The sequence below is a fragment of the Pogona vitticeps genome, chromosome 1 (assembly GCF_051106095.1).
Source record: "Pogona vitticeps strain Pit_001003342236 chromosome 1, PviZW2.1, whole genome shotgun sequence".
Taxonomy (NCBI): domain Eukaryota; kingdom Metazoa; phylum Chordata; class Lepidosauria; order Squamata; family Agamidae; genus Pogona; species Pogona vitticeps.
In genome coordinates, this window is record NC_135783.1 from 137,786,240 (window position 1) to 137,858,328 (window position 72,089).

The 72,089-nt window shown below is 43.0% G+C and overlaps 1 long non-coding RNA gene and 1 pseudogene across 1 annotated transcript; both read left to right on the forward strand.

The window, feature by feature from the left end:
* Positions 1–21,716: 21,716 nt before the first annotated feature.
* Positions 21,717–54,776, forward strand: LOC110074264 (uncharacterized). Its single transcript, XR_002299762.3, has 3 exons — positions 21,717–21,781; positions 42,400–42,501; positions 52,221–54,776. It is a non-coding gene; the product is annotated as an uncharacterized LOC110074264 (long non-coding RNA).
* Positions 48,983–49,135, forward strand: LOC144586171 (U1 spliceosomal RNA; annotated as a pseudogene).
* Positions 54,777–72,089: the final 17,313 nt, after the last annotated feature.

A 72,089-nucleotide genomic window follows, 5' to 3' on the forward strand; every position in this document is an offset into this window, starting at 1 on the left:
CACTATTTGCTACTCTTTCTCAAAGGCCACAATGTTTTGGGCCTACAGTGAATAGCCCCTCCCATTAATAATAATAACCATCTGCCGTCAAGTCAGTGCTGACTTAGGGTTTTAACAGGTAGAGACTTTTCAGGGTTTAACAGGTAGAGAATAAGAAGTGGTTTCCCATTCCCTTCTTCTGGGGGGCATCTTGGGTCTGTGCAGCTTGCCCAAGGCCACCCAGGCTGGCTCTTCTCTCAGGAGGAACCGTGGGGAATCGAACTCCCAACCTCTGGCTCCACAGACAAATACCTAATGCACTGAGTTATCCAGCCACCTCCCCTCCTATTACTCCCCTCTGCCGCTACTAGGGCTGTTGACATGATCGCACCCAAACGCCCTCTCAGGAGCAGAGCTCGGCCAGGACCCTGGTATACCCAGGACCTATGAGCAATGAAGCGAATAAGGAGACGGCTAGAGTGCGTGTGGAGAAGGAAACCGACGGATTACAACAAAATTGCTGTCAGGATCGCAACTAACCGTTACCTGGCCAAGGTAAAGGCTGCTAGAAGATCTTACATCGCTGACCAGATAAGCGATGCTTCTAATCAGCAGGCGAAACTCTTCCGTATAGCTCGCGATCTATCCGGAATTGGTCTGGCCGAAGGGCCTCCCGCTAGCATTTCACCTGACCAATTTGCACCGTTTTTTAAATCTAAAGTGGAGGCCATCCGCCGTGACCTTTCTCCTTTTTTAAATACAATGGATCGAGCTGAGATGTCCAGCGCTCCGCCTTGCCTGGTAATTCTCGATTCCTTTCAGCCTGTGATGCCAGATTTGGTGGACAAGGCGCTTGATCGCTGTCGGGCCACCGCCTCTTCTCTCGACCCTTGCCCGGCCTGGCTAATCAAAGCAGCCAGGCCTGTAACAACTGAATGGGCCACCACAATAATTAATGGGTCTCTCCAGGAGGGCAAGGTTCCCCTCAAGGAGACACTCATTAGGCCCATTAGGAAGAAACCAAATTTGGCGACGGACGACATTGGAAATTATAGGCCCGTTGCCAACGTTTCTTTCCTTAGCAAGGTGGTTGAGAGGGTGGTGGCAGATCAGCTCCAGGCGCTTTTGGACGAAACTAACGCTCTGGACCCATTCCAGTCGGGCTTCAGGCTGCGCTATGGTACTGAAACGGCACTGGTCACACTGATGGATGACCTGTTGAGGGAGGCCGATGGGGGCAATATGTCCTTGTTGGTCCTCCTTGACATCTCAGCGGCCTTTGATGCCATTGACCACGGTATCCTCCTGGGGAGGCTGTCTGAGTTAGGAATAGGTGGCCTAGCGCTTGCTTGGCTCCGTTCCTTCTTGGAGGACCGGCCCCAGAGAGTACAGCTTGGAGAGAGGGTCTTGGCCCCGTGGAGCCTCAATTGTGGGGTCCCACAGGGGTCGATCATCTCTCCAATGCTGTTTAACATCTACATGAGGCCGCTGGGAGGGGTCATCAGGGGGTGTGGAGCCTCGTGTCACCAGTATGCTGATGACACACAGCTCTACATCTCCTTTTCATCTACCTCAGTGGATGCCGTTCTGTCCCTTCAGCGCTGCCTGGAGACTGTACTGGAATAGATGCAGTCGAATAGGTTGAGGCTGAACCCGGACAAGATGGAGGTCTTGAGGGTGGGTGGTCCTCCCGTCAGCAGTATAGGCAACTCCCTTTCTTTCGGGGGGGATGACCCTTGCCGTAAAGAATGAGGTCCGCAGCTTGGGGGTACATCTGGACCCGGCGCTTACCATGGAAACCCAGGTGGCGTCAGTGGTCCACTCCGCCTATTTTCATCTATGGCGGATTGCCCAGCTGCGACCCTATCTTGATCGGGGGGCCCTCACTACTCTAGTACATGTGCTCGTAATCTCAAGATTAGACCATTGTAACACACTCTACGTGGGGCTGCCTTTGAGGCTGATGCGGAAATTTCAGATGGTCCAGAATGCGGCAGCCAGGCTACTTAGTGGGGTGAGAAAACACCAACATATCTCCCCCACTCTGACTGCTCTGCATTGGTTGCCCATGCGTTTCCGCGTTGACTTCAAAGTGCTAATGATCACTTTTAAAGCCCTAAACAGTTTGGGACCTCAATATTTGGCAGATCGTCTTCTCCCACCCAGATCTAGCCGAATCACCCAACATAGCCAGCAGGGACGGCTGAGGGGCCTGAAGCCGAGAGAGACTCGGAAGGAAAAAGCTAGAAACCGGGCCTTCTCGGCAGTGACCCCTCAGCTGTGGAATGCCCTATCAACAGAAATTCGGCTGGCACCCTCGCTGGCTGCTTTTAAAAGCCAGTTAAAAACTTGGCTATTTAGGCAGGCCTTCCCTCCAGTCAGCTAAGTCTTTTTATTTCTTCCTTCCTTATCTTACCCCATCTTGGTAATTTTTTTTTCTTAAATTAATTGTCTTAATTAATATAGTAACTGTATTTTTAATGATTATATATATATTATATTGATTTTTATGTTGTAAGCCGCCCCGAGTAGACATGGTCTAGAGGGGTGGGGTATAAATTAAATAAATAAATAAATAAATAAATAAATACAGTATGTCAGAAATTTGCTCTTTCAAGGTCTGTGGGGTGGTTTTGTCCTTCTTGCCTAAGCAAGTTATTTATCTGTTTAGATTTGTCAATAGCTCTGGTGCCTCAGGGCAAATTCACATCTGAAGGTAACCAAAAGGAGCAAAAATGATTCTGCATTTTTCAATGTCAAAGCAAACATAAAGGCATTTTATGCGGGCTTGGTGTCATTAGCAAGGAAGGTTAACCAGAAGGACTACCTCCAGATAAAAAACGCCTGGTGTTATGCAGTATACCCACCCAGCATGGATTGCTGTAAATGAAATGCAAAGCCCAATAAAACATGTCAAGTTTTGTTATTTAATCCTACCTCTTGATTTCTAAGTGTGTCCATGTGTTTATATATGTAATAGGATGTGAGAGCCATAATATATCCCTGATCGATTACTTCATAATAACCATAATTACATTTTAGGCTAACAGGTATCATAATTTATCTTCCTCTGTTCGTGATAACATCCTATGTTTTTAATGGCTATTCAACAATCTTATAGTCCCAGTGCAAATACTCCACTTTGTGGTTAGGCAGTGAGTTATGCTGCTGAAGAAATGGGCTGTATACCGCAAACCACTTAGTCCACAGGAGCCAAGCTGAATAAAGAGAGACGGCAGTGAAAATTGTTGTACAAGAAATGAAGCCACAATGAACTAAGAGTAAATAAAAATGACCCCAGACAGAAAGGTCTTTACATTCTCTCTCTCTCTCTCTCTCTCTCTCTCTCTCTCTCTCTCTCTCTCTCTCTCTCTCTCTCTCTCTCTCTGTGTGTGTGTGTGTGTGTGTGTGTGTGTGTGTGTGTGTGTGTGTGTGTGTGTGTGTGAGAGAGAGAGAGAGAGAGAGAGAGATTGGGACATGTCTACTTCCTTGTAGCCACAGGATGTTGCCCTACACTGTTGGGGCCCCCAACCAACAATTTTAAATGTCTCCTGTACTCTGAAGTCTCTGATGTCTTTTTTAAATTTAAGGCACCATAGGAATAAAAACAGCAATGCCCTTGGACAAGGCCTTCCCTACCAGTGGGGAGAGGGAAGCCATCACGAGGGGTTGCAAATACTGGGGTAGAGCCTCTGTTTTGAGGCATTCGCTCAGGTGATAGAGCAGCACTGATTTAACCTGTGAGCGTCCTCGGTGTTCTCATCGACTCCCTGGCTCTTTGGCTCTGCTCATAGTCATTATATAGCACGCAGCCTCTCTGCCCCCTGCCCACCAAACGGCCTCCTGCCTCATGTGCTGTGGAGAAGGCCATCCCGTTGCCAGTGCTGAAGTAAGACTCGGATGCAGGTCCAGTCTGGGTCTGTACATGAAATGAAGGCACACAGCCTCTTGTCCCTCATCTCAGGTAGCAAAATATCTTGAGCCTATTCTGCCCTGGAGTAGGGAACCGCAAGAGGGTGTGGTAAAATCTATGCCTGAATTCAGAAGTTATAGAAGGGAATCTAGACTTCTGAATTGTAAGCATAATCCTGCATCCACTATTGTTTGCCGAAGCATTTGTTTCCATTAGTTAGTTCCACTAGGTAAAGGTAAAGGTTCCCCTTGACAATTTTTGTCCAGTCGTGTTTGACTCTAGGGAGTGGTGCTCATCCCCGTTTCCAAGCCATAGAGCCAGCGTTTTTTTGTCTGAAGACAATCTTCCGTGGTCACATGGCCAGTGCAACTTAGACACAAAACGCTGTTACCTTCCCACCGAGGTGGTACCTATTTATCTACTTGCATTTGCATGCTTCGAACCGCTAGGTTGGCGGGAGCTGGGACAAGCGACGGGCGCTCACTCCGTCGCGTGGATTCGATCTTACGACTGCTGGTCTTCTAACCCTGCAGCGTACAAATGGTTCTGCGGTTTAGCCCGCAGCACCACCAGGTCCCTAGTTAGTTCCACTAGTGATGCATATTACAGCAAATTGATTTGCTTAGAGATGTCAATAAGTGGCAAAGTCTGTAGTTCTCTTAACTTTAAGCACCTTTTTCACACCTATGTGTCTCAGTTCCAACATTTAGGGGAAAAGCAGTAGGTCCAAGGTCCAAGCAAGCCAGTTTGAAATGCTGATTTTGGCCATTCATTAAAAATCTGACCCACTGTGGTAAGACTTCTGATAGGTCAGATTTTTAACTAATGGCCCAAAACTGTTTGTCAAAACTCTTTCCTTGTGGAAAGAGTTTTGGTTACTCTTGACATTTAGTCTAGTCGTGTCCACCTCTAAGGGGCAGTGCTCATCCCTGTTTCCAAGCCATAGAGCCAACATTTATCCGAAGACAGTTTCCGTGGTCACATGGCCAGCGCAACTAGACACGGAACGCCATTACCTTCCCACTGTGGTGGTACCTATTTATCTACTCGCATTTGCATGCTTTTGAACTGCTAGGTTGGCAGGAGCTGGGACAAGCGACGGGAGCTCACTCCGTCGCGTGGATTCAATCTTCTAACTGCTGGTCTTCTGACCTTGCAGCACAGCCGCTTCTGCAGTTTAACCCGCAGCACCACCACATCCCTTTTTGAATAGAAGAGATCCTTATAAATACGGTTCATGCTGCAAGGTTTTTTTTAAGCTTAAAAAAAAAAAGCACCAGGGTGTAAGCATTTGTTCACTTCTTGCCAAAAGAAGTGAAAGTCTTTTATTATTTAAGAGCTTTATGAAGCACATCAAGTCATACAAAATCTGGAGTTCCCAGAGAGCTCTAAGGCAGCCCTCATTGATTGTCTTTCCTTTTTAAGCTGATGTGCAGTGCAAAATAATTTAAAGCTAGAACTAGGGCATTTTCCTTGTTGAAAACTAGGGCATTTTTATTCCCACTGATTTCAATGGGAAGGAGTTAAGCAAAGACTTAACACTACCTGAGAAGTTAAGACCACTTAGATCTGCTTAGCTTTTGGCTGACATGTTGTTGTTTTGGAGGAAGGAATCCAAAGCAGATGTGTTGCTTTAGAAAAGTAATCAAGAAAAGCTGTCTTCATTTTTACCTGGCACTCATCATCCCAGAAAGAAAGAAAGAAAGAAAGAAAGAAAGAAAGAAAGAAAGAAAGAAAGAAAGAAAGAAAGAAAGAGTTCTAATTAGCTACCGTACTTGATAAGACAGGAGCTTCATGATACTGTCATTCTCTAGTGGTTCCATAAATCTTAGAGTAATTGAATCAGCTGGATATTTGGGGATTTTAAGTCTCTTAAAGCCTCTGGCACCTCAATACCAAACAACATAGCATAGCAAATGTCTGCATTTCACACAGAGCAACAATCAAACTCTGCACTACCCGGAAAAAATAGGAGAATTCAGCATCTGCTCTGTTAGTATACAGCTGCCATCTTTCAGACACTAACTACTTATAATTGTCATCTGCACAAGTCTTCACATTATTTGAGGAAAAACCAACAAAATGTCAAAACTATCGGTAGCTTTGTGATCCCATAATGGAAGCATGAATAAGGGAAATATCTGGCCTCAGAGGTAGGGGAGATGAATCTAACTGTATCACTCCATCTGATACTGAAAGAAACAAAGCAGTATTTTAACTTCTGTTACAGGGGCTGGACCTCATCAAAGGCTCGTGGCAGGCTCAACTGCACTGTTGTCTTGAACTTTTTTCTGTGTCTCCCCCCCCCCCCCCCCAGTTCTTCTGCAGAAGTTCATATTCCTTCTGGAGGAAAAAGTGACAATGGATCAGCCAAGAAATTTTAAGGAGTTTCTTGGAAAGAGGAGGAGTTACACAGAACAGTCTTGCTGTGTGGAGAAGAGACAGATTGTCCTCCCCCTTCTGTCTCTCACTGAATCCTGAGAGGCTGCAAGACTTATATTCCAAAACAAAACGATCTGTCTCTCACATTATTTGCCAGCGGCACCAGACGTCATATTGTAAATCAGGGGGAGCAAGATCTAGGGGGTCTGGGCTCAATAGTCCCTCAGGAATGACTGGGGGACATCCCCAGAATCAACATCAGAAGTGACTAGAATGGCACTTTTCATTTCTCATCCCCCCCCCCCTTAAAACAAGAAAGGAAAGGGAAACAAGGCATGGAAAATATGGAAAATCCTTTGTTTTGAAGGCAGAGGTGGAGACTTAAGTCATAGGACTCACTGGTCAAGCTGGACTTGAGTCAGAATTGAGGGGAGGGGGTTTCAAATGACTCCGACTTTACTTGTGACTCGGAACCTACCCAGCCCTCCCTTTTTTCCTGGGGGGGGGGGAAGCTTGTTTTTAATAAGGACTCAGACTTGGTACCAAAAACTCAGACTCAGAATTTCGATCCAAAGACTTGCCAACATCCCTGTTTTAAGGAGAAGTGTACTTCCTGGAGGCTTACATGAACAAACTCTTCCTGGGGCCACACAGAGTTCTCTGGATGAGAACTGTACATGGCCCATAGATATCCTGTTTCCCAGACCTGCTCCAAATTATTTTGTTGTGTTGCATGCTGATTAAAACACTGAAGCAAAAGTCATGTTCTACATAGAAGAAGGAGGGAAAAGGAAAGGAAGATGGATTAGTATTTTAATTTTTTTTCAATTTTTTTTATTTTTTAACATAAGGGGTGACAGAAAGGAAAAAGGGAATTGGAATTAAAGAGGAAGAGGGGAGACAATAACATACCAATATCCAATCTATACCTATTGCCAGGATTTTAAGTTATTCTGTTTACTCTTTTCTGCTTCTAGATCATGGGTCGGAGAACAGGGGTAAATTACCCCAAATGGGGTAAAAGTGAAAATCCTGGGGGTAATGAGCTGGCTGCTACCCCCCTCCCTCCCACCCACCCCACCCTCTGCAGCCAAAGCTTTAATTGTAAACCACCTCGCCCTGTTACTTCCTTCCTTGCAGCACGGAGCTCCTAAATGCTCCGTTCTGTTAGAGAGATCAGAGAGATAAGCCTAATTGGATGCAGCTGGGGATTAGCCCCGGGCAAACAGCCAATCCAGGGCTTCTGAATGACTGCTTCCTCCGGAAATGACTGCAAACAAGCAGCAGGAGGGAAAGGAGCAAGCAAGGGAAGGAGGGAAGAATGAAAGGTGCGAGAGACCTAGGGCTTCGTCAAGCTTATTTAAATGTACAAAATGGAGGGAGGGAGGTGTGTGTGTGTGTGTGTGTGTGTGTGTGTGTGTGTGTGTGTGTGTGTGTGTGGCAAGCAAAAGTGAAACTGAATTAAGGGGGGGAGGCTGGCTTTTTAAGGTGCTGTCTAGGTTTATCATCGCTTTCCTCCCAAGAGGCAGGCATCTTTGAATTTTGTGGCTGCTGTCTCCATCTGCAGTGATCATGGAGCCCAAGAAAGTGAAATCTGTCACTGCCTCCATCTCTTCCCCTTCTATTTCCCAGGAGGTGATGGGACCAGTGGCCATGCTGTTCCTTTTTTTGATGTTGAGTTTCAGACCATTTTTTTGCACTCTCCTCTTTCTCCCTCATTAAGAGGTTCTTTAATTCCTCCTCACTTTCTGCCATGCTTTTGCATAGTCAATGAAGCAGAAGTAGATGTTTTTCTGGAACTCTCTGGCTTTCTCCATAATACAGCACATGTTAGCAATTTGGTCTCTAGTTCCTCTGCCCCTTCAAAATCCACCTTGTACTTGTGGGAGTTCTCGGTCCATGTACTGCTGAAGCCTGCCTTGGAGGATTTTGAGCATAACCTTGCTAGTGTGTGAAATGAGTGCAATTGTATGGTAGTTAGAGCATTCTTTGGCACTGTCCTTCTTTGGGATTGGGATGTAGACTGATATTTTCCAATCTTCTGACCACTGCTGAGTTTTCCATTGACGATGATAAAAAAAAACACACTGGTCCTTTGATATTGGGCTGTGGCACCAGGGTGGGTGACATGATCTTTAGCCTGGTTTGTTCCTTTTTGCACACCACACATAGAATGATTAAAGTGGTAGGGAGACACACACACACACCCAATTCTGCGTTGGCTGTCTCTAGAAAGCATGTCATTGCTAGCACCACTCTGGCAGCCACTAATGATCCTCTGCAAGCTAGCAAAAATTTAATGCAACTTGCTAGGCACATTGGACACCTTACTTCTCCCTATACCACACCATGGCTGGAGTGCAATGTGTTCCAGCAAAAATAGTGCACATCTTTATCAAATTTGGTGCATCCTGCTAGTTCGGTACACAGCCTGTGTAGATTCAATAATATTTTAATTCAAATAATGTATGATTTCCTTCCTTTCGAATCAAGGGGGTAATGTCGGCGTATATAATTTTTTTCCAGGGTAAAAGGTAAAAAAGTTCCCTGACCCCTGTTCTAGATAAAGTTCTCATTTCAATATATGCTATTCACAGGTTGCCTGTTGATTCAGTCCACTTTTTAAGTAAGTCCCATCCTTCTGTTGCCTTTTGGAGGGGATGGTCCTTCATGATTTCTGATAAGATACCCATTTCGGCTATTTCCCGTATTTTTTCAATAAGATCTTCTTGTTTTGGTACCGTCGGACTGTTCAAATTTTGGCATATAGAATTCTGGCTGCCGTAACAATATATACAACTATTTATTCCTTTGACTTATCTATATTATCAGGTTTCAAGTATTTTAAATTTTGACTATTGGAGCTGAAGCAGTACTTTCTCTGTGTTTTTTTTTTGGGGGGGGGAAAGTTTTACAATCATGCAGCTAAAGAAGTGCCTCTCAGGTGGCAAAATATTCAGATTTCTTCACTCCCTAAAGGAGCCAGTGAGTAAAGAAGCAAGGCCCACAATAAAGCCAAAGTAATCACTAAACCTGCTGAGCGAATACACATGTTCAAGTGAGATTACCTGGCTGGGCTTCTACCTCTAAAATTCTCCACCAGTAGGCTCATTAGTTGGCCCCAGAAATGCCTGGTGAGATTGACCAGGCTTTTATCCCTTCCCGGCTCATGTTTAACTGTTATTGTCATTCTAAAATCGCTGTCAGGATGAAATCAGTGACTTTATTCTCCTGCTTCGCAGCCAGATTAATCTTAAAATGGGTCCCTGGAATCAAAGGATTCTGAAAAGAAGGAATGGGATGGTGCATTTCAACAGGCCAAGGAAGGAAGGAACACTATTTCCCAGTACTATAAATTCAAGTTGCAGGGATCAATCTCCAATCAGTATATTGTTACATTTTTAAAGTGAATCTGAAGTAGCAGAGCCACAAATGTTCAGAGGCACAATTGTCACTTTAAAAACACCTCAGACACAATGAAGCTTCATCAGACACTTTAAGACCCACTGAGTCTTATCACCACAGCAGGAACTTTGCTGGAAAGTGTGACATATAACAGTAAATAATTGACAAGTGTCCCACTGGTCTCTGCACTGCACACAAAGACACAGTGTGTGTCTGTGTGTATGTGTGAGCAGCCATACGTGGCCTCACTACTCCGGAGTGAAACAGATGGCCCTCAATTATGAATGCCAGAATAGCCGAATAAATAGGAAGGTGGCATTTGGGGGAGGGGGAGGCAGACATGGGCACTGTTGCGTGTTGTCTGCATTGGGAGCCAGAAGGGAGAAGAAGAAATAAGATGGAGGTAAAGCTCTCCTTACAGAGAAATATTGTCTTCCAAGTTGACCTTGGTGTAAATCCCATTGACCTCAGTGGTTCTTACCTCTGAATACATACGTATGCAATATGTATACAACTGCACTCTTAAAAGTTGAAATAACCATCTGAGGGCGCGGCTAAACTGATGAATTGAATCCAGAGCTGGTTGGGAGTTTTATAAATTGAGTTGGTGTATGCATCCACATGATCACCCACATCAACGGCAGGCACCCTCATGGTGTCTCCACCCTCCACACTGCCAGGCACAGGTCTGCATTCATGCCTGGGCAGAAAAGGGGGTGGAGGTAAAGGAGGTAAAATAATGCATTTTCCCCCTCCATTGGACTTGGCAGTCATTTCCACAGACATTCAGGACAAAATTTACTCGGATGGAGGCATTCATATATTCCAAAAACAATTCAAATAAATCAGATTCACTATCAAGTTAAAATAAGCAACCTCCTCACAACTGTTTAAAAGCTTTCCAGCCAAAAAAAATATAGAGGTACATTTAGATTGTGGTCACACTGGCAATGTGAATTTATTTCTCTTCAGACTTTTAAACAATCAGGTTCAGGTGACGTGATATTTAAACCAGTGGTACTTTCACATGCATTGATGGAAATCTATTTATTTCTGATGATTTAAACCGTTTTTTTGTTTCTACATCAAAATTGCTGAATTTGCTGAAATTGACTCCCTTCTGTTTTAGAAGCATGCCGTTCTTAAAGATTTTGATTTTCTTTCTCTTTTTTCTTTTTTAAAAAGGAAGTGATAGATCGATAAATTGAGTGTCTAAGAAGTGCCATCTGTTGTCATAACAGTCACTAGAAACCACAGGGGAAACACTGGTGAAGTGACCCCAGCTGATTAATGATGAAAAAATGAGAATAGGAAGGGAGATTTCCAGCTGATTTGTGGGATGATGCTCCTGGTGTGTGGACTATCCTCTGTGTTCAGGCATACCTGCTCTACATTCGCTGGTCTTCTCCTGCTCTGCCAAGCACCTTCATTGGCCAAATGGAGCGAATGGGATAGGTGACTGTAATGCTGAATGTACTGATGAAGTGATGTAGTGATAAACATTTTTAAAAATAATGGTTTTTTTAAAATTTTAAAACAAAAATAATATGTTGCTCCTGCCACCCAAAGTCAACACAGGCAGAAATTAAAAGGGCAGCAGCACTCACATCCACAAACCCCACATTGAATTGATTTTAGAAGCGAGGTGATTGAAAAAGCCCCTGATAGCCAGTTTAAAAAAAACTTGCATTGCAGACCATATAAATCAGCTTCGCCATTTGGACATGAGAACAATAAAATCTAAATCGATTTAAATGAGGCATAAATGTAGTTCTTATTGCCAGGGTGACCGCAGCTTCAGCTGTGCATCATGTAGGCAGAAATTTTAAATTTGATTTCAAATGTGCTAAACCTGATGAAAATATAGAATTACTACTACACCATAAGGTAGGAAACCTTCTGTACATGTTCAGAGACAACTGGCTCTCCGATCCATTTCTGACAACAGAGTCCAGTTCTTATCTCAGGGGGAAAAAAGGAAAAGGAAGAGAAGATATATAGAATTTTGTCACTGCAATCAAGGTATAGTACCTGTGACAAACCCAGACCTACTGGAGGATGCCACAGTTTCACTAAGCTGCCACCAACCATTCCCTGTAAGAAGTCACACAGACCAGGAATGGATTTTTAACAAATAAAAGAACAAGGTTTATTTAAATGACACACAGGGAAAATAAAATGATCAAGTGAATAAGATACAGTAACGTGGCTTAGTCTCAATCATACATACACCAGTTTGGTTCACACAGAACACTTGTAAATAAAGCACAGACCCTGAACCTATCAGTTCTGGCTACCCATACAGACACCTGAACCTATCAGGTTGGTACTGACTGACACACAGTAGTACCCTGTCTGACACACAGACTCCCACACCAGCTTCTTCTTCCCAGCTTCTCTCACAGCTTCTCCACACAAACTCCACATATATATACAGTACAGCCCCTCCTCCTGATGTCCCGCCTTCCACTCCCCATAGGATGGAACTTTCCCTCCAAACCCATGACAGACAGGTAACATCAGTGCTGTATGTAACACCTCCCCTCTTTATAAGTTGTTTTGTAGGGGGAAAGCTAAAGTGCTTTTCTCCAAAAAACAACCTGGATCCAAAACATACAACAACAGTTATACATTAACATACAATACCATACTTACTTATACTTACACTAGGATAAACATATCAATTAGGCATTTAAACATTTACCATTTACAATACACCAAGTTACCTTTATTCATACAAACCAGGCATGTTTAATCAACAGATACATTTAACCTTTGGTCACCAAAATATATACATAGTCCATGTTTCTTTCGCCGTCTTCATTCTTCGGGTCTTCTTGACAAGGCGTCAGCAACACAGTTCACTGACCCTCTGACCACCTTCACTTCAAAGTCATAGTCTTGCAGGTTTAAAGCCCACCTCATAAGTTTACTATTGTGGGTTTTCATTGTCTTTAACCATTGCAGTGGTGAATGGTCAGTGCACAGAATAAAATGTCTTCCCCAGATGTAAGGCTTGGCCTTCTGGATCGCGTAGACTATGGCCAGGCACTCCTTTTCCACGGTTGCCAAATGTCTCTCACCTTTCTGGAGTTTCCTACTCAGGTAGGACACTGGATGCTGGTCACCATTTTCATCCTCTTGGCAAAGAACTGCTCCTACCCCACTGTTAGACGCATCGGTGTAGATGATGAACTCCCGGTCGAAGTCTGGAGCACGCAGCACTGGATAGTTGATGAGGGCCTCCTTCAACCTCTGGAACGCCTCCTCACAGTCGCTGGTCCACGGGATGCGGTCATCAGTCTTCTTCCGCGTCAGATCGGTCAGCGGAGCCGCAATCTCGCTAAACCTCGGGATGAACTTTCTGTAGTAGCCCACCAACCCAAGAAATGATTTGACTTTTTTCTTGGTGTTGGGTCTGGGCCAATCACGAACTGCTTCTATCTTGGCCTCTAGGGGTTTTATCACTCCTCCCCCTACTATGTGACCCAAGCACTTTACTTCTGGGCTACCCAGCTGCAGTTTGTTCTCTTTGCAGGGCCTAGGCCAAAGCACCTCCTCCCCTGGGTTAAAGTGCCTCTCCCTGCCTTCCTGGTCATCCCAAGCTTTCTTTCTGACCTTTTGAGCTTGCAGGGTCTCTGTTGCTAGCTCTAGGTTTCTCTTTAGGTCATTCCTTAAAGAGTCTCTATATGTCACCACATCTTGTGGGTCATCCTGGGTGATCTGCTCCCAATTTTGTTTGATTAAATCGAGTGGCCCTTTCACCCTTCTCCCAAACAAAAGTTCAAACGGACTGAACCCGGTACTGGCTTGTGGCACTGATCGATAAGCAAACAAAAGGGATTGCAGCTTCTGGTCCCAATTGTTTGGATTCTCTGCCAAGTAAGCCCTAATCATGCGCATCAGAGTCCCATTGAACTTCTCAGTTAACCCATTACTTTCAGGGTGATAGGCAGTGGTTTCCTTGTGTTTAATTCCACAGATTTGCCATAACCGTTTCATGAGCTTCGATGTAAATGACGCGCCCAAATCTGTGATTATTTCTGAGGCAAATCCCATCCTGGACATATACCCCACCAAGGCATCTGCCACTGTGTTAGTTTCAATGTTAGTCAAGGGTATGGCTTCAGGGTACCTCGTGGCATGGTCCACAATGGTGAGAATGAACCTGTTCCCCCTCTTTGTGGCCTTGGGCAAAGGTCCCACAATATCCACCCCTATGCATTTGAACGGAGTGTCAATCACAGGCAAAGGGCACAACTTTGCTTTGGTCCTGTCACGATTATTCCCCTGCCGCTGACACACATCACGTTTTTTACAGAACTCCCTGATCTGCTTCCCTATGTCAGGCCAGTAAAAATTCTGTGTGATTCTCTGCTGTGTCTTGTTCACCCCTAAGTGCGCAGCAAACATGTCAGAGTGCCCCCTTTGTAAGATCATGGGGCGATACTTTTCAGGTACCACTAGCTGACTTCTGATCCCATCTCCCCCTTTTGAGATATTCCTCAGGGTCTCTCTATATAAAATTCCCTTTTTCTCTCGAAATCTCACTGGGGTTTCAGGTGTTAGCTGGGCGTCTGTCACCTGTTCAAAACACTTTTGGAGAGTGGCGTCTGCCTTTTGCTCTTGGCCGAATCTGCTGTCCGTGGTTAAGTTTTCCACCACAGCTTCTGAACTCCCCCCACCTGCTTCCGTCTCGGGCTCATCAGTACCCCCTTGAACTGTCCCCGTGGTGGCTTGTGAGCGTGTAATCACTAGCACCCGTTTCACATGTTCAACCAGGTCATTTCCCACGAGCACGGCTGCTGGCAGAGTCGATGAAATCGCTAGCCGCCAAACTCCCCTCCAGCCTTGAAAGTTCACAGGTATCTCCGCTACTGGCAGTGAGATCACCTGCCCCTCAATCCCTGCCACCTTCAAGCTCTCATTTGGGATTATATACTTCCCAGGAATAATGTCTGGATGGCACAGGGTCACCTGGGAACAAGTATCCCTTAGCCCCCTATACTGATGGTCAAGTATTCCTACGTCCACCCCTGTGGTTTCAAACAACTGTGAATCTGTTCTCACAAGTAAGCAGCGCTTGACCTCCACAAGAGGACCATTTTCCTCAGCCTGATCAGCAGATGTAACTGTTCCAGATTGAGTAGCCATGGCAACAGGCTCCCTCAGTGACAAGGAGCTTTGCTCTTTCTGGACACAGAACACAGCTTTTGGCTTGGTTCCACTCAAATCATGAGGCACATTTCCCTTTATCTGCTTCCATTTCTCACACCCTGAGATTAGATGGCCCTTTCCCTGACAGAAATAACATTTTCTGCTGTGTGTGTGTTTAGTCGTTTAGTCGTGTCCGACTCTTCGTGACCCCATGGACCAGAGCACGCCAGGCCCTCCTGTCTTCTACTGCCTCCCGGAGTTGTGTCAGGTTCATGTTGGTTGCTTCGCAGACACTGTCCAGCCATCTCATCCTCGGTCGTCCCCTTCTCCTCTTGCCATCACACCTTCCTAACATCAAGGTTTTTTTCAAGGACTCTTTTCTTCTCATGAGATGGCCAAAGTACTGGAGCCTCAGCTTCAGGATCTGTCCTTCCAGTGAGCACTCAGGGTTGATTTCCTTTAGAATTGATAGGTTTGTTCTCTTTGCAGTCCAGGGGATTCTCAAGAGCCTCCTCCAGCACCACAATTCAAAGGCATCAATTCTTCGGCGGTCTGCTTTCTTTATGGTCCAGCTCTCACTTCCATACATCACGACAGGAAAAACCATAGCTTTGACTATTCGGACTTTTGTTGGCAAGGTGATGTCTCTGCTTTTCAAGATGCTGTCAAGATTTGTCATCGCTTTCCTCCCAAGAAGAAGGCGCCTTTTAATTTCAGGGCTGCTGTACTTGGAGTCTTTCTCATCTGGTTTTGGTTTTCCCTCCAAAATCTGATTCCTGGACTGGCTCTGCCCAGAAGTTTTATCAACAAAATGGCCGCCCATTTTTGGCGGGCTCTGAACTAACCCTTTGGAGTACTTAGGGTCCCACGTTTCCCTCATGTTTTCTTCAGAATAATTCAGGTTTTGACGTTGTGCCTTAACCTGTGTGCCTTCTTTTGGTTTCTTTTCCAGCTCCTTTTGCTTAGCCTCAAACTCAGCCCTGATCTGTAAAATTTCTTCCTCAGCCCTAGCTTTTATCTCTTTTACTTTTTCTTCAGTCTTATCTCTGATTTCTTTTAATTTAATGTCTTTCTGCTGATTATATTTTTCAAGATCTTGCTCACTTTGTCTGACCTGAGCCTCATACTTTTCTTTCTTTGACATTTCTTCAACTGATAAATTGTTAATAAACTTATTTAGGAAATCCAATTCTAATTGTGCCATTCTAATTCTGTGTTTCAGTTCCATCTCTTTCATCCTCATGGCCATTCCCCTTTTCTTGGCATCTGCCTCTGCCTGACTGATTTCAGCTCTTTCTCTTAAGTCTAATTCCCTCATCCTCAGTTCATGCTGTTGGGCTAGGAGCGTTTTTCTGAGTTCTGAGGTCAGTTCTCCCGTGCTCTCATCCTGCACTGAGCCAAATTCATCCTCAGAACCTTGGTCCACCTGGGGTTCCCTCACTTCACCCATTTCTGCCATTTGGCTTCGAGTCAAGGGCATAATCCCCCTCCAGAACAGGCTGCTTTCAAAAGTCAAGCCTCAAAATAAAGCGACCACTTTTTTTTTCTCTTTTGCCTCAGAACCAGCCTTCTATAGATTGCTGCTGTTCTTCAGCACTAACTTGCAACTGTTGCCAGCCAGAGTCCACCCCCCTCTGCTAGGCCTCTCAGCAGACAAGCTAGATCACTGCTACTTCACACAGCTTTGCCTCAGCTTTTTTCCCGCCAAAACCGGTTGCCTCAGAGCTCCCTAATCTAGTCCCCAGAGTTGGCATGTTCTTCCACTAGCGTACCTCCCCGTGAGGTAAGCCTAGAAGATTACCTACGCGCCCTCAGATTGTCCCTGACTAGACCCCCCCTTGCTCTGGGCACACTTGCCAAGGCTTTGCTGGACCACTGGACAACTGGACCAGTCGTATCCCACACGCTGGACACCAATCAATGTGACAAACCCAGACCTACTGGAGGATGCCACACTTTCACTAAGCTGCCACCAACCATTCCCTGTAAGAAGTCACACAGACCAGGGATGGATTTTTAACAAATAAAGGAATAAGGTTTATTTAAATAACACACAGGGAAAATAAAATGATCAAGTGAATAAGATACAGTAACGTGGCTTAGTCTCAATCATACATACACCAGTTTGGTTCACACAGAACACCTTTAAATAAAGCACAGACCCTGAACCTATCAGTTCTGGCTACCCATACAGACACCTGAACCTATCAGGTTGGTACTGACTGACACACAGTAGTACCCTGTCTGACACACAGACTCCCACACCAGCTTCTTCTTCTCAGCTTCTCCTTCTACTCCCTTCCAGCTTCTCACTCCACACAGGCTTCACATATATATACAGTACAGCCCCTCCTCCTGATGTCCCGCCTTCCACTCCCCATAGGATGGAACTTTCCCTCCAAACCCATGACAGACAGGTAACATCAGTGCTGTATATAACATCAGGAGATAACAGCTAAGTTTATTTGGAAACATGGCATACCATCAGAGATTGCAAGGTCCCCTGGCTCTCTGTGGACTGTAATTCCAGCAAAAGCGAGAGTGAGAAGGAAAAGGAAACATAAGGAGAGGAAGAAAAAAAGGGGCTGCAGGGCTGGTGTTTTGTATAGGCTGCAAAAACAGACAAAGCGACTACCACTCCCAAGTCTTTTTCTGACTAATGCCAGATCAGTGGCAAACAAGATGGATGACTTAAGGTTACAGGTCTCCTCAAGTAAGTTTGTGAAAAACTGTTGCGTGCTGTTAATCACTGAAACCTGGCTGAACCCCACTATTCCAAACACTGTTATTGATATGGAAGGTTTTTTATTACATCGTTTGGACAGAGACAGGAATGTGGGGAAGTGCAGAGGAGGAGGATTGTGCGTGTTTGTTAGAGAGAGCTGGTGCACAAACTCAGAGATTATAACACGTCATAGCTCTTTGGAGCTGGAATATCTGTCTGTTAAATGCAGACCTTTTTACCTTCCACGGGAATTCAGCGTTGTTATTATTCTTGTTGTTTATATTCCGCCGGATGCAAATGCGGATTTGGCGCTGGGTCATCTGGGCGATGAAATTGGCAACTTGCAAAGTAAATTTCCGGATGCTGTATACATTATTGCAGGAGACTTCAATCATGTAGATCTACGTGCAGTCCTCCCCAAATTCCATCAACATGTAAGGTGTGCTACTAAGGGGCTGAACACCTTAGATAAGGTCTACACGAATATTGCAAATGGATACAGGATATTACAATTGCCACACTTGGGCCAGTCTGACCATATGTCCCTGTTTTTAGCTCCAGAGTATATTCCTCTGAGAAAACAGTCAGGGCCAGTAGTCAAGACAGTGAAAAGCTGGCCGGAGGGAGCAATGGAGCAGTTAAAGGACTGTTTTGAACAAACAAATTGGGAAATTTTTGACCATCCTGATCTGGAAGAACATACAGCTGCAGTGTTAGGGTATATGGCACACTGTATTGACACGGTCACAGTGGATAAACGTATCCGGGTTTATCCCAATCAAAAACCTTGGATGACCGGGAAGGTTAGACGCCTGTTGTATGCTAGAAATAAGGCTTTTAAGTCTGGGGATGATCTAGACTACAGTGCAGCAAGAACGAATTTGAGGAGAGGCATTAAGCAAGCTAAGGCCGAATACAAGAGGAGAATTGAAGACTGCTTTCTCAGCAATAACATGAGGCAAGTTTGGCAGGGGGTTCAACAACTAACAAACTACAAAGCAAAAAAGGTTTCCTCAGGCGGAGGTGTGGAGGTGGCTGAGGAGTTGAACAACTTTTTTGCTCGCTTCGAGATCGATCAAACTGAAACTGTTCGTTTGCCATCATTTACTCAGCAGAGTCCCCCCTTCATTGTGAATGAGCAGGATGTGAGACAGACTATGAAAGTGGTTAACTCCAGAAAAGCAGCTGGACCCGACTTAATTCCTGGTCTGTGCTGATCAGCTAGCCGGGATATGGACTGTAATTTTTAATAGATCCCTGACACTATGCGCAGTTCCCGTCTGTCTCAAGGCTTCCGTCATCGTTCCACTGCCTAAAAAGTTGCCTACAAACAGTCCGAATGACTACAGGCCGGTGGCACTAACTTCAATCTTAATGAAGTGCTTTGAGCAGTTAGTTCGGAAATATATTATCTCCTGCCTTCCTCATCCCTTTGATGGGCTTCAGTTTGCTTATAAAGAAAATAGATCAACCGAGGATGCGATCAATACTGTGCTTTATATGGCTTTATCCCACTTGGAAACACAAGGGAATTATGTAAGAATGCTGTTCGCGGACTTTAGCTCTGCTTTTAACACCATTATACCCCACAGATTAATAGACAAACTTAAAGATCTTGATTTTCCAGATTCTATCTGTCTGTGGATTTTGGATTTTTTAACAAATCGTCCACAAAGGGTTAAACTGAATGACTACATCTCTACTGACAAGATACTCAGCACTGGCACTCCACAAGGCTGTGTCCTTAGTCCACTACTGTTCTCCATTTATTCATCGGATTGCACCAATAACCATCCCAGTAATAGGATTATCAAATTTGCAGACGATACTACACTAGTAGGACTTATCTCTGGGGATGATGAGTCTGCGTATCGGGACGAGGTATTACAGCTATCCCGCTGGTGCAAAAAAAACAATCTTTTATTTAACATCCAAAAAACCAAGGAATTCATAGTGGACTATAGGAAAAAAAGAGCAGACATTCAGCCACTGTATATAGATGGAGTTTGTGTGGAACAGGTGGTTGAATGTAAGTTTCTTGGGACTATCATAACAAATGACCTGACTTGGAGTGCAAACACCGCTGCGTTAATCAGGAAGGCACAACAACGGTTGTATTTTCTAAGGATTCTTAGAAAGCAACAATTGACTGAGAGTTTGTTAATCACCTTCTATCGGAGTTCGATTGAGAGCATATTATCCTACTGTCTCTGTGTATGGTTCACGAGCTGCACAGTGGCAGAGAAAAAGGCAATTCAAAGGGTGATTAAGACAGCCCAAAACATCATTGGCTGTTCACTCCCCTCTTTGGAAGAATTGTATAAGAACAGATGTAAGAGGAAGATATCTAACATACTGAAAGACTCCTCTCATCCGGGATATCAGCTCTTTAAACTATTACCATCAGGAAGGAGATTCAGGGTATTGAAAGCAAGGACAAGCAGATTCAAGAACAGTTTTTACCCAAGTGCAGTATTGAGTTTAAATGTGGGGCCATAGGTTTTTGGTGGATTTTAATTGCTGAGAGAAAACGGGGTATCTATATTTGGATGGTGAAAGTTGTGTATATTTTAACTTTTTTTTGTAGTGTTGTCCAGTTTTACCTTGGGGAAGAGCACCTCATTTCGTTGCACCCACTTGTGAGCGCAATGACAAATAAATTTCTTATGTCTTATGTATGTAACAGTACCATCACTAATACAGTGGTGCCTCGCAAGACACGCTAAACAATGACCTTTTTTGAGCATTTTTGAGCAATGTTGTGCTTCCCAAAATGATCATTCCTATGGGCAATTTTTGCTAGACAATGTTTTTCAAGCAAGACAGTTCCCCCCCCCCAATTGGAACACATTAATTACGTAAGACCTACTTTTTTATCCCAAGAAAGTATATAAGGTAAAGGTAAAGGTTCCCCTTGACAATTTTTTTTTTGTCCAGTCGTGTTGGAATCTAGGGGGCGGTGGTGCTCATCCCCGTTTCCAAGCCACAGAGCCAGCGTTTTGTCCAAAGACAATCTTCCGTGGTCACATGGCCAGTGCCACTTAGACACAGAAGGCTTTTACCTTCCAACCGACCAAAGAAATGGTCCCTATTAATGAATCTACTCACATTTGCATGCTTTCAAACCGCTAGGTTGGCGGGAGCTGGGACAAGGGCTGGGACAAGGGCATTCACTCCATCACCTGGATTCAATCCTAGGACTGCTTGGTCTTCTGAGCCTTGAGCACATCACAGCGCCACCATGTCCCTCTTTAAGAAAATATATATTGCTGGACAAAAGTGTATATTGCTAGTTTTTCAGGGTCTGCTTCCTGGGAAAACAGCAGTATACATGTTCTCCCTGAATTTTTGGAATAAAAAGGTAGGTCTTTTTCAAAGCATTGCCAATGGGGCGATGGTTGCAAATTTAAATAATAAAGAGTAGCAAAAATAGCCAGAAACCAAAAAATAAAGAGATTAGGAAAAAAATGATAAATGTAATCCTTTCATTAACATGAGGTATGCAGTTGAGCTTCCCACATTTGGGGAAATCATAGGGATCAGCAGCACACCCAAAGTGCAATGGATGGACCTCCCTAGGGGAAAACCATTTTTATGACATGGCATTTTCTCTATAAGATATGAGTTGCAATGGCCCTTGCACCGCCTAACCCCTTCTGTCCCCTGACCCTCCAAGTCATGGTGACCCCCTGGCTGCACTTCCCACTCAGTACAGGGCTGCACAGCTCCAGTTCTACCAGAGGCCAAGAGAGCTCCTCAGTGTTTTGGGGTGCCCTGTGGGACCACCATCAGGGGCTAAGTGATCCTCCCACAATCCTCTAGTACACCAGAATTAGCATAATGCTAATACCTTATGCTAATTGTGGGCAGAACACCTTGCATTAGCTAGGTGTTCCTCCCACAATCCTCTAGTGCACAGATATTAGCATATGCTAATACCTGTGCACTAGAGGATTGTGGGAGGAACACTTAGCCCCTGATGGGGGTCCCGCAGGATACCCCAAAACACTGAGGAGCTCTCTTGGCCTCCCTCAGGACTGGGGCTGTGCAGCCCTGTGCTGAGTGGGAGGTGCAGCCAGGGGGGTCACCATGCCTTGGGGGGTCAGGGGACAGAAGGGGGTTTGACTCCTTTTACCTTTTTTTTTTTTTCTAGCAACAAAGAAAAAGTTTAGAGATAAAAGAGCTATCTGAGACCCATTGAATTTCCAAAAGCAGTGCAGGTGAGAAGATTGCTTTTCCCCAAGATGGCATGGGGAACTGTGTTTTGCAAGATGATCTCTTTCTTCTCTTCTATGGGTGACTTTTGTAAGACAGTCATTTTTTTTTCCCAATTGGAACTCATTAAATAGATTTCAATGCATTCCAATGGGGAACTGGGTTTCACAAGAGGATGTTTTTGCAAGACAGATTTCCAAAAAATTGTTTTGTGGGGCACCACAATAATTAGCACTGAAAAATCTTTTTCTGCACAGCTGGAAACATTTATTTTTTATTTTATAATACCCTGTTCCCCCCAAAATAAGACAGGGACTTATATTAATTTTTGCTCCAAAAACGCAGTAGGCCTTATTTTCAGGGGATGTTTTTTTATTTTCATGTACAACTATCTACATTCAAATATAATCATGTCATCTTCTTCTGGTTGCTGCACAATGGTGGACAGTGGGGCTTCACTTAACTGGGGCTTATTTTGGGGGCAGGGATTATATTATGAGCATCCTGAAAAATCATACTAGGGGTTATTTTCAGGTTAGGTCTTATTTTGGGGAAAACAGGGTAAGAGCATGCTGTCAGCAGGTTTCAAAGAGTTATCATCGAAAAAAGTAATTTTTAAAAAAGTTTTTTAAATTTAGAAAATAATTTCCTTGCATCGGTGCAGTAATTCTTGCAGCAATTCTACACCTGAAAGCAGGCGAGCACGATTTGTTTCACATTTTGCAGGTAGGCTGTGGGCAGGAGGCAATATCCAGTGGGTCAAATATTTGTAAAGATTCCTCGAGCATGTTCCCAAAGTTGGTGGAAGCCCCCTTGTTCAAAAAGGGGAAACTGATGAACTTTGGCATCTCCAGCACCTGTTAAAAACAAACAAACCAGCAGTTCTATGAAGGGGAAAGGTGGTCAAGAGAAGCTGATCATGCAGGTATCCCAAACACCTGAGGCTCCCTCCCTGTATTTCATGCAGAATCTAAGTAAACCCAGCCTTCAGTCTCCCATCTATCAAACAACTGTAAAAGGAGTGCTTTTGATTGGGAAATTAGTAGAGGAGGCTGCAGACATGGTCAGCTCTTTTATGGCCCAAACCCTGAACTACACAATGAGAAAATATTTTGCATAATACTTAGAGATGGCTGCTCGGATTTGAGGAACTAATATATGATAACCCTGAAAGAGGGAAGCGCCTGGTACTTGGTAAGAGTGGAAGGGAGAATTAAGAACAGAAAGGTAGGGAAGGGAGAAGAGATAGTAGAAAATAAAATAAAAATATGTCAGGGACGAAACTTAATTTGGAGCCGGCACAGGCTGATTTAGTGTTAGAGACATTAGAGAGAGAAGACGAGAAACAGGGAAAACAGAAAAGCACTGGCAGGGTTTCTAACTGAGGTAAAGCTGAGTACATTTTGCTGGAGTTTTATTTACAACCTCACATGCTGTCTGGAGGTTGAGTGACAGGGAGGGATTTTTCTGGGGTGATTATCTGTCCAGCACTCACACTCTCTGTTGAATGTCATATCCTGTCCCCCCCCCCCTTCTCGGCTGGTGGCAGTTGTTTGTTGCTGTTGATCTGTTCAGTTGGTTGCTAGTATGAGTACAGTAAAGAAAGCAGTATGTACAAGTCTGTAATTTCAAGCAACTGTAAGTAAAGACATGTTTTTGTTCTTTCTCCTACAAAAGTCTCAGTGTGAATTATTGAGACTTCACTGCCAGATCCATATACCTGTCTTCATTCATCTCAATGTCTCTCTTGCTTGTGATACCCATTGTTTCCATTTAAGATACTAAATCTGAAATCAGTATTCTATTATTCCTTTATCTTTTTTTAAAAAAAATTGGAGTGCTAAATGATGTCACAGCTTTCTTACATTGCTCTTTGATCTTTTTTCAGACCTGTCAAATGGTTATTTGGGGACACTTAATGCACAATTGTTGAGGCAGCCTGTCTGCTGGCCAGGTGCAATTGCACAAGACTGGCAGCTTTTAATAGGAGCTACATATTTAATTAAAAGCTTCTTTCTCCTGGGTTTCACTACTAATTGCTTGCTATTCAGCATGACAGGGGGAATGACAAAGGGATCTCATAGTCAAAGAAAGTTACAACAATTATACCTTCAGTCTCCAGTGGAATTTGGCTATGGTGGCCATGTATCAATCACTTGAAAGAGGAAACAGGGAAAGGAAGATAGCCGTTTCCATGACATTTGCATGTCCTTGTTTATATGTGATTGATGAAAATGTGCATGGTTTTATATGATTGTAATTATAAACGTAGTGTTTTCAATTATAGCAGGAAAGACTGTGATCAAGCACCTTGCATGCCTTCCATTCAGTCTGCTATGCAGGTGCTACTAACTGTTCATGGGCAACGTCAAGCTTGACGCTGCTGTCTCATGGTTTGTGATCCTTAAAGCCAGAGTTGAACTGGCCAGCACTTACTTACTTTAAAAAAAAAAAAAGCCTCGTGGCGCAGTGGTTAAACTGCTGTACTGCAGCCAAAACTGTGTTCACAACCTGGGGTTCAAATCCCAGGTAGCGGCTTAAAGTTGACTCAGCCTTCTATCCTTCCGAGGTCGGTAAAATGAGTACCCAGCTCGCTGGGGGGGGGGGGGGGCAATGTGTAGCCTGCATAACTAACTTGTAAACCACCCAGAGAGTGCTTGAAGCGCTATGGGGTGGTATATAAGCAGCACGCTTTGCTTTTGCTTTGCTTTACTTCCTTCCTTACTTTATAATCCTAGAACTGCAGAGTGGGAAAGGACCCTATGGATCATCAAGTCCAATCCCTGTCAAAAAGGCACAGTGGGGAATCGAACTGCCAACCTGTGGCTTCTCAACCAGATACCTAAATCACTAATTTATTCATTAATTTATGGCACTTTTATGCCACTTCTCTCCCTGTGATGGGACACTTAAACTGGAAGATACAGTACTTTCAAATAGAGAACTGAAGGAAACATGGCCGCCCTAACTTTGTCCATAGTTTTTTTGGGGGTGGGGGTGGGGGTGGGGGAGGGCTGCTTCATTCTTCACAATGCTCATGTCCTCCAAACACTCATGTTCAACTAGGAAAAATAACAGTTGTCTTCATTTTGCCGGGTTTGTGACTCCTTGTGTTCATCTATTCTGGGACTAAAAAGTTGAAGAAAGTTTGCGAATGGTTGCAAACCATCAACACTGTCTACAAAGACTTTCTGTTGAGAACTTTTAATGAAAAAACAGAGGTGCACATGAACCCAATTCCCTCCCCCAACCTTTATTAATGTAGCATTTATCATTCTGAAATCCGTGGATTGTAAAAAAACAAACTATTCACAGTCCTAGCAGAGGAGAGCATTTTCCCTTGTTAAGATACAATAAAATGTTGAGATTTTTTAATCGGGCATTTCAACTTGACAGGAAGTTCCTTTACTAAGTAGAACTGGATGCACACAGCCTGCATTACAGTGGTGCCTCGACTTACTACTGTCCCTACTTACGGCCATTTTGAGTTACGATCAGCTCTGGCTGCAAAATTTTGCTTCGACTTGTGGCCAGAGCTTCCAGTTACAAACACAAAAAGGCAGGGGGGAAAGGCAGGAAATTCAAATTCCAAACCATTGGTGGCGAAGAGGCTCCTTCTTTGTAGCTCTTTTGCCCCAGCAGTTAGAGAGTTTGTGATTGGAGGACGCTGCCTGGTAAGGTAAGGTGCTGTTTTCAGCTTTTTAAAAACTGTTCTGGGTGGGTTTTGCAGTGTGGTTTTGGGCTGGGGGGGAATGTTTCTGTGCTGTGTTGTTGTTTTGCTTTTTGGTGATTTTTTTTTCAGCCCCAGCGCCTTTGGGGCTTGCTTTGGTGTTTATTTTTTATTTGGGTTTTTTTTAAGCCCCAGCAATGGAACTTGCCTTGCTGTTTATTTTTGGTATTTTGTTTTTTTAAAAGCCCCAACAACAGAGCTCGCTTTACTGTTTTTTTTTTGTTTTTTTTTTTAAGCTTCAGTGCCTTCCGACTGGGCTTGCTGTCTGCTTTATTTATTTATTTTAATTTTATTTATTTATTTTTGCCGGAACTGATTAATCGTGTTCCAATGCATTTCAGTGGGAAATTGTGCTTCGACTTATGACCATTTCGAGTTACGTCCATCTTCTGGAACGGATTATGGTCAGAGGTCGAGGCACCACTGTACTGTGAAATATGCTGACATGAATACTGTATTCTAAATGGTAATTTTGTAGTTTGTATCTCCTGAAAGTCATTTGTGATGAAACATACATCCTGCCTTGGAAATCTGCATGTTTGTCTGTGGTCCATTTGAGCTAGAATGCGCACAAAACTACATGGACATTGTGATCATGGACATAACTAGAAATAGTACACAGAAAACACAAATACAGAAACAAAATCAGCCAGTGGGTGAAACACATATTAGCTAAATGCACACAAAATATATATGTTCCAAAAAAATGTTTATGTAATGTGCAGGTGAATTGACATGCAGGGTGGAAAAGTCTCATGACCTGGTAGGGGAAAGTTACAGATGAGATCCAGAGAAATGCAACAAAATTGAAGCTGAAGCGGTAACTGGGCATTATTTTTCTGTTTCAACTCGCCAATGATAGAGGAGGGCACTCTAGCCCCTCACCCTCTCTTTTTCATACCATCATTCTCCTATGTGTGGAGAATATTTTTTAAATAAACATTTTTACTAATTTTACCAACTACAATATGCAATATAAATAAATAAATAAATAAATAAATAAATAAATAAATAAATAAATAAATAAATAAATAAATAAATAAATAAATAAATAAATAAATATGCAATATAAAATAAAATAGAAAAAAAGAGAAATGAGAAGAAAAAAAAATGGGGGGAAACCAAACCCTCCCCTCCTTTGAGGACAGAGATTCAGACCTCATTGCATCTCAAATGTCCCAAGTTTCCAGAGAGCATTGAAAGCGAAAGAGGAAAAACAAAGCCCATCAATCATTTTGCCCTATCCTCAGATCTGTTCCTGGGTCCAAACATATACAGTGGTGCCTCGCATAGCGAGGTTAATCCGTTCCGGATTAACCCTCGCTATGTGAAAACATCGCTAAACGGAATGTAAAAACCCATTGGAACGCATTAAACATCGTTTGATGCGTTCCATTGGGCTCTAAACTTACCGTTCAGTGAAGTTTCCTCCATAGCGGCAGCCATTTTCGCACCCTCGGTAAGCGAGGGGAGGGCGCAAAAACGCTGCACGTGGCCATTTTGGGGCTTCTGGCAGCCATTTTGTACCCGCCGAACAGCTGATCCGCGGGCATCGCAAAGCAAAGATCGGTAAGCGAAATGCTTACCAATCCTCACTATGCAAGTTTTTGCCATAGGGACCGACGCTATGCCTCCGCATTAGCGATCCCGAAAAAGGGATCGCTATGCGGATTCGTCGTTATACGGTGCGCTCGTTAAGCGAGGCACCACTGTGTTAAGTTCCAACTTTGTTTTGCATAGTCTCTTGGTGGTTCTCGTAGTGCTTCTGAAAGTGTGTCTAATTCTGTAATGTCCAACAGTTTCTTCAGGAACTCCTCCATTATAGGTATGTCTTCACTTTTCCATTTTTGGGCCCAGAGTAACCTAGCCGCTATAAATATATACATCAAACAATATTTAATTTTCTTGTCAGTAATTTCTGGCATAATATTTAATAGTGCTATTTCAGGTTTGAAATTTAATTTCTTTTGAGTGATTCCTTTTATTATTTCCCACAACTGTAACCAATAACCCCTGGCTTTTTCACATGTCCACTACATATGGTAATAAGTTCCTACTTTTTTTTTTACATTTCCAACAGATATTGCTGCTACCTTCTGACATTTTTGCCAGTTTTGCAGGAGTGTAGTGCCATCTGTAAAACATTTTGAGGATATTTTCTCTTAGCTTTACTGGCTTAATCATTTTATAACAATTTTTCCACATCATTGTCCAGTGATCACTATCAATATTATAACCGAAATTACTTGCCCATTTTATCATCATCTCCTTCACCCTCTCATCCTCCAGTTCATATTCCAGTAACTATGTATACATTTTCTTTATTACTGTATTTTCTCATCAGTGTGAATCCACAGTTTGTGTACCTGGACTTCATCCTCAAAAAAAGCCCATATTTTTTATCTTTTCTATATCTTGATTCTAATTTATTCAATGACCACCAATCTGTTGCCACCCCTAGTTCCTCTAATTCTTGCTTATTTTTTATATTTTGTTCTCTGTTAAGTAATTCTTTATAAGTTAACAACATCCCTTTTTGATTCAACACTTTCAACGTAAAGGCTTCTATAGGGGCTACCCATGATGGAATTTTCTTCTAGGTTTGTGCTTGAAATTTATGCCACACTAGACCCAATGCTTTCCTTATAATATGTTCCGTAAAATGTGATTGTTCCTTATATTTCCCATACCACACATATGCGTGCCAGCCCATACTTAAGTCATGCCTTTCTAGTTTCAGTAATCTTTGGTTTACCAGAGTTATCCATTCTTTTATCCATGTCATAGCACATGCCTTATAATATAATAACCAGTTTGGTATATTTGGTATATTTGGAATATTTATTTTGGATGGGGCAGCCTCTGGTATGAGTGGAGGCTCTCCACTGAGAGCCCTCCCAGTTAGCTGATGCTCTCTGCCTCAGACTCAGCCCCCCTGTCTGGATGTGGTGACCCGAAACAGAAAGAGAATGCCTGAAGAGGGCTTGCAGCCTTTCCCCCTCTCTAATGACCCCACCATGTAAAACAGATTACTTCTGCTAGGTGATAACGCAATGTGAGAATCCTGCACTTTACTTAAAGTCTTGGGTTAGTAGCTGCCACTTGTGCTAAGCCCTACAGTGAAAACTAATTTGGTCAAACTTACCCAGGCATGTTAAAAATGCTTTTCACATGTTTTGGAGCTTTTCTTTTCCTTTTTTTTTTTTTAAAGTTTACTAAAAGGGTAGTTGTTTTAAAGGAAAAGGGACAGAAAAATATTGTGCTGGTTGGCTAGGAAATAAGACTTCAATTTGTTGTTCTGGAACAAGTAAGCAAAGCAAATACAGCAGCTGCCCCAGGTTTACTTTGCTTTGTAGCCCAGCCTCTGAAAACCAGCGAATCGGATTTGGAACCTAATGCAACTGCAAAGTTCTGATCTCCTCGCAAATATTTACCATGATATTTGTGTTTATCCTTTCAGCACTGTCTGATTTGTAATAGCGTAATTCATCTTCATTTAGTTCACCTTTGCTTAGTTGAGTTTTTTTTAATTTGCTTCAATTAGTTTAATTTCCTGAATTCAATTCAATTGATCTGCCTCATTTACCTTTACAAATATAATGGTAAAACCAACACTGAGAAGGCAAACATAAATTGTAACAAAATGCTGGGACTTAAACCACTTCAGGCATCTGCTCACAAAACGTGATGTTTTGCATGGAGTGCACTGAGAACCGTTCGGCATTTGGGTGTACAACGTCAACGCTGTGGATTCCCAATTTCTTGGATTCTTTTTTTTTTTTTTTTTTTTTTTTGTGGGGGGGGTTTACTTCATTTTAAGCCACTTGGATCCAAGACTCTCCTATCTGTGAATTCTCAGTTGTGGCATCTGAAATCATTACATTTCAATTATCTGTGGAATGAATTAAAATTAGTTGTCATTATAATGAGACAAGAGGTTTGGTTCGGCACAGTTGTGCTGAACTGCCATCCATTCGCATGCTATTTAGGAAGCATAGCTGGGGAAATCACACATAATAAAGAACCAATTTCAGATTTGAAGGTCATTTGGGATAAATACCCTCAGATGCTCTGTGAAATCATGCTCCCACTTCTTTCCTCCTCAGTAGCCACTGAATGGTCTAAGTAGCAAGGCACATACCTGTCTTCTCAGAATGCCATAGAACTACCAGCTCTGCTGGCACCCTTAGGTCCAGAGTATAAGTATTGGCATGGACTCCTTCAAAATGCCATTCTTGAATTTTTCCCAGCAGGGCACAAGTGATGCATGAGGCATACTACCCAACATGTTGAGCTCCTTCCTGCCTTTAACTAATAAGCGGTGGCCTTATTCTCCCATCAATTTCAGTTTCTGTATCCATTGGAGGACATGTGGACATGGATATGGATAGATCTCCTCCAATGGATACAGAAACTGGAATTGATGGGAGAATAAGGCTACAGCTTATTAGTTATACACAGTATATACAGTCATGTGAAAAAAGGAAGTTTTATGTATCGGGACATAATAAAAATCATCTTGCCAGGTGTGAAAATTAGGTAAATACACCCTCAGATGAACAACAACACATGACATATTGCACCGTGTCATGATTTATTTTACAAAAATAAACCCAAAGTGGAGAAGCCATGTAAGTGCACCCTTGCTCCTTCTATAGGAATTAAGCAGCCGGGTGCTGCTAATTAAACCCTTGAGTAATTGGCGATTAGCAAGTGTGACCACCTCTATAAAAGCCAAAGTTTTAGCAGTTTCTCAAGATACTGCCCACCCTTGTGGTAGAGTATACCATGATTATTACCTCTGCTGAGATCAAAATCAACTGCCTGTCCTGTTGGCTTCTCCATGTAGAGTGGAGAACCACCATCTTGTCATTTTCCTCAGGCAGCAAATTGTCCCAAGCTGGCCTTGATGACATCTGGATGGCAGTCGGAAGCAAGGAAACCTGCATTGTTCCCTCCATGGTAATGATAAATAATGTCTTAATAGTAAGCCCTTCTTTTTCCTCATGGACATATTTTTGAGGATAAATCCATTACTGAGCCCGAGGTGTTCTGATGAGGGCTGTTTAAGGAAATGGAATTTGTGGGTTATTATGCTTGAAGAGATTCTTACAGAGCTATCCCTCAGGTCTCTTGTTGTATTACCTTAGTAACAGGATAGCTGGGATATTATGAGGCATCTTCAATATTGAGGGGGGAAATGCAACGTATCTTAAATTTAATTCCTTGTCTCTGGAGCCTATTCACTGCAGCGTTTGACATGTTCCTTTGGTTTCACTGAAAGGATTCGATTGGATGGCAATGGCTCATTTCAGGGATGCATTTTTATTAGGAATAAGCAAGGCTTGTTATCAGATGTGTAAAAAGGGAGGGGGAGTGAATCATTTTGTCAGCCATTCTGTAATGCAGAAAAGTAGCTACAGCTGGGGGTGGAAACAAGCAAAAAAAAAAGAAACCAACATTCAATGGTTAGCGATTGCTACCGAGACCTGGTCTTATAGACGTCTTCAGGTTTTGTGTTTGGTTTCATTTTAAACTGTAGCCATTTTGCAAATCTCAGCAAGGTTTCTTTATCTTGACTCTGCTTTGCTTTGTGCTGTAATTGATCTGTTCCATTGTCACCTGGAGCAGAGGGGTAAGTTTATAACCCAAGATGAAACCAGTAGTGCCCTGGGCAATGGCCTGGAATTCAGGTGTCAGGAAGGGACATCTCATGAACAGAAGGGAACAAAGGCAGTGTGGAGGTAAGCCTAGGCTGAGGAGTCTTTAGGGGCCAACACAGGCATCTGCTTTGCTGGCAACTAGAGAACAGAGGACAAAGAAGCAAAGTGATGTATAGCAGAGTGAATGAGGAACAGCAGGTAAAGTTACCGTGATGCACATTAAAATATGAGAAAAACGTTGCTTAGATGGATGAGTCTGGTCATTGTATATAACCATCCTGAAAAGAAGGGTTGGGAGAGGAGTTGTTTGCTTCTATCCTAAACCCTATACAGTATCTGTGTTTACACATTAGTAAGGAGGCTGTCTAGATTCAAAGTTCAATTGGAAAGGTCAGGGGGGATGAGAGTCAAATTCTACATTGCATTGGACAAGATGGTGGTCTGAAAGGGTGGGATTTGACTGTGTACCCATTCATGGGGGAATGGAACTACAGTTGCCACTAATAGTGACTGGTAACTTAGGGCATCAAAGAAAACAGTATGATATAATCTGTGCAAGCACCCAAACTTGCCTACCACCAGTGTAAATAAGAGGGCAGCAATCAGGATTTTAAAATCCCACCCTTGGCTTGACTTGATATTTGCAACCTAATTGGTTTGCAAAAATTTTTCCAGTAGAGTCAATGGGAGACTTTTTCAATCCTGACTGCAGTACAACTCTCTCTCTCTCTCTCTCTCTCTCTCTCTCTCTCTCTCTCTCTCTCTCTCTCTCTCTCTCTCTCTCTCTGTGTGTGTGTGTGTGTGTGAGTGTGTGTGTGTGTGAGAGGGAGGGAGGGAGGGAGGGAGGGAGATGAATATCTGAACTGTTCCCTCAACCGAGCACTGTGCTACCACTGCTACCATACGGATGGCTCTAGTATGTTGTTGAGTTTCTTTTTCTTAAAAGTAGCACTGCTGTAAGCACTGCATGTCTCACGATGATGACGACCTTTGCCCCTGACATAATAAAACCTGTAGTGACCTGCCACGTACCAAAGATGGCAGAAGAGTTACACAAAATATTTCATCTGAAATCAAGATAAATGGGTCCCGGTCCACAGTCCTTTTCAGACATTATTAAGTTGTATCCATGGTACATGGTTCAAATACTGTGTATTGTTCTAGTCACCAAACTGAGGAGGAAAAAACTGATATGGTAGGTCTGGAGAAGAGCAAGAAAGGAGAACCAGGTGATTCAAAAGTCTGTAGCAAGTTCCCCATGAGTTGTGTTTGTCATGTCTGGAGCTGTTTGTCACGGAAACAGCTCACCTCCAGCACAAAACCAAAATTCCAGTTTCTGCCCACTGCAGTTTCTACAATTTGTACAAAGTGTGTTTTGTGGGAGATTCTGCCTCTGTGCAAAGTGGATGTGTGTTTTTCCCTTTGTGAAAGTAAGCATAAATACACATCAGCTAGAGACAGACTAGCCTGCTGATTAATTACAAAGAGACAAACAAACCATCGAATGCTACTCGTCCATGCAACAGTTACCTTAGGTTTATAGACATTATTTGCCCCTGCCCCTGCCTTATCACATTGTCCCATTTGGCACATTTTACTGAAACACACCAAAATTAGTCAGAAATGTAGGCAAAATCTCTTTCTGGCCATAAAAAAAAAGGCATCTCATGATGAGGAAAAACTGTGTCTGTCTCTGCGTATGTGTTTCTGTATGTGTGTGTCAGTGTCTATATCCCTGTGTGGGGTCTCATTTACCAAGGAAGGACAGAGCACATCAAGATTTTTCACTCCTAGCCTCACTCTCATACTAGAGGCAAGAAGAATAGAGGCCTATTTTGAGGAAAGGGTTCAACACGACAATAAATTGATTTGAAATTTGAATTTGAAATTTGAACACCTTGGGTAGTTCGGCCTAGAACCCAGAGTGAAGCTACCGTTTCTGTGACCTTGGAGTCACCAGCCTTCACTGCCATATCTGGTGCCAAGGACTGTGACATCCAGGGCAGGCTATTGCTGCATTCCTGTTTTTGCTGTTTATGGACTTCCCATAGACATTGTAGGAAAAGGATGCTAGCGAGACCTTTGGTCTTGATCCAGCTCTTCATAAGGAGGAGAGTGAGGCCTAATGGCATTGCCTCGCTGCCCTCAAAGCCTCGATGCGTGCCAGCTTGCACTTGACCTTCTTGGGTGGAGCAGAAAGCTCTGGGGGAGATTTCAAAATGTGCTCAGCAGAACCTGGGAAGATGTGAATAAGCACATATAAGCGGGTCACGGAGTGGCGCACATGGAGTTGTTTGGCAAGGGACCAGCGTTATATATCCCACCTCTCCCTTGGTGGGTGCAATTTAATCAGGCCCAGATAGGGCCGACATTTTCCCATTCACGGGGTTACGGTGACACAGAGCTTATAAGGATAAAATTGTGATTAACAGCAACATCACCGAAATTACCACTGTTGTTTGTTTGATTATATATTTTTTAGACATCCTCAGTATGATTTCTTTCTTTCCAATGCTGGCCGCCTCCCAAATCTTTTGCTGTTTAAAACATTCGCACAATGCGGTGGAGCTTTTTCATCTTCTCAGGCTCTGAACACAATAACTGCCAGGTCATGGCCATTTAACCTTGAGTGTGTTACTTTTCTTCGTATTGAGCTGTTTGGCTGTTATCTTGTATTCCATTAATGTGCTATTAAATGAAGTAATGATTTTTTAAAAGAGCAAGGAGGGAGGAAGGAAAAAAAACAAGGAATAAAAGGAACTTGCTACTTGGAAAACAGGTCTTGGGAGCAGATTCACGCCTCCTTATAAAATGTTCTGAAAAGCTATGTTTTAATTTCTGTAGAGGCGAACTACTCTCTTGGCCGAAGCAATTTGTTCTACGGTCACCATCAGACCCAGACGTCCTCCGCAGAGGACCTCTTAGGCCAAAGATGCCATTTTGGATTTGGCAAGGAGGGCAAAGAGATCTTGCTTCAAGCGGTACCCTAAGGAATGCCACGTGAAGCAGAAAATAAGAGTCTGAATATTAAGGGAGCAAGGTGTTTGGTCTTCTTAAGGAGAGGGGCAAGAGAGACAACTGTGCTGCCAAAACACCTTGGGGGAAGGCCACAGCAGTGTTATCAAAGCCCTCCTCTCAAAGTTTAGGTCCAAAGCAAGTGAGTGGTTTTGTGTAAGATAGCTGTGAATTCGGTTCCAGTTCTCAAATAAATTCCTAGGCAGATCCTGGGCTTAGACACATGATTCTCCTAGATTTAAATGAAAAGCAACTGTCTGAACCCAAGCCACATGTCTTGCCCTTGGCTTCCGTTGGAAGAGCTTGATACCCTAGTTATAAATAAGATGGATCCTATGAGACTGATCCTGACCTCTCCTGTTTTGAAACACCAGTGATGAAATTCGCAACTCTCTGAAATATTCTTCTGTCCGCAGGGGTGTTCCGTTGCCACTGCTTTGCCAGAATGATCGTTGTGCGTCATGCTTTGTGGTGCCCTCCAGGTGTGTTAGACTGCCAATCGCCCATTGTTCCCAGACAGCAGCGGCAATGGGAATGATGAGAGATGTAGGTCAACACCTCTAGAAAGCAACAGATCGGGCCGGGCTGCTTTGTGGAGCAGGATGCACAAAAGGAGCCAAAGACAAATCGTCCCTCTTTAGGAGCTTCCAGTCTGACCACTGAAAGTGGAGGAGGAGAATGAGAAGAGCAGAGGAGAAGAGAGGCAAGCTATGCAGGACAGCCCATATTGGAATAGACAAAAGGCATATGTCATCCAGTATTTGTTCACACAGCGGCCAATCCGATGCCTCTCGGGAAGTCTTCAAGCGAAACAGCACTCTCCCGTTTGTGTTCTCCACAACAGCTGATGTACAGTGGCACTCTACTGTATATCTGACATGAGAGCCAGTGTGGCGTAGTGGGTAGAATTGTTGTGCTAGGACTTAAGATACCTGGGTTTCAAACTCCACTCAGCCATGGAAACTCACTGGAAGTGGGGTGGAGGTGGCAATCATAAACCCTTCCATGAACATCTCACATATCTTCAGAAACCCTATTAGGGCCACTGCGGGTCAGAAACAGCTTGACGAGACATTGCTACGTAACTTATCTCTGATGCTAAGTGATACTTAGCCATCAAGACTAGTAGTGAGGAACAGGCTGCCGCCCCATAAATTTACTTAATTTTTTATTAAAGTAATCCACATTGGTGGCCATCATTATGCCTTATGCTGGACATTGTTTATCAAACGGCCTTGGGAAGGGAGATAGAAACATAAGAAGACAAGGGAAGGTGGAACATGCATACACATTTTGGTCCATTTGGCAGTCAGGAGTGAAAGGTTAAGACAGCTCAAACTCACTTCTTGAGACTCCCCATAAATAATATGCGTACTAAAAGCAGTCTCAGTTCTGTGAGAACGGGTCCTTAAGGGTAGTGAAAACAGCACTGCCATTCACTGGTGGGTGATAGGAACAGCCTTAGGGGAAGCTCAAGGCTTGCACAAGTACACAAAAGCTTTTGGAAATGAAGCCAGGATTAACTCGGAAAAATGGCCCAATGACAAGTGAAGACACCTAGTGGCCCTGGAAAGCAGGCGGATCTATGAGGATGATGGAAGACGGTGACAGAGTGGAAATGGAAGGGAGTATCCTGGGAAAGGCTGGTACTTCAGCCAGACTGTTGTGATGAGCATCCTATCACAAGGCTGTTTCTGGCAGGTGTCACTCATGAACATATCAAATTGAACTCTCGTGTTCTCTTTCCCTTTCACCTCTTAACACCCCTGCCTTCCTTCCGCTTTGCAGTTGCTCTCAGTTCCACCGCCACCTCCCGATCCTCTCCTCACACCAAACACAAATTCAATACTGACAGGCCTGCACTCTTTAAATTATTCAAGCACCCGTTGTACGTGAGCTACAGCGAAACCATCATCTCTGTGATCATCTTATTCATTGGTCTCTGCTGAAACTGTTCCGAACAAAATTATGCCGGGAGCAATTGGGCAGGTGGCAGAGGCCTGGAGGACCAAAAGCCAGGTAATGCCCTGGAGCAGAATTTAATTAAATGTTGAAGAGGCCAAGACCCACAGGTCGACCACACTTTTTATTATAAATCCACAAAAAATATGACATGCTTTCAAGTTAGCATTTCTCCATGGCTTTAAAAAAAATGAGCAGGAGTTTTGGACGTCCATGCCTTTTTCTTGCACTCTCCCTTAGCGAACCATCTAGTCTAATGAATGACTAGTTCTCCATGACTCCAGTCAAAATACAAAGCAAATATACCGCCCCATAGCGCTTCAAGCACTCTCTGGGCGGTTTACAACTTAATTATGCGGGCTACACATTGCCCCCCCCCCCAGCAAGCTGGGTACTCATTTTACCGACCTCAGAAGGATAGAAGGCTGAGTCAAACTTGAGCCAACTACATGGGATTGAACCCCAGGTCGTGAGCACAGTTTTGGCTGCAGTGCAGCAGTTTAACCACTGTGCTGTGAGGCTCAGTGGTTAAACCATGAGTGTTACAGTTTTGATGTATTGATTAGCACTGTGGAGAAGTGATTTGATTCAACGTTGGGAAGAACGACTCAGTGCTTCAGATTTACAGTTGTTTTGTGAAATGGTCCCTCCTTCCATTTAGAATCTTTGAATTATCTTCTTTATCACATTTACTTGGAAATAAGCCCACTTACCTCTGATTGGATAGGGATAGGATTACACCAGGATCCTCTGAATCCACCCCTCAACAAACTCTTCCAGACTATGATTTTTTACATCTTTGGGTCTACTTTAAAATACAGCATCTTTATGGGATTTTTACAAGATCTTCTTTTTCTTTTTAATTAAAGATAAAATGAATAGTTCAGAGTTCAAATCGGATTACATGCAATATGCAGTAATATTTTTAACAAGCCTGCCCTTCTTGCCTTCAACATTGCATCTCTCATGTAAACGACCTATAAGTGGAATGCTTTACTCGCTCTGCACAGGTGTGTTTTTCTGCAGCCATTACTCAGCCTCATGCCAATCCCCAACAAGTGGCAAAGATAACTGCCTTTTTATATAGCAGCAGAATCTCCCAAAATTCAGCAAGCATTACAGTACCTCTGAACAGGGCTAGGGGAGGGGGATTAAATGGTGGTAGTTCTGACTCTCTTATCTCACCTGGGGTGACACAAAGTTTTCCTCACCCTTGACGTGTAAATGAAACAGAAACCTGACTTTGAGGTGAGTAAAATGGTGAAGAAACAATCCAAGTAATTACTTCAGTGTAGGCCTGATGTGTCTTCGGTATGTGGTCCTTGTTATGTGCCATCAACTCATTTCGAGCTGATAGGAACTAACTAGAAAATGGTCCTCTGATTACCAGCCCCAGCCCCAGCCCCATCAGGACTTGCTGGCTAAAGGCAGTGGTTTCCTTTACTGAATCAATCCATCTCATGTTTGGCCTTCCTCTTTTCCTACTGCCTTCCACTTTGCCCAACAGCATCCCCATCCTCAGCAAATCTTGCCTTTTCATATGTCAGTTTTGTCATTTTAGCTCTAGTGAGAGTTCAAGCTTGATTTGATCCAGCACTTACTTATTTTTCTTGCAGCCTGTGGCATCCATAAAGCTCTCCTCTAACACCACATTTTGAATGGATTGATTTTTTTCCCCTTGTCAGCTTTCTTCATTGTCAACTGTTCACATCTATACATAGTAACTGGGAACGCCGCAGCCTGGATGATCTTGGCCTTGGTCTCAAGTGAAACGTCTTCACTCTTGCAGATTTCTTCTACAGTAGTTTCTACATAGCTACATTTCCAAGTCCTAGTCTCCTTTCAATTTCTTGGCTCCAGTCTCTGGACTGATAAATTATGATTGATCTTAACAAAAAAAAATCAAAGAACTTTATAACTTTAACATATATTTATGTTAATTTCCTACAGGATATTTGCACTGTTAAAATGATATTAAAGTATGATATTAAAGCAATTTAATGTTAGGGTTTTTAATGCTAATGTAAGAATGCAAGTAAGGGTAGAAAATACAATGACCATAAGAAATGCAGCATTTAATTTCTCCTTGCAGAACCTAAAGGCATGCTTGGCGAAGATGTATTTCATGACTGAGAAACTGGCATCTAATATTAGAAGCCTCGTGGTGCAGTGGTTAAACTGCAGTTCTGCAGTCAAAACTGTGCTCACAATCTGAGTTTGATCCCAACGGTCTCAGGATGACTCAGCTTTTCAGTCTTCCAAGGCCAGTAAATTGAGGACCCAGCTTGCTGGATGTGGGGGCAGTGTATAACCTGCATAATTAAATTGCAAACTGCCCAGAGAGTGATTTGAGAGCTATGGGGTGGTATATAAACCACACACTTTGCTTTTTTGCTTTGCCTTTAATATTATGCAATTCCAATATGTGGGTCTGGAATCTCCTTTTATTACTTTCTTGTCTTTTACACCTGGTAAAAGGTAAGAAGCAAATTATTTATCGAGGCCTGTGGCTTTAAAGAATTGACTTACATGCAGTTCATCAGTCTTCTGTTCGATACCTCATTGGACTTACTTGTGTAATTATGTACTGATTCACAATGACACCAAATGAACCAATGTTTCTCCTCAATAGAGTATCCGCTCATCTCTTGTTATGTTATAATTTATCAAGTCAGAACCAATTTACAGAAATACTAATAGGAGTTTGGAGGTAACAAATTCAAGAAGTAGTTTCATCCTCCCTGGAGTTTCTGTGGCCAAGTGGGAATTTGAACCAAGCCTCCCTGAGTGGTAACTTTGTCCATGACATCACACTGGGTATCCATCCATTAATCTAATCATTATTAAAAGATCCAAAGCAGGAATCTGCTACTCTAATAAAGACAGGCCATGAGTGAGCTAAGGAACTAAAACACTGAGCAGATCCAGTACTAATTCAGTATTTTGCAACCTGGTGCCATAATACTCAGCCCGTAAATACGTTTGCCAGGGAGTAATACTCATTCAGCACAATAGGATTTCTATCAAGTTGAAATACAGCATTTTTCTGGATTGCAAAGCTGAAAAAGTGCTAAACCCACACATCCCATCCATAGTTTCTATAAATGCCTGTGTGTGCACACCTAAAGCTGTAAATTAATTAACAAACACCCTTGGACATGTTTCCATTAAGGTCTTTCTATGGTCACTAAAGCTCCAAAATGCTGGGAAATTACCACTCTTAAGGGCCCCACCCACAATAGGTGTGTTGTGTTGTTAATATGGACATAAAATTGTGCCCTCTGCTTCGGTTAGTTCCAGCTTCAGTGTAGTGGCAGAGTGGACCTGTGTCCCGGATTTGTCTCCTTACTAGCGGAGACATGGAAAGGGTGATACTGTTCCTGCCTCCTATATATGTTTTAAAGATGAAGAGTCTGTCAGAAAGAAAGAGAGGATGGTGCTAATTCAGCATTGATATGGTCAAAAGCGTAGAAATTCAAACAGCTCTGGATGGCTCGACATATCACTGGACATTTTCCTCACGTTTGATTTTTTAAAAAATGCTCAACTTTACATTCTACATATCAAGAAATCTGCGTATTCTGGTAAATTTCCTATGCAAATCAGACTGAAATGAAATTCTGCCATATCCTTAAACCTGAGGATCACTCAGCCTCCTTCATGTGCTGTACCATGTTGCTGTTTTAACCAATGGGAATTCCAAGAGCCCTCTCACTTGCTACAGAACATCTGCTGGATAACTCCGTGGTTTAAGTCCCTGGCTGTGGAGCCAGAGTTTGGGAGTTCAATTCCCTCTTGAGCCTCTTTGAGAGAGACTGGACTGGATGATCCATAGGGTCCCTTCCAGCTCTGCAGTTCTAAGATTGTTGTTCTTGTTGTTTCTGCCATATCTAACAAGGGTTCTGTTTTCTCCCAGTATGTTATGTTTCTTCTTCTTCATCATCATCATCATCATCATCATGAATTGGTGCTAAGAGCAAATGTTGATTCTGCTAAGAAAAAGATGAAACTCTGTCATATCTCATCTGTGAATGCCCAAAGATTGCACAAACAGATTACAAAGTTAGACATGACAGAGTGGCCAAATTCCGGCACTGGTCATTAAGCAAAAAAATATAACTTGCCAGCCTCCAAAAAACCCATGGGAACATCTGATAGAAGAGGTGTCAGAAACTGATGATGTCCAGATCCTGTGGGATTTCCAGATCCAGATTGATAGACACCTTGAACACAACATACCAGACAGAATAGAGATAAAACGAAGAAATGACTGGATCATTGACATTGCAATTCCAGGAGATGCCAGAGTTGAAGAGTAGAGACCTGGCAATCGAAACATCTCACTACTGAATCAAACACACTACAGTGATCCCTGTAGTCATTGGGGCTTTGGGAACAATATCAAGAAATTTCACCCAGTACTACAAGCAGTTACAGATCTCAGAAATCACACCATCAGAGCTACAAAAAAACAGCAATATTAGGAACAGCATACATACAGCATCAATATTTAACAGATAGTTAGGTTTTTCCTTAAAACTTGTATCTGTTATGTATCTGAGTCAGTCTTTTTATAATTTTGATCAACTGTGCCTTGTGTTTAACAACAACAACAACAACAACAACAACAACAACAACAACAACAACAACAACAAGTACTGTGTTTGCAAAGTGACATTAATTCTGCATTTTACTTTTCTAATCAAGAAAAGCCAAAAGAGGGAAAAAATCACTATTTTGCATGGTGGGGGTAGCATTTCCAAGGAACAGAGTCTGGCTTGTAGATTAATGTTGCTTACAGTATGTCAATTGATTGCTACAGCTAAAAAAAGAAGCTCCAGAGAAACTGAAAGTCAGCTGCAATTCCATTCTCGTGCTTCTACCTGAACCTACAGGCTAAACACTCTAACAACAGAGAGCAGAACAGGGCTGGTTATAAATTACCCAGCTTTCTCAGACAACACCTGCATCCCAGAAGCAGCTGTTCCTTTCCTATAAAGGCCACAAATACAGGTTTGAATCATGGGACAGCAAAAATCATGATTTCCATACCATAATAGGCAAAAACCAACCAGACAAACAAACAAACAATAACCCACCCAAACCCTTATGAGTGGAAGGGACTATGGCATCATCAACCCCCACTCTCACCACCACCTCGCTTCCCTTCCCTCCAAGTCTGGATCCCAATGTTAATTTGGTTCGACGTTTTACACCGAGGGCAGCTTCCATATCTATAGTTCCCTTCCTCACCTAGTCTCTTTGGGTGCCACAAAATGAGAGCAAAACTGGTCATTCGGTACGGCTGCCCCTACCCCCACCCCAGAGAAGGCACTCTTTGGTTATTCACACCTGAGAGTACAGATATTTTGTCTCTGCATTTGCACTTACACCTTACATGTGGAAGATAATTACTTGAACAGATACAAAAACACTTTGTAAAACTGATTCTTTGATTGCAGTCCATCTCCTGCTGACTAATGCTTTTCACTGATGATGCAGCCATTGTTGCCCACTCTGCTGAAGACCTCCAACAACTCATGAATCGTTTTAGCAAGGCCTGCCAAGACTTTGGATTAACAATCAACCTGAAGAAAATACAAGTCATGGACCAGGGTGTGGACTCACCTCCTTCTATTACCATCTCCACGCAAGAATTGGAGGTTGTTCATGACTTTGTGTACCTTGGCTCAACCATTTCTGACACACTCTTTCTAGATTTTGAGCTGGATAACTGCATTGGCATAGCAGCTACCATGTTCTCTAGACTCACAAAGAGAGTATGGCTTAATAAGAAACTGACGGCATATACCAATATCCAGGTCAACAGAGCCTGTGTCCTGACCACACTCCTGTACTGCAGCGAGTCCTGGACCCTTTGTGCAGAGAAAGCTGAACACATTCCATACGCATTGTCTCCGACGCATTCTTGGTATCACCTGGCAGGACAAAGTTCCAAATAGAGCAGTCCTAGAACGAACTGGAATTTTTAGCATGTATACATTACTGAAACAGCAGCATCTACGTTGGCTTGTGCCAAATAGAGGGGAATGATTACCTTGCGGGATTTGGAGGCTATACTTCTACTGATACAGCCTAAAATAGCGCTTGGCTTTTTTCTAGACATATTGCACTGTTGGCTCATATTTTGCTTTTGATCTATAAGAATTCCAAAATCCTTCTCACTCATAGTATTACTGAGCCAGTTAGCCACCATCTTGTAACTGTGCATTTGTGTTTTTTTCTCCTTCAGGTGTAGAACTCTTCTGTTTGAACCCATTGCTCTCCACAAGTCCAGGATGATGAAACTGGAGATGGAGGATAGAAAGACTAGAGTGCTTCCTCTAAATACATGGTGAGTTGGTGATTATCTAATGTAATACGAATGCATGAAGGAGACTTTAGTCAAAGTAAAATGTGTTTAAAAAGTGAGAAGAAGTATACCTTGGGATAAATGTGCAGTACACATAAATTGTATTGCAGGAGAAGGGGAAAAAGTCTCTTAATCTAATATGGAGAGTGTTGCTGGGATTCTAAAAAACACAACTCAAATGAAACTGGTAGATATTTACAGTACATCCTTCTCTGTGTCATGAAACTAGAAGCATGGAAACCAGAAGTAGGACACAAGAGTGGGAGAATTCTGATACACTTACAGTATAGCACTATACACAACATGTCTACTGTAGAGTAAATCTCATTGCTTTCAATGGCACCTGAGCCTTATTCAGGCATTCCAGAATCTGGCATAATCAAGATGAATAGAGAAAGGCACCTACCCACCCACCCACCTTTTCTCCTGTCATTTTGCTCACATGAGCAGCAAGGTGTCTAAAGAGGAGCAGAGTCCTGTCAATGTGTAATTTTGCATGTGAACAAGAAACCAGATTTCCCCGGATTCTTGTCCATGTGCTTAGCCTACATGCAAGCAGGAATGTCTTCTCCGGTGCATTACCAGGCACAAGGACAACGCAGTGTGGGGAAAGGAGGGCTTTCCACCCCTCTCTAATCCACCAGATTTCAGGAGGACAAAATAGGGCGTTACTCTGAAACATATGTGCATCATACTGCAGCATTCAGTTCAGGTAGACAGAAACTTTTAGTCGCAAAAATTTGGAGGTCATATTCCCATCTGGGAAGTGCCCCATGGGCTCCATTCAACTTGCAGGTGGGGCCAAAGCAGCCTGGATAGGACCTCTCACCCCACCATCCCCATTTAGCATGGCCATTAATTGCATTCACAGCGGATAATGAGAGATGTTGAATAGTATTGAATAAATGTGGATGATGCCAGCTTTTGCAAGACTGGTGTAGGTGAACCAGTGATTTGAGACTGGCTCAAAGTGAGGTGGGGGTGTGTGGGATGCTATTCTCACTTCCTACCTTCCTTCTGTAGCCTGTCTATGTACCTGCATTATAAGAAGTCATCAAATGCTAGAGAAACAATATTTGATTTTATTTACACAGTGTTCCTGAATCCCTGGTCTGGCCAGTAACTCATTGGTTTGCCACACCTTGCCTCTTGTCAATTAAATCATAATCTCTCAAATGTTTTACAAAGCCAGGTTAACCTTCTTACCCAGACCTGATAAATAGTTATTGCATGGAGTGCATCACCTCAACACGATCCTTCCCGTTGTTTCATGTCTAACAGTAAAACCCAATTCTTAGTGTGTGACTCAAAAAATTGCCAATTTCACACTTGATTTTCCACCTACTCTGTTTGGCAGCTTTCATGCCTCTTCCTTGTCTTCGCATATTGTGGAAATGGAAACGATTTGGGCCATACCCCTAATAACTCCATGGTATGCATGCCCATGGGTGAGTGTATTTAATAGATACAATGGAAATATAAGCTTGCACCTGCATCACACTCTAGCTTGATTAGATTAGCCTTCTGGATCAATCATTCTCATACTCTCCTAGCAGATGCAAACACAAATAGCTGGGGCCATTTTCCATCTTTTTCTGAACTGGAATAAAAGCTTATGACCGCCAAATTAGAAAAAAATAATCCACTGATAAATGATTAAAATATAATGAAAGTGTCAGCAGCATCAACATTTCCACAAATCTAAACTCTCAGAAACTTCAACTCTCTGTTCATTTGCTATGGGATGAGGCCTCATCCTTTCCTTTTTCTCAGGCAGTGAACTGTCTCATACCATCCCCATGCTAACAATTCTCAGATCTGTGGGAGGGATCTCATTAGTCATACCGACCATTTTCTTTAGTCCTTCTGAAAACCCTTAAGCATCCTTGGACCAGCTCTTCCAATTTGCTTTGCATGTTCATGATAGTGACTGCAGTGCTGACTTCTGTTTTCACTTAAGCGGTGTATGGATGTGACTACACAGTAAGAGAACTGCAAATTCATTTCCATTCACTCCCTAAAACAGTGTGGGAAACAAATTTAAATATTAATATACTTGAGGAAATTTGGACAGGAATCTGGAAAAAATACCCATATAAATCTATATCAGCAAGTGCAAAAGAAACAGTTCTAAAGGTAGTGCATCGGTGGCATCTATACCCCACAAAACTACATAGAATTAATAAAGATATATCTGATAAATGTTGGAGTAACTGTGGACAAAAAGGAACTCTGGGACATATGTGGATCTCTTGCCCCAAAATAGAAACTTTTTGGCAGGAGGTAGTTAGATGGATAGAAACACTGACTAATCAAAAAATAGATATTAATGAAACATTAATGTTGTTTTCATTATTCACAGGGGAAAATGAGAAACTACAATATAAAGAATTAGTTGCAAATCTTATAAGCACCGCAAGATCTGAAATAGCTAAAAATTGGGGGGGAAAGCCCAAGATCTATCATTGCAAGTATTCACAAGTAAAATATGGCATACATTGCTCATGGAAAAAATGGCCAATAAAGTTAGATTACATAGAGGAGAAATAAGCCATAGTAAATTCACGGAAAATTGGAAGCCATTATTAAAATATGCCGACAAAATAGACTTTGAGACATGTGGTTTGAAAAGAAATTTAGATTCTTGGTCAATATTTCTTTAAATGGTGACGGGGAATGGTATATATGTGAGTTGGAGAAATGTGGGGAATAGCTTGTATTTACTATCTGTAATATGGTCGATTGTCTCTTCATTCTTTAGAAATAAAAAATACCATCTCCAAGCTAACAATTCTCAGATCTGTGGGAGGGATCTCATTAGTCATACTGACCATTTTCTTTAGTCCTCCTGAAAACCCTTAAGCATCCTTGGACCAGCTCTTCCAATTTGCTTTGCATGTTCATGATACTGACTGCAGTGCTGACTTCTGTTTTCACTTAAGCGGTGTATGGATGTGACTACACAGTAAGGGAAATGCACATTCATTTCCATTCACTCGCTGTGAAGTCACATCAGGGAATTCAAGTCTGTTTGATTTAAGAGGCCACGCATGAAGACAGGAGAAAAGGCTTGCTTGCTGCTTGTCTGCAGCTCTATTGAAGCCCTGTAGGGGGCACAGTTAAAATGATCTACCTTAACTCTTGCTGACAGAAAGAAGCTCCCTTCATAAGCTGGGGGGAAAAAAGAAAAGTCCCACCTTCATGAGGCAAGGAGGAAGTCACTTGGAGCAGCAAAACACCACTTTGTGTGCATGTGCATGCAGCTCATCTTCTTTCCTCAGCAATCATACTTCTGAACCAATGCAAATGGATCCATTTTTTATATAAAAAGTAGAAGCCCCAGTAGTGGAGGGGAAAAACTAAGGATTTGTTGGAGGGGGGACCTCTGGGCTGATTTGCATTTCCTTTTATGTCATGTAATCAATGGGAAAATGTGAATCAGCCTACTGTAAACCCATAGCATTTCCCACATTATACTCAATAATGATTGCCCCCTGAATCTCTGGTCAAGAGGAAGGAAGGATGGACAGAAGACAGGAATGAAGAAAAAAAGAGTGGAAGATTATCCTCTTGGTATATTTACTTGGAAACACAACTACAACTTGTATTTGTTCCGGTATAAATCTGAATCTCTACTGCAAGTGTGAAACTATATGCTACATTAAATGTTGAGGCAATCTGTAGCAGTGAACAGGAAGATAGACCAGGAAGCAGAAGACTGTGTTCCAGTCCTTGCACAGACATGAACCCCATGGGGTAGGGGAGTGGCAGTGGTAAAACTACTCCTTAAGTATCTCAAATACTTTGAAAACTCTACTCACTATTTGGATGGTATGCTACATACATACCATGTTTCCCCAAAAATAAGGCAGGGTCTTATATTACATTTTCCTCCAAAAAACACATTAGGGCTTATTTTCAGGGGATGTTTTATTTTTCCATGTACAACAATCTACATTGATTCAAATACAATGATGTTTTCTCCTGGTTGCTACACAATGGTGGAGGGTGGGGTGTCACTTAATTAGGGCTTATTTTGGGGGTAGGGCTTATATCATGAGCATCCTGAGAAATCATACTAAGGTTTATTTTCAGGTTAGGTCTTTTTTCAGGGAAATAGGGTACATACATACATACATACATACATACATACATACATACATACATACATACATACATACATACATACATACATACATACATACATACATACATACATACATAGTGGGAGCATCATAACTTAAATGCAACCTGACAGTACATAAGAACAAAATTAAGTATGTAGACGTCTCTCTTTCTACTGCAAAGTAAGCATGTAGGAGTCTGAGCTGCATCAGGAACCACATACCGTATTTTTCGCTCCATAAGACACACCTCCAAATAAGACACACCTCATTTTTAGGAGAGGAAAACTGGAAAAAAATATTCTGGCAAATTCATAAGGCAGTAGCAATAGATAGATGTTGTCACATCAATTATGTACCTCAAACTTCTTGCAGTGTACAACACAGTGAGAGCTTTTGAACAATTTGTAGTTGGCAGAGTTATTCCAATAGCCACAGACAACAACACTACAATGCTTTATATCAACCACCAAGGAGGAACAAAATCCATGTCTTTCTTGCTACTAACAGTACAGTTTTGGGACTGGTGTATTCTCAAGCATGTCATTTCACAAGTCATACATGTACCAGAAGTGGAGAATCATGAAGCAGACTTCTACAACAGGATGACACACAATGAGTGGGAATTACAGTACCATCTCAAGTTTTAACACTTATAATGAATTGTTATTGCACTGAAAGAGATGAATAAACAGATTGTTGCTGGGTAGTCAATAAGAGCTATGATGAAGAAATCACCACCAGAACAGGTGTAAGCAAACAGCAAAGCATGCCTCACTTCCACTCCCTCCCTTCCTTCCAGCAATAAAGTTTTTTCTCTCTCCATCATTCAGTTCTTTACTTTGCAGCATGCAGCATGTCCACAGAAAGTGTGCTTACTTTTATCAGCTTTTTGCAGCTGATCCTCCTGTTTCCTCCACTCTCTAATCATTTTTTTCAGATGAGGAGGCCCAAAATGTCTCTGCACTGTTCACTGTTTCCATACTCCTTAGCATATTTTACTACCTCTAGTTTAAAAGGAATGCTAGCCTTTTCTGCTTTGCACTGGTAGAATGAGTTCCCATACTCTGCAAGAAAAATGTGCCCCTTATTCATCACATCTACTGCCTGCTTCCTTTTACAAATATAATCTCAAAGCAGCACAGAATCATAGAATAATGGAGTTGGAAGGGGCCTATAAGGCCATCAATTCCAACCCCTGGTTCAATGCAGGAATCCAAATCAGAGCAGATCTGACAGATGGTTGTCCAATTTTAGAGACTACAATAGGATAAAATACAGTAGCTGGGAATCACAATGAAAAGATAAAATCTACCAGCAATATTGTAGAACAACAATGATTAAGAAAAACCAATAAAAACAGGGAGAGTGACACCATGCAGCTTTTGTTAACACAAAAATACTACTAAAATTTTATTTCCAGTTGTGTGTATGTACATGTGAAATGATATTTATGAAATGTTGGGTTCTTAAACCAATTTTCAAGATTTCAAAGCTTTACTTGAACATATTCAGATCTGTGATTCAGCTCTGCCCTCTGCAATTCAAATTGCCTTGCTCCTGATGAGTCCATAAAAACTGGACTCAGCTAATGTGGCAAGCTAATACACCAAATAAAACCTGTAGCCCTAGTGGTAATATATTAAGGAAAGGAGTGTTAGGTCCCTTTTTGGTTTCCCTTTTGAACTTTATTCTGCATGTGCACAGTGCCTTTTTAATCATTCTGTGCTTCAGAATGGAATTTGGCTAACAATACAAATTAGCCTCCCTCCCCCCCCCCGGTCCCTTAATGTTTTAAATATCTGCAAATTTACTTCTATTTAGGCCTAATTTATGATGAAGTGATGCAGCTTCCTGCAAAGCTCTGAACTACAGAGAGCTATTCTAGCAGGCTCTCAGTAGTAACTTTATCTTCCACTCACCATTCTCAGGCCTGTTTAAGTTACTGCCAATTTTAGAAGCTTTTGTTTCTGTCCTCTCTCCCTCTCCCTCTCTCTCTCTGCTTCTCAAAATGTCTGACTAGTCACATGGTCTAACTTCTCTGCAGAAGGTGAAGGGAAAGAGACTCCTCCTTCCTGCTTTGCTTCTCCAATAGAGAAGCCTACTGGGTGATGCAAGCAGGCAGATATGCTAATATCTGTGCACTGGAGGATTGTGGTAGGAACATCTAGCCCCTGATGAGGGTCCTGTGGGGCACCCCAAAACACTGAGTAGCTCTCATGGCCTCTTTCAGGACTGGGGCTGTGCAGCACTGTTTTGATCAGGAGGTACAGCCGGCGGTCACCATGCCTTAGGGGGATAGTGCACACAAAGGGCCAGGAGGCTTAGGGGCCATTCAAACTCAGACCTGGCAGGGGAGATACCATTGTTGTAAAAGTGGTTTTCCCAGGGTAAGGCTCATCTATTGCACTTTGGATGAGCTGACCCCTGTGATTTCCCCAAATGTGGGAAAGTCAACTGCCTAAGTGGGAGATTGTGTTTGTGGTTTCCCTTGGTCTTTCTAGAACCACCCTTTGGTCCTTGGCTATTTTCACTGCTTGCTGTCATAGGCCTGTTTGACTTGCTGGTTTTCCAGGTGGGCTGCAGGAGGCAGATCCTAGAAAGCTAGCAGTGCAGAATGGTGAGGTCCAAACAGAAAGCAGTCTCTGCTGCCAGTTCAGAGGCCTCCTAGCATGGCAGTGGGAGGCTTTTGGGTGGTGGTGGCTGAGCTCTGGGTTACTGCATTCACTTTAATCATGCATTTCTTCCAAAATTGAGACTTGGGGCATTTCCCAGCAAAAATAAAAATTGGTAGAGATAAAAATATGTAAAGTGTTCTTTCCTGAGAACTATCTTTGCAAACACAGGGCATGACAGTTCAATGGGCAGGCAGCTCTACCTAGTCTCTAGCTTCAGTTACATATGCCAGAGATTGCCTCATTGTTGCCAACAGGAATTTTCACTGTGGGCCCACAGAATCCTGTTTTTATGAATGTCAGATACAAATAGAGATAGTCTAATGCAGAGGTGGGATTCAGCAGGTTCTCACCTATTCTATAGAACCGCTTCCTAAATGTACTATGGGTTCTTAGAACCGTTTGTTGGCCTGAGATGAATGAAGGAGGAGGGGCCAGGTGACCAGCAATGAACGAGGGGGAAGGGGCACAATTAACTGCCTCCCTTCCCACTCCACACTGAGCCATCTGAGGTGGGATATGGGTGAGAGAGATAAAGCCCTGAAAAGAGCAGAGGTGTCACTGGGGGAAAGGGGGGGAGGATGAGTCCTTGATGTCACTGGAGGAAAGCCCATGGCCTCGAGGCAGAGGGGTGTGTGTGATTGACAAGGCATGAGGGCAGGACACAGAGGGGAAAAGTTTTGGGGTGAGACCGCTTCAATCAAACAAACAACCGTCCTCGTTTTACTATGATTTTTTTCAAGTTAAAGGTACCACATAAGACTGTTGCTCTGCCTAGAAACAGTTTTTTTTAAATCCCAGAGAATATCCAATGCATGAACCAGTGACAGTCTCACTGATCCACGCAAGCAAGGTATGCAATAGAAAAATCACTCACACCACAAAGAGATGAAACCTCCAAGCCTCATTTAGAGTAACAAAGAACTCTTCCTCCTGCCCCAAAACTGACAATTTCGGGAGACAAATGGCACACAGAGATGGCCCACTCTGTTAGAAGGAGGAAGACAGCTATCAGTATTTTAACACTAGTAAGGCTTACTATTCTTGAAGGCCATATATCCAGGGCCAAGAAAGGAAAACACATAAACATATCAATAGATAAGGGGAATTGAAACTCTTCTCTCCAGACATTCAGACGCATCTTGACCACAGGTCAACATGGGGGGTGGGTGGGGGCCGGAGGGACTCCGAGGGGGAGGGACCATCATGAGAAGGCAGCATTCTCCAGAAAAGACATACATGAGAGCATACTAATCAAGCATTTGTTGATATTGGCTGTTGTGGGTTTTTCGGGCTGTTTGGCAGTGTTCTGGACCGATTGAGGTGGTGGGGTTGAGGTGGAGTGGCAACAGATTGAAAAGAGACCATACCTTCCAAGCCAGAAGGAAGCGGGGGGGGGGGAGAAGAACTCCTCAACAGGTGTGCAAAGGCAGCCTCCAGGTAACAACAAGCAGGGCTATCAGTCATTTCAGGAGCAGGAAAGGGGATGGAAGCAATTTTTACTGGTGAGCTATAGGGTGAAATAGGAGGTAAAGGGAAGAGAGATGTGTCAGTTCTCTGTCAAACCTGGTCATAAGCACCCACTGTGAGGTGTGTGTTTGTGTGTGTGTGTTTGGCACATGCCCATGGTGAGGTTAACAGCAGCGGCATGCCCAAACAGATACACTTATCCAGATATCTTAATCATGTGAGAAGTAGTTATGATGATAGGCAGTAGGGAGACCACTGTAGAAGAAACTCTCATCGGATCCCACTGTCCTGGGCATTTATTTATTTATTTATTTATTTATTTATTTATTTATTTATTTATTTATTTATTTATTTATTTATTTGCCATTCGGGCATAGAACCTGTTGTTAATTTATTTGAATCCCACCACTGGTCTAATGGCAACTGTGGGCAAAAATTATGGTTTTCCTACCCTATCCTCTTTAAGGCTAGTGTTGGGTGCAATACATCTGTTCTCAGCACAAGACTTAGAGCAGCAGACCAATGCCCTATGGGGGACAAATGTATAAGTCACACACATTGGATCATTTGGGCTTCTGCGTGTAGAAGACAGATTTAAATATCCCTTCCAGCCATAAATAGGTGTAGTTTCCCTAGCACTCCAGCTAGATCAGTTGGGAAAAGTTGGTAGGTCCAAGATGTTATGCTGCTGCTGACTGTTTGTTTTGTTGAAATACTGGCTTTAAAAAAAAACCTGTTCAGTAAAGACAGACTTCCTTTGCTCAAGAGATCTAGGGGTTTCTCTGATTGGAAAATCAGTGGGGAAATTCCAAAAGAGAAGGAAACTTGGGCTTAAAGCAAAAAAGCTACAGTTGCCTCTACATCCTCTACAGCAAGGGAAATTAAAGAGCCCATCAAACACCCTTCCATCCTCACTCAGAACTTTGCTACATAATCCTCTTGAACCATAAGTTCCATCCCAAGTAAATATGAGAAGTGCCACACTTTGATTCCATAAAGAGAAAAACCCTTCCTTTAGCTGTGACTAAGCCCATTCATTAAACACAGGTAGACTTCCCTCCACAGATATGGATCAGTTAGACTGCACAAATGATAGCTATGCAACTGTAGATATGACCACACCACAGATCTGCAGTTTGGAAACATAGATGCTACTAAAGCCTGTTTTTCATTTTGACTATTCCACAATATTAATGCTCTCCTGTAGGACACCTAGTGAGAATTATACTGTAGTATTATAGGGTGTTCTCAAACTTTGGAAGTCCAGCTGATGCCCTTTGTGGTCTTGTTTCAATGCCAAGTGAAAGCTTGGCTATTTATCCAAGGTTTCAAGGTGTAGGGATCATAGCTTGGGCTCTTCGTTATTGTAAGTTATGTTTTGATATTTTCAGCATTGTTTTATATGTTTTAAATGGTTGCTTTTGTTTCCTAGATCCTTTTGCTGGCACCCTGCTGCTGCTCTGTGGCATCCTTATACATAATGCAAAGGGCAGTCTACGAACGTAGTAGCTAGTGTGGGGCTCAGGACCCCTGCCATGCCTCTCTGCTTGTTCAGACCCTTTGTTGAAATGCCATGATCCAGCTCCAAGATGCTGTTAACATAGGGAAAAAAGGAGAAACGTCACCACATAATCATAGACGATTTAAGAAAATGAAGATAAAATCAATCCATCAGATACAGTAATAAGGGAAGAGCAATCAGGATGAATGCTTTCCCAGTGTTTTCAAATATTTGAACAGTTCTTGTAAGTGCAACATTACTAAGCACGCCCAAATGTCTGCTTCTGTTATGCCTGCTTTCTACAGTAAGCTGTCTGATGATGATACATCTCTTTCACCAGATCTGGAAATAGATTTTTTTTCATTAGGGATATTCATTGCATTCAGTTGGCACTGCAGAGCTGAAACCATTGACATGGAGTTAGCACAGCATAATGGGGCCATGAATATGCAGCTCTTTTGTACTAGCATCCAGTTAGGTATTTTATGAATGAACAGTATTGATTGGGTGGGGGGAGTTCTTACTCTTCACTTCTGAAAGTTGCAGACTATTTACGATTTACCTTATGTACTTTTAGAAGACCTTCTGTTAAGTTCTCATATGTCAGCCTTTGGCCGTCTGCTTTCAGACAGGATGTTGTTATGGCAAAGAGTCCATCGATTTCTAAAGAGGAATTGGATGATTAGCTAAAATTGTACCAGAAATTGGCAGATGACAAGGCTACACTCCACCACCATCTACTGCCATTTTGTGACTGGAGGGACTCAAGGGATGATGATTACATGGGCATTTAGCCTGCTGCTTCATTTGCAGCAGGGATCAGCTGGTTTGCTCCTAAACCTGGTGATCTGACAAAATATTTGCTGGAGCAGACCAGCCCACCCACACATCCAGAGTGTTTCAGCCAACAGCCTTCTGGCCCCTAGCAGAGCTTCTACTTTTTGGTGCTGATAGGATGAGTTTGTTTTGGTTCATTTCTAGTACGTGTCATCTCGGGAAACGAACCAATGCAAGACAGCAAATTGAAGCAAGAACCTGAAGCAAGAAGCTTCAATTTGCTGACTGGTTTCCAATTTCCCCACATCACTAGTGGTTTATACAGAAGTTTTAACCACTTACTGATATGGGGTAACTGGAAAATTAGAAACTTCCCTTTTTCTGCTTCTATATGTATAGGTCCTTATATCTCTGATCATTGAGGTCAGAGGGGTTGGGGAGTGGGAGGGAGTACTTTATATATAATCTCAAGCTTCCTGGAGCTAAAGTGGAATGTAAAGTGGAAGATAAATGCAATAAATAATAATCTAGTCCTCATAATTCTTCCCATTACCTGAATAAACCTCACCTTTTTTCTCTAAATCAGGCCACTGAGTTTGAGAGTTGCTTTCCAAAGGCCCCTTGGTCCCTTGCGGCCAGTAACGTCCCAGTTTATACTTCAAGTGTACAGTCCAGTGAAAGTCACTATCTTAAGTCTTTCACTGGCAGTGATTTCAGCATGTGGTTAGCTGTCTCATGGATATAACTGTTCTTAATTCAATTCTTCAAGAAACCTCTGGTTTATCAATATGGGATATTGTGCTTCTGTATCCATGACTCAAAAAGCCAAGAAATGCCCTGGTATTGCTGTATAATATTGTGCCCATGTTGCCAGCAGGAGAAAGAAAAAGGATGTCAAACTTTGCATAGCAAAGGGCAGCCTGAATGTTGACAACACTAATGGCAGCAGTTAAGATGGTCTCTTCGACTTGCTACCATTCACAAAGAGACACCAAGCATGGGGAAATCCCCGTTCATATGTTGCCAGGAAGGAGTTTTACTTTGTGTCTACAGTATTTCTCACAAGTGTACGACTGTTTTCAATACATTTTGATGTTACTTTGGAAGACTTTTGTACGGGTGGAACATATAAACAGTGCAGATAAACAAAGCTTATGGAGTTAGGCAACCTGATGGCTGAAAGTATCGCAACAATGAAATAACTGATACTCAGAGCACTTTTGATATGATTTGATATGATTGTATGTGACTGAGTTCTATTGGGTAGATTCCAGATGTGACTAACACAGGCTTCTGATTTTTGCCTGGAAGTCTATGAGACTTTAGAGGATTTGCGGGGGGGGGGGGGGGAATTCAGGCATTAGCTGAGCTAACCTAACAATTTTGTTTTTGAAAAAAACCTGTCAGGAGTTCTGTCTCAGAAAACCTGAGACAATGTTTACTGAAAGCACTCACATCTGAGACAAACACAACTGCTTTGTGCTTTTGTAATGCAAAAATAATTTGAAATGCCTTAGAAAATTCTATGTTAATTCCCGGGTGATACATGGCAAAATATCCCCTTTTATGGAGGATTGTCACTCCATTACTTTCTTTAAAACGAATCTGGTTTTTTAGAAAACTTTTAAAATAAAACCTGTCTTTTGATTCTCGCTTTCTGCGACCTTTAATTGCCCTATAGTTCTCCAAATATTTCCCTTTCCCACCCAAGAAGCTGGAACAATATATCTACTTTGCAAAGCTCTTGCTAGCAAGTCTACTCCATGCAAGCTCAGCATTATAAAAAAAATTGATGCTTCTTGTATTTGAAAGATCCTTTCTTGAGGACCACTATTTCAACCCCTACAACCTGGATTCTTTTCAAATAAAAAATGGGTGGGGCCAACCATTCTCCTTCAAGTAAGATTGCCTTTTACTAAATGGGGTGTAACACAGTTTTACTTTTAAAATACCATAACTCAATTCCTTTCCGAAACATCTCCAGTTATGGCACAGAACTAGAATAAATTGCTACAACTGGGCTAAATTTAGTGCTGATCTGAAGCCCTGTTTAAAAGTTTTTGTTTGTTTATTTGGGTGTCCCCCATTTTTAGAGTTTCCTTGTAGACTGTTCAGTTACTCTGCCAGCCCAAGATCATTGCAGCAGTCGTGTGCCACAAAAATTTCACCAAATGACACTCAGCTTCCATTCCATGTTTTCCAAATGATGTATTCATGGTTTTCAGTGATAAAATCAAAACCTTCTTCACTGAACCCAATGGATCTTTCTTGTTGTTATGTGCAATCAAGCTGCTTCTGACTTATGGCAACCCTGCAAATTAGTGACCTGTTCTTAATAACCCCTGGCCCTATCCTCAACAGCACCAGTCATCTCTTGCAAACTGAAGGACATAGCTTCCTTTATTTAGCCAATGAATGTTACATTCCATTGTCATTTGCCTTCAACTTTTCCCAACATTATTGTTCTGTTCCAAATGTGCCCAAAGTACAGTAGCCTCAATCTAGTAAATTCTGACTTTGGGCTTGAATTGATCTAGGACTCACCTGTTTGTCCTTCTGAGGGTCCTTTATATCCATAAAGTCTTATTCCAACACTGCATCCTCGACTTCAGAACGTCCCTACATAAGAACGATTCGAATTAAGAACAGCTCTGTTCGCTCAGACTTGAGAACGGAGCCTCGAGTTAAGAACAAAGAAGAAGAAGAAGAAGAAGAAGAAGAAGAAGAAGAAGAAGAAGAAGAAGAAGAAGAAACACTTTTCCTGCCCCCTTTTTTAAAAACCTAAGTTCACCTTAGGTCAAAAGAAGAAAAAATAATAATTAAAAAATCACCCCCTAGTTGTAGATATGGATTAACCGGTTTTGCATTAGTTCCTATGGGAACTAATGCATCGACTTAAGAACAGCGCCTTGACTTAAAAATGAAAAACAGCAGGTATGTATTAAATGGTTTTCAGAGCATTCCTATGGGAAATGGTGCTTCGACTTTAGAACATTTCAAGTCAAAAAAGCAGTCCCAATACGGATTAAGTTCTTAAGTTAAGGTACCACTGTAGATGGATTTTTTTCCTGTTGTCCCCCCCCCCCCCCCGGTTCATTTTACTCATCCAGGGATAGTAATCTGGAATACAGATGATATTTATCTTGGCCTAACATATCCTACACTTGAGGAGCTTTCTTGTTCCTTCATAGGTGCCTTTCTGAGTCTCAGTCTCTTCTTTTGATTTCTTGACTTCACTGGAATTAAAAGATGAGATGTGGTATAGAAAATCCTTGACAACTTTCCTTGATGTCTGTTACATACAGCACTGATGTTACCTGTCTGTCATGGGTTTGGAGGGAAAGTTCCATCCTATGGGGAGTGGAAGGCGGGACATCAGGAGGAGGGGCTGTACTGTATATATATGTGGAGCGTGTGTGGTGAAGTTCAGCAGACGCTGGGAGAAGAAGCAGCAGCTGGGAAGAAGAAGCTGGTGTGGGAGTCTGTGTGTCAGACAGGGTACTACTGTGTGTCAGAGTACCAACCTGATAGGTTCAGGTGTCTGTTGGTTAGCCAGAACTGATAGGTTCAGGGTCTGTGCTTCAAGTTAAGGGTTCTGTGTGAACCAAACTGTATGCATGTATGAATGAGACTAAGCCACGTTACTATATCTTATTCACCTGATCATTTTATTTTCCCTGTGTGTTGTATTTAAATAAACCTTATTCTTTTATTTGTTAAAAAATCCATCCCTGGTCTGTGTGACTTCTTATAGGGAATGGTTGGTGGCAGCTTAGTTAACGTGTGGCAGATCCCAGTGGGTCTGGGTTTGTCACATTGATTGGTGTCCAGCGTGTGGGATACGACTGGTCCAGTTGTCCAGCGGTCCAGCAAAGCCTTGGCAAGTGTGCCCAGAGCAAGGGGGGTCTAGTCAGGGACAATCTGAGGCGCGTAGGTAATCTTCTAGGTGTACCTCACGGGGAGGTGCGCTAGTAGAAGAACGTGCCAACTGGGGAGACTAGATTAGGGTGCTCTGAGGCAGCCTGTTTTGGCGGGAAAAAAGCTGAGGCAAAACTGTAAAGTAACAGTGATCTAGCCTGCCTGCTGAGAGGCCCAGCAGAGGGGGGTAGACTCCGGCTGGCTACAGTTGCAAGTAGTGCTGAAGGACAGCAGCAATCTATAGGGAAAGCTGGTTCTGAGGCAAAAGAAAAAAAAAAGTGGTCGTTTTATTTTGAGGCTTGACTTTTGAAAGCAGCCTGTTCTGAGGGGGGATTATGCCCTTGACTCGAAGCCAGATGGCAGAAATGGGTGAAGTGAAAGACCCCCAGATTGACCAAGGTTCTGAGGATGAATTTGGCTCAGTGCAAGGTGACAGCACAGGAGAGCAGAACCCAGAACTCAGGAAAATGCTCATAGCCCAACAGCATGAAGTTCAAATGAGGCAGTTAGAAATAGAAATGGAGAACTCAAAGGGGGAGGACTCTATTGAGTTTAGCAAATGGGATCAACAACTAGATCCAACCTTGCAGCAGTGCTTTAAGATGGTTAGCAATTGTCCAGTAACCCCTGAGAACCGTGAGAGATATTATTGTGAAGAAGAAGGCCTTTTATGTAGGGAGATCTTAATAAACTCCAAGAAGGAAAAATTGCTTGTAGTTCCTTCTAAATATAGAAAGAAAGTAATGGAAAAATGTCACACAGACACCCTATCGGGACATTTAGGGATGGCAAAGACTAAGCAGAAAATATCCCAGAAGTACTACTGGCCAAAAATGGGAAAAGAAATAAAAGAATTTTGTCAAAGCTGCACCACTTGCCAAATGAAAATAAATAGTGAGGAAAAATCCAAGAGGGATGATGACTGGGATAGGTATATGGAAGAGATGAAAAATATTGAAAATATATTTAAGCAAATGGAAAATAGATATATTGAACAACTGAAAGAGAAACAGAGGTCTGGGTTTACTCTATTAAGGCAAGTTTTTAAGGATGCATACGGCATAGATGAGTTTTCTGAGGGAAAAGATTTACAATCCAAAGTGGCAGTGGATATGGTTTATGAGTGTGAAAGAAAGATAAAGCCACAAACTATTCTGAAACCAAAAGAAGGCACACAGGTTAAGGCACAACTTCAAAACCTGAATTATTCTGAGGAAAACATGAGGGAAACATGGGACCCTAAGTACTCCAAAGGGTTAGTTCAGAGCCCGCCAGAAATGGGCGGCCATTTTGGTGAGAAGCCCTCAGACATGAAACCAAGACCTCAGATTTTGGAGGGAAAACCAAAACAAGATGAGAAAGACTCAAAATACACCAGAAAATGTTATTTCTGTCAGGGAAAGGGCCATCTAATCTCAGAGTGTGAGAAATTAAAGCAGCTAAAAGGAATGGTGCCTCAGGATTCGAGTGGAACCAAGCCAAAAGCTGTGTTCTGTGTCCAGAAAGAGCAAGGCTCATTGTCACTGAGGGAGCCTGTTGCCATGGCTACTCAATCTGGAACAGCTACATCTGCTGTTCAGGCTGAGGAAAATGGTCCTCTTGTAGAGGTCAGGCGCTGCCTGTTGGTGAGAACAGATTCTCAGTTGGTTGAGACAGCAGGGGTGGACGTAGGAATACTTGGACATCAGTATCGGGGGCTGCGGGACACTTGTTCCCAGGTGACCCTGTGCCACCCAGATATTATTCCTAGGGAATATGTAATCCCAAATGAGAGCATGAAGGTGGCAGGGATTGAGGGGCAGGTGATCTCCCTGCCAGTAGCGGAGGTACCGGTGAACTTTCAAGGCTGGAGGGGAGTGTGGCGGCTAGCAATTTCATCGACTCTGCCAGCAGTCGTGCTCGTGGGAAATGACCTGGCTGAACATGTGAAACGGGTGCTAGTGATTACACGTTCACAAGCCACCACGGGGACAGTTCAGGGGGGTAATGATGAGCCAGAGACGGAAGCAGAGGGGAGTTCAGAAGCTGTGGTGGAAACCTTAACCACAGACAGCCGATTTGGTCAGGAGCAGAAGGCGGACGCCACTCTCCAAAAGTGTTTTGAACAGGTGACTGACGCCCAGCTAACACCTGAAACCCCAGTGAGATTTCTGGAGAAAAAGGGGATTTTATATAGAGAGACCCTGATGAATATCTCAAAAGGGGGAGATGGGATCAGAAGTCAGCTGGTGGTACCTGAAAAGTATCGCCCCATGATCTTACAAAGGGGGCACTCTGACATGTTTGCTGCACACTTAGGGGTGAACAAAATACAGCAGAGAATCACACAGAATTTTTACTGGCCTGACATAGGGAAGCAGATCAGGGAGTTCTGTAAACAATGTGATGTGTGTCAAAGGCAGGGGAATAGCCGCGACAGGACCAAAGCAAAGTTGTGCCCTTTGCCTGTGATTGACACTCCGTTCAAATGCATAGGGGTGGATATTGTGGGACCTTTGCCCAAGGCCACAAAGAGGGGGAATAGGTTCATTCTCACCATTATGGACCATGCCACGAGGTACCCTGAAGCCATACCCTTGACTAACATTGAAACTAACACAGTGGCAGATGCCTTGGTGGGGTATATGTCCAGGATGGGATTTGCCTCAGAAATAATCACAGATTTGGGAGCATCGTTCACATCGAAGCTCATGAAACGCTTATGGCAAATCTGTGGAATTAAGCTCAAGGAAACCACTGTCTATCATCCTGAAAGTAATGGGTTAACTGAGAAGTTCAATGGGACTCTAATGCGCATGATTAGGGCTTACTTGGCAGAGAATCCAAACAATTGGGACCAGAAGCTGCAATCCCTTTTGTTTGCTTATCGATCAGTGCCACAAGCCAGTACCGGGTTCAGTCCATTTGAACTATTATTTGGGAGAAGGGTGAAAGGGCCCCTTGATTTGATCAAACAAAATTGGGAGCAGATCACCCAGGATGACCCACAAGACGTTGTGACATACATAGACTCGTTAAGGATTGACCTAAAGAGAAACCTAGAGCTAGCAACAGAGACCCTGCAAGCTCAAAAGGTCAGAAAGAAAGCCTGGTGTGTCCAGAGAGCCGGGGAGAGGCGCTTTAATCCAGGGGAGGAAGTGCTTTGGCCTAGGCGCTGCAAAGAAAACAAACTGCAGCTGGGTAGCCCAGAAATAAAAGACTTGGGTCACATGGTAGGGGGAGGAGTGATAAAACCCCTAGAGGCCAAAATAGAAGCAGTTCGTGATTGGCCTAGACCCAACACCAAGAAAAAGGTCAAATCATTTCTTGGGTTGGTGGGCTACTACAGAAAGTTCATCCCGAGGTTTGGCGAGATTGCGGCTCCGCTGACCGATCTGACGAGGAAGAAGACTGATGACCGCATCCCGTGGACCAGAGACTGTGGGGAGGCGTTCCAGAGGTTGAAACAGGCGCTAATCAACTATCCAGTGCTGCGTGCTCCAGACTTCGACCGGGAGTTCATCATCTACACCGATGCGTCTAACAGCGGGGTAGGAGCAGTTCTGTGCCAGGAGGATGAGAATGGTGACCAGCATCCAGTGTCCTACCTGAGTAGGAAACTTCAAAAAGGTGAGAGACATTTGGCAACCGTGGAGAAGGAGTGTTTGGCCATAGTCTACGCGATCCAGAAGGCCAAGCCTTACATCTGGGGAAGACATTTTGTTCTGTGCACTGACCATTCACCACTGCAATGGTTAAAGACAATGAAAACCCACAATAGCAAACTTATGAGGTGGGCTTTAAACCTGCAAGACTATGACTTTGAAGTGAAGGTGGTCAGAGGGTCAGTGAACTGTGTTGCTGACGCCTTGTCAAGAAGACCTGAAGAATGAAGACGGCGAAAGAAACATGGACTATGTATATATATTGATGACAAAAAGTTAAATGTACCTGTTTTTTGAACTTGGTTTGTATGAATAAAGGTAAATTGATGTAATGTATATGGTAAATGTTTAAATGCCTAATTGCTATGGTTAACTTAGAATGTAAGTATAAGTAAGTATGATATGGTATGTATAACTGTTGTTGTGTGTTTTATCCAGGTTGTTTTTTGGGAAAAAGCACCTTAGCTTTCCCCCTACAAAACAACTTATAAAGAGGGGAGGTGTTACATACAGCACTGATGTTACCTGTCTGTCATGGGTTTGGAGGGAAAGTTCCATCCTATGGGGAGTGGAAGGCGGGACATCAGGAGGAGGGGCTGTACTGTATATATATGTGGAGCGTGTGTGGTGAAGTTCAGCAGACGCTGGGAGAAGAAGCAGCAGCTGGGAAGAAGAAGCTGGTGTGGGAGTCTGTGTGTCAGACAGGGTACTACTGTGTGTCAGAGTACCAACCTGATAGGTTCAGGTGTCTGTTGGTTAGCCAGAACTGATAGGTTCAGGGTCTGTGCTTCAAGTTAAGGGTTCTGTGTGAACCAAACTGTATGCATGTATGAATGAGACTAAGCCACGTTACTATATCTTATTCACCTGATCATTTTATTTTCCCTGTGTGTTGTATTTAAATAAACCTTATTCTTTTATTTGTTAAAAAATCCATCCCTGGTCTGTGTGACTTCTTATAGGGAATGGTTGGTGGCAGCTTAGTTAACGTGTGGCAGATCCCAGTGGGTCTGGGTTTGTCACAATGTCAACGTTAAAGTTATGTAATTCTTCCACAGTCAAGATTTTTGCCTTCTTAATACACAACTGCTGTCCTTTGCACTTCTTTCTTAGTTTCTATTTTATGTTATTTTCCTTCCTTCCTTCCTTCCTTCCTTCCTTCCTTCCTTCCTTCCTTCCTTCCTTCCTTCCTTCCTTCCTTCCTTCCTTCGGAAGAGCATTTTTTTAAAAAAAACTTTGTGCCATTGATGTTATAAGTACCTCATTATAGCACTACAATTTATTTCATAACTTCCTGTGAAACTGATTGACCCCAAATCACCCTATCTCTCTCTCTCTCTCTCTCTCTGGTGCATGCACACCCACCCATCTGGCTGTACAAAGTTGACAGAGAATTTAATATTCTTCTGTTATAATCTGTGAGGGAACAGCACGATACAGAAACTATCAGAGGACAGAAACACTATGGAATTTTTAGAGGAAAGCTTGTCACTGAGTTGTTAGGCATATCACATCCTGCCTTTATTGACTGAGGCATGCCACGGCTTAGGTGGCATGTCAGTGCCAAAAAGACAGCTTGTGATAAGGCTTTCATTTCACTGAGTCATTCCACCAGCCATACAACACTGTTAACACTAAAGGGGGGGGGGGGCGCTGCCGTATGGATTGAGCCACTAAGTTTCTGAAGAAATCCTGATTGCAGGGATTTAACAGAGTGTGACTGAGATCCAGCATTTGGGAACCAGGCAGCTGATTTGCTTCCACTGTGGATCATACCTGCCCTTGTATATGTTTGTCTGTCCACTAACCTATGTGTATCAGGACTGGACTAAGACAATTTGCTACTGGAAGTGAAAAACAAGACGATTCTCACTGAAGTTGTCCTGTTCCTTCCATGGACTGGCCTAGCCCTTGACATTTGGGCAGCAGCAGCAGCATCCCAGCTGAAGGCACACTGGGCAGTTGCAAGCAGCCTGCTTAACAGGCCGTTGTCTCCTCCCACACCTAGCTGCACTTTCCCAGGCTCTGCTCCCTGTTAGCAACTGCCTTATATGCTGCCTAATGGTCAGGCTAGCCATGCCTCTCTCCATCTGTCCGTCAATATTAAACTCAGCTCAGTCTAGAACTTCGGAACACTCTTCTAGTTATGTAAACTGTACTACTAGACACATGTTCTGAAGTTTGTTTTACTAGGTAACTGGTGGTCTGGTGCACAGTTAAATCATCATCATTATTACTTCTATATTTTAAAAACCACATGATTTTATACAAACACATGCAGACACATGCTGATTGGTAAAGCAGCCCAGAAAAAAGCAGTCATACATACGAGCATAACATTGCTGCCCGTTTGCAGAGTGTTATCCAGACACTTAAGAGACATGGTGCACTGCAGGTTAAACCGCAGAAGCCTCTGTGCTGCAGGGTCAGAAGACCAAGCAGACGTAAGATCGAATCCACACAACGGAGTGAGCTCCCGTCGCTTGTCCCAGCTCCCGCCAACCTAGCAGTTCCAAAGCATGTAAAAATGCGAGTAGATAAATAGGTACCACCTCAGTGGGAAGGTAACGGTGTTCCATGTCTAGTTGCACTGGCCATGTGACCACGGAAACTGTCTACGGACAAAACACTGGCTCTATGGCTTGAAAACGGGATGAGCACTGCGCCCTAGAATCAGACACGACTGGACTAAATGTCAAGGGAAACCTTTACCTTTTTATCCAGACACTTGAGCAACCAAATAAGGTTGTAGGGAGGAAGACATGCACAACTTAAAGAAAATACAGTTTATGGGATGCTGGGCGGGCATAGGATGCTTACAAAATGTGGTGTGTGGTGCCTGTATGTGAGTGCAGGTGTTCTTGCCAGCCTATGCATGCAGGCTTGGATAAAGAGCATTTTAGAAGACATGAAATAGAGGAGAACTGCATTCAGCTAGCTTTTAGAATAGACTCTGTCTAAATCGGCAACAAGAACACCCCAGGTTCCAAAGCATGTATAGAAGCAGCACCGATAACCTCTACATTTAGACTTGCAAATTTTACACAGAGTAGCCTACACAAGCAGCAAGCATTGCTGCTCATATAAATTAATGTGCTTCTGCAGGCTATTTTTCTTTATTACGTCCTGTTTCAACACAACAGCAACAGAAGGCAGAAAACAAATGACTACCAGAACATACATTTGCAAGTGTATCGGTAGAGGGTACCTCATGTAACTGTGGAGTGGTCACCATGTGGAGGAGTGATGTATTAAATTTATTACAGAAACGTCGGAAGGAGAAGGAAGATAGAGGGAGTGCAGCCTGTGAATAACATTGAGCATATTACTGTAACTGTACTCCGCAGAACTGAAGCAGCTGATTGTTTAAATACTGTATTTTCTTAAGCACAGTTGGATAAAGTCCAAGAACACTATATTCCAAAAGTGGCAAGAAGCACGTAGAATAATACTGAAAGGAGACAGCAAGCTTCAACGTTTCTTTCTTATTTCCCTTTTTCTCAATTCCAATTATAGGATTGCAGAAAGTTAGGATAAAAAGATGGGGGGGAGGGGGCAGAAGGTGAGAGTGTCTGTTGTGGAAGCTTACAATGCAGGCACACTGAGGCCCACCTGGCTTACAACCTGTGTTTCCTCACCTCATACCAGAAGATAGTTCAATGCGCCGTGTGTGAATCCATGCATGCTAATCACCTGATTGATCAGGAGCTTAGCTGAGGTGCTGGCCTTTTTTGTCATTTGAAATTCATCAGTGAGCAATTTCCAAGCAGGCTGGAAGGAAGATGCTCACAAGGATTATCTAACTTGGGAAAACATTAATAAAACAGACGCATCCTCAGCCTTCTTCAAGCACTGCAGGTCCATCAGCAGCCCTGGAGATCATTAAGGAGGAATAGTTCAAATACATGTTTCTAATTGTTACAGGGAGAGATGGGAAGCGGCAACAAGAAGTGAAAGCAACAGCAACTAAGCCGGTTGCTAAGGCTCAGAAAATGGCAGGAAAATGCCAGAAGGGCTATAGTCTTGTTTACAGCAAAACCAATTTCAGTAAACAGCTGCTCATCTCATCTTTTCAAGTTGGCTGGATACTGAATACTGGGTCTTCTACTCCATCCATCCTTACTCAATAATATCTAGCAAGGATGTTATATCAGGTAAGAGAAACCTTGGGCAAATTCAAAGTAAGGGTAGATTCAGAAAACAACAAGAACTATGTTTCTCTCATTATAACATGACTTTGAAAAGACTGAACCATTTGGAGAGATTGTGTTGCTTTACCCTTTTATTTATTTAGGAAGCTCAGAGCTATTTTGTATGTTACAAAGAGTCAAACCCAGAGCAGCTAGTCTGGCCAAATTAGACATTACAGCACAGTAGGACTCGTTTATCCATGATCTGCAAATATAAAAAGAAAAATCCAAAATATATATTGTTTTCATGATGAAGGTACCAGAACAGGCCACGAGGGGGAGCCAGAGACTATGCTATGTCTAGCATTTGCTAGGGAAATAGATGTCTGCGATATCAATGCTAGAAATTAGCCAGAGACTATGCTATGTATAGTGTTCACTATTAGAACTTTGTTTCACATTTTTCAGCATGGGGAGGGGACTTGGAACCGATCCCCATGGACTTGGGGGGTCCTACTGTATTCACACGTTATTTGAAGAAAACAAAGACATGGATGCAGGAGTGGTGCTCCAAAGCTCTCCCCCCCACCCCTGCCTCCAGCCAACATTTCTCAGTCCAGTTTTGGAACTACAAGCTATTTGTTATGTAAGAAAAGCTCAATTCCCAGCATTGACAGCATTTCTCCCAAGCTATAAGCTAGGGGAGCTGGTGGGACTCCAGCAGGAAGCAGGGGACTAAAGACCTACCCCCTTGCCAGAGTCTTGAAGTAGATTAGCTCTCATGGCTAATATTTATTCACTCATCAGTTCGTTTAATAAATCATGTAATTCTTAATAACAGGAACCACAGTGTTACTCTCTCAATGTATGCCAGCAGGGAGTCCAGACAAGGGGGGACCTGGATTGAGAAAAGACCTTGATGTTGGGAAAGTGTGAAGGCAAGAGGAGAAAGGGATGACAGAGGATGAGATGGCTGGACAGGGTCACCGAAGCGCCCAACATGAATTTGACCCAACTCCGGGAGGCAGTGGAAGACAGGAGGGCCTGGCGTGCTCTGGTCCACAGGGTCACAAAGAGTCGGACACGACTAAATGACTAAACAACAACAAAGACCTACTGAAATCAATGAAAATTAAGTTAGTCATGGCTAAAGGTGAGTCCCACTGAACCCAACGGATGTACTCTAAGTACAACTAGGTCTGTATCAAATTCAATGTATGGCATGACTCTCAGTCACTCTGGAAGTCCAGGGCTGCATATGCTCCCTTCCAGACCTCAGGAGGCAGCTTGAACCCTCTCCACTCTGTGCCTTCTAAAAAACTTCCTCTTGTACTCTCTAGGGGGCATGGCGGCAATTTCACTGTAGTTTCTCCCCAGGCCGCCAGGGGGCATAAAACCAGAAGTAGAAAAAGTCCTCCTGCGTGTAAAACAGGTGACAGTGCCATAAATATTGGAAAATCCCTTCCCCTGTCCACTATATGGGACGAGGGACCAATTTTTGTAAGAATTTAAAAAATAAAAAAAAAGGAGTAAGGTACATGAGACAAGGTTGGGAGCTCCATTGGTGGCTACATTGGAACTGAATTGAATCCCAATGGGCTCAGGTAGCCGGCTCAAGGTTGACTCAGCCTTCCATCCCTCTGACGTCAGCAAATTGATTACTCTGCTCAATGGGTGGGGGCGGGCAATGTGTAGCCTGCATAGTTAAGATGTAAACCGCCCAGATAGAACTCTAAGCAATATGAGGTGGTATATAAGTTGAAACAGCAACAACAACTGTAGCAACATGTCTTCCAAAGCAGTGGTCCCCAACCTTTTTAATGTGAGGGACCGGTTTTGTTGAAGACCATTCTTCCAAGGACCGGGGGGGGGGCTGCCGCCACCAGTGTCCATGAATGGGGGTGGCATGGGGGGCATCCATGTGTGGGGGTACTTGTTATGTAGTAGTATGTTATGCCATCATTTAAAGTGCCTCTGAGGAATCCCAAATAAAGATCAGCTATGCTAGCAGGTCTTTCCTGACATTTTCTTAGTCACATCCTACAGCAGAAGCCATGGCCCGCAGAGAGCTTTCAAAGCATCAGAGGGACCTCAGTGTTATAAAGATATCAGTCAGGAGAAGGGTACAAAAGAATTTCCAAGGCATTAGATATACCATGGAACACAGTGAAGACAGTCATCATCAGAAGGGGAAAATATGACACAACAGTGACATTACCAAGAACTGGACGTCCCTACAAACATGATGAAAATACTAGAAGGAAATTGGTCAGGGAGGCTGCCAAGAGGCCTACAGCAACATTAAAGGAGCTGCAGGAATATCTGGCAAATACTGGCTGTGTGATATGTGTGACAACAATCGCCCGTATTCCACATATGTCTGGGCTGTGGGGTAGACTGGCAAGATGGAAGCCTTTTCTTATGAAGAAAAACACCCAAGCCCGGCTGAATTTTGCAGTAACACATCTGAGGTCTCCCAAAAGCATGTGGTGAAAAGTGTTATGGTCTGATGAAACCAAGGTTGAACTTTTCAACCATAATTCCAAAAGATCTGTTTGGTGTGAAAACAACACTGCACATCACCAAATGAACACCATACCCACAGTGAAGCATGGTGGTGGCCACATCATGCTTTGGGGCTATTTTTCTTCAGCTGGGACAGGGGCTTTAGTCAAGCTAGAGGGAACTATGAACAGTTCCAAATACCAGTCAATATTGGCACAAAATTTTCAGGCTTCTGCTAGAAAGCCGATCATGAGGAGGAACTTCATCTTTCAGCATGACAACGACCCAAAGCATACATCCAAATCAACAAAGGAACAGCTTCACCAGAAGAAGATTAACGTTTTGGAATGGCCCAGCCAGAGCCCACACCTGAATCTGACTTAATATCTGTGGAGTAATCTGAAAAAGGCTGTGCACAGGAGATGCCCTTGCAATATGAGATTTGGAGCATTTTGGCAAAGAAGAGTGGGCAAATATTGCCAAATCAAGATGTGCCATACTGATAGAATCATACCCAAAAAGGCTGAGTACTGTAAGAAAATCAAAAGGTGCTTCAACAACATATTAGTTTAAGGGTGTGCACACAGATGCAAACATTATTTCAGTTTTTTATTTTTACTTCCCTCCACCTAAAAAAATTCAGTTTGTTGTTCAATTGAGCTGTACAGTTCATAGATCTTATTAAAGGTGGAAAAAGTTTTGAAATGATTTATCTTTGTCTCATTTTTTACATCACAGACGCTGGACATTTTAACAGGGGTGTGTAAACTTTTTATATCCACTGTATTTGTTTGACCTTTTTTAGTATTTATATGCTCACCTGGGTTAGCCTTAATTTTGTCTTTTAATGTTGTAAGCTGCCTTAGGTCCTTTCAAGGAGAAAGATGTAGTAAAATATTTTAAGTAAATAAATAAGTCCACATTAAGACTCATTAAGAACAGAAGCAGGCAACCTGATGCCCACCCAGACATTTCAGACTACAATCATTCCCAAATACTAACCATGCTGTCTGGGGTACAATCTGGACCTATTAGTTTTACAAAAGACTTGCTCAAATGCTGCAGCTCTGTTCTGGTAAAAGGCAGAAAGGGGACCAACAGCAGAGGATTTTCCAGCCCAGTCAAGCCCAAAACCCCCTCTTTCTTGTAATGGTTGCTTCTGGGGCCATTGAGCAGGCCTCCCTCCTCCCTCTGCCCAAGCACCGCCTGCCCCCTCCGATAGAAGTTCCATGGCTTTGAGGCCTTCTAACCTCTGAGGAAGCAGCCCCAGCAGCAGATTTTCAAGCCCAGGCAAGCCCACTCCACCCCTCCCTTTTTGTAATGGCTGCCACTGTGTCCCCGCGGCCCAGCTGATGTCGCCTTACGGGCCGGCACCGGGCCGCAGACCAGGGGTTGGGGAACCCTGTTCCAAAGTATCCCTTGCCAGTCCAGCCTTTTTCTTAGTAGAGTTGGCCAGTAGATACTGGGAAGAGCAAAGAGGTCAATGGGCCAATGGCAGGCCAATCTCCTCTGTTGGAAGAAGCAGCTTTTTGTGCTTTTGTGGCTTTTCCTGAGCCTCTAAATCTGGCCTGCCACTCTCCAGTGCTGCTAAGGCACTGCCCTGGAGCCAGTACTAGGGAGGATGTCAGTCCAAACATCTCCTGTTTGTATGTGAAATGGGGAGACAGCATTATGTTTTTCCTTTGTATCAGGAAGCAAAGTGTTGAGAGTTGCCTCTGACCTATGAGGTGAAGGAGAGACTGGCTTTCCGACGTATTTCCTGTGCTGTTCAGTCTCATCAGCTAAGGAACACTAGTCTGACAGACAGACCTCGTCCCTACTCCCCTGTCATAGAAAACCTGTCCACTGTTTGGTATGCCGGCCACCTAACCATGAAGATGTCCCTCTCCACCCTGTGCTCAGCTACTCTGAGGTATTGATTCAGCATATGTTGTGCGCCGCATAAAGGTGTTCCGCCAGTGAGGAAACTTGCCCTTCCTTTCTAAGTGACGACCTTGCAACTGTAACACCTTCCCCTCTCTGACCAGCAGACTTGCTTCTTGCTCTCATTCATTCTTGAAAAGGTTCTCAGTGGAGTTCAGCCTTTCGGCTTCTCTGCTTACCTGAGGCTCAGAAGGTGGGGTATGCAGTTTCCCCTCAGTTTCAAGGACAAAAATGTCACCCAGCTTCTCTTCCTCCTCAACAACCACATGGATGAGTTTTCTCAGAATGGTTGCTGGCAGTTGATAAAGCTCTTAACTTTGTCAGAAGGGAATTTTATTTGCAATTTGCTCAGTTTGGTCTCGGATTTATAGGAACCCTTGGCCCAATCACCCTTCAGGAAGAGATCATTCCCTGGCCCTGACGGCTTTATAATGGGACACAATCTTCTGTCCTAGATGGGCCCCTTAGATTTATTTTGTCTGTTCACTTATAGAAATGTGCAGGGCATCCCCACCATGAAGCATCCAAAAGGGCAAGGAGGAACAAAGTGAACCATGGGCTGACTTCACAACATGTCTAATATAAAAGGGCTTACAAAGCTTCCACAAACAATGCACCCCCCCATGACATTTCACCATTGGCCAGGCTGGCTGGAACAGATAGGACATGGACATCAAATGTGTCTGCAGGGCCACAAATACTCCGGCTTCAGGAAGTGCCTGAAGAGAGGAAGCAGGCTGATATTAGCCATATATACAAACAGTGGCTATTTTGAAATTCCGTTCTATCGTAAGTGATTGGTTTGAAGTTTATGTTTAACTTGATTTCATAAATGTAGAATTCATGATACAGAATTGTACCACTTTTATGCTATAAGCAAAGCGTGAAAGATTAGGGTCTTGAGAACAAGCTAAAAATATATGGAATGAATGAATGAATGAATGAATGAATGAATGAATGAATGAATGAATGAATGAATGAATGAATGAATGAGTGAGTGAGTGAATGAATGAATGAATGAGTGAATGAGTGAATGAGTGAATGAGTGAATGAATGAATCACGTATTATGAATTATATAAGAACAAATGGAGGTATATGTGTGTGTGTTGTTGTTTTTGTAAACACACCAAATCCCAGCCTGGCCTTCACTGAAAACACTGTCTTAAAGGTCACACTTTTCAAAAAGATAACAAATCTTTTACCTGTGCAGTTCTAGTTAAAATCTTCTCTGGCTTAATGGTAAACTAAAAGCTTTTAACATCTTCTGGCATCTGAGGAAGGACTAAGTTGATGGCTTCTTTAGAGTTTACCCCAAGATCAGAAACCTTTTGAGGGGGGGAAAGGAAGGAAGGAGCAGCTACATAAGATTCATACTGAGGTCCCCTTCCTGCTTAGGGCTCATAGCTCTCCCAATTCTGCCTGAAAGTGTGTATGAGCCCTCCCTAGAAAGTTAGGGGAGAGAGTGAAGGAAAAGTGACACCTCAACCAAGGCTTGGGGGGGGGGGGAAATAAATCAGTTTTTGGAACTCTGATTCCCAGAATTGACCCCCAGCCAGGCTGGCTGGGAGCTCAGGGATCTGGGTCCAAAAAGTAACCTTTCCAATCTCTGACTATGACTAGATGGGATCTGTAGCAGGCACAGCATTAGACTGTCAAATCCAGCACCGACAGTCAATACTGGAAATTAGTAGCAAATAGCAATCACGTATTTGATTTCCCAACTGTTTTCTCCTGCATCCTCTTAGAAGAAGATCGTGAGTCTTTGTAAATCAGCACTCCTTTTTTATCTATTTCTCAGAAGACAGAGGACAAGTGTCAATGTTGCAAGCCAGTTCCAGCATGCCTCACTGCCCAAAAAGCAGCTGTTTTTTTTTTAAATTTGGAGAGTTATATTATAAGCAGGGTAAAAGAGGTTGCTTCTTTTCAGACAGCGTCGCCTAAATATTGATCTCCTCAGATATATAAGTATATAATATTATTCTCCTCCAAGCAAGCCCAAAACATTTTGGTACTTGAGGTGAAGTTCAAGAAGCAAGACACACCCTATTCCATGGCCCTCGTTGTGTGGGTAGTCTTAGGGCAATACATACAGAAATCTCATTATGTATATAAAATGTATATTTATTATTATTTATTTAAAACATCCACTGCCTGCTCTCAGGGCGTGCGATAGAGCTGTATGAAACAGTTTTGAAATGGAAGATATTTAAAGCTATCAAACCATTTAAAACACAAAACGAAAACAATAAAACTTTGAAACCATGGCACTAAAACCTGCGCAGGCTATGATCCTCAACCCTCAAATCAAAAGGATGTCTTGACTTGGCACCGAAATGATGCCAATGTCAGTACCAGTCAAGCCTCTGAGAGGAGGGCTTTCCATAGTTGGGATGCTAGGGCAGAAAAAGCCCTCCCTTGTCTCTCCACATAATGAATTCTTACCAGTGGTGAGACACAGAGGAGGACCTCCACAGAAGATCTTCACGATCAGACAGGTTTATATTAAAGGGAATCCCTCTGCTCTGTCTGGGATGGTGACTGGAGTGATGCCCCTGCACAGAAACGGGATGACCTGGCAGCTGACTCTTTCTTCAATGCAAGCAATGGGATGAAGTTCTCTCCACCAAGTCTGTAGTGCAAAGGATGCAAGCAGGTGCAACAGACAGTTCTGTCCTCCCGTGTGTATAGTTGCCAATTCCCACTAACCATCACCTGCTAGCTGCCTGAGGCAGCCACCTCACTAACAGCGGGGCCAACTGTGTTTTCCTTGGACTTCAATAATTGCACACAGAATTATTCCTCATGTCCAGCCGTCTCATTACAGAAGAAAGAGTCAACTGCCAGGGCAGTCAGTTTGTGTTTGAGATCTTTTGTGTTAAGGGAAGTCAGATTTACAAATGAA